This window comes from Pieris rapae, chromosome 17, assembly GCF_905147795.1.
Source record: "Pieris rapae chromosome 17, ilPieRapa1.1, whole genome shotgun sequence".
In the NCBI taxonomy this organism is placed as follows: Eukaryota; Metazoa; Arthropoda; class Insecta; order Lepidoptera; family Pieridae; genus Pieris; species Pieris rapae.
Window position 1 is genome coordinate 5311298 of NC_059525.1, and position 57451 is coordinate 5368748.

The 57451-nt window shown below is 31.2% G+C and overlaps 2 protein-coding genes across 9 annotated transcripts; one reads left to right on the forward strand and one right to left on the reverse strand.

The window, feature by feature from the left end:
- Positions 1 to 493: 493 nt before the first annotated feature.
- LOC110995683 (chaoptin) lies at positions 494 to 54029 on the forward strand. Of its 8 annotated transcripts, XM_022262959.2 has the most exons (30): positions 494 to 743; positions 27609 to 27740; positions 31515 to 31604; positions 34572 to 34776; positions 36454 to 36624; positions 38650 to 38858; positions 39767 to 39921; positions 40290 to 40392; positions 40551 to 40751; positions 41187 to 41323; positions 42151 to 42370; positions 42623 to 42844; positions 43595 to 43836; positions 44175 to 44347; positions 44917 to 44940; positions 45330 to 45395; positions 45472 to 45553; positions 45765 to 45930; positions 46210 to 46260; positions 46392 to 46534; positions 46787 to 46928; positions 47841 to 47972; positions 48296 to 48490; positions 48728 to 48871; positions 49266 to 49406; positions 49749 to 49991; positions 50463 to 50698; positions 50886 to 51009; positions 51187 to 51289; positions 52813 to 54029. In XM_022262959.2, exons 2-29 carry the CDS (start codon positions 27738 to 27740, stop codon positions 51286 to 51288), a joined length of 4122 nt encoding a protein of 1373 aa, XP_022118651.2. In that variant the 5' UTR covers positions 494 to 743; positions 27609 to 27737; the 3' UTR covers position 51289; positions 52813 to 54029. The 8 variants fall into 8 exon arrangements, with proteins under 8 accessions (XP_022118651.2, XP_022118650.2, XP_022118657.2 ...); XM_022262958.2 differs by having other exon boundaries at positions 51187 to 54029; XM_022262965.2 differs by lacking the exon at positions 47841 to 47972 and having other exon boundaries at positions 51187 to 54029.
- A 2128-nt stretch (positions 54030 to 56157) lies between these two features.
- Positions 56158 to 57042, reverse strand: LOC110995689 (sodium/potassium-transporting ATPase subunit beta-1-like). The gene has a single exon (XM_022262973.2). The coding sequence runs from the start codon at positions 57031 to 57033 to the stop codon at positions 56158 to 56160; it is 876 nt and encodes a 291-aa protein (XP_022118665.2). The 5' UTR covers positions 57034 to 57042.
- Positions 57043 to 57451: the final 409 nt, after the last annotated feature.

Here is a 57451-nt window from a genome sequence, read left to right on the forward strand (position 1 = left end):
CAATTTTCCTACTGCCGTCGAAATTGAAAAGCTTCAATTTACCACCTATTTCATTATATATCAAATATTAAACTTTAAGGTGTATATAATATTGCATAAAATCATATTATTAATTTCATATGTGATTTAATTCAAAAAATATTTTTTAATTCAATCATTTTTTTAAATTATCATGTGGCTTGGTGATAGTCAAATATAAGATATAAAATAATTCTTTCAATCATATGCTTTACTCAAATATGGATAAAAATAAAGATATAGTCTTAGAAGTAGTCGTTTTAGTAACTTAAAGTGATAATAATTAACCCATTTAAATATATTACAACTTCATTTGTATATCGCATTAACGAGTGACCTTAAACTTCTTCAAACTAGGAGATATTAGTTAATATAATTAATTAACTAAAGGCTAAGTTATAAAACCCGTAATTAGATTTTCTAATGACGGCTTATCGTTTCCCAGTCGCGGGAAAATTGAGCGACTGTGCACACCGCCTTACTCAGCTTCGCACATGTGCCGAGTTAGCTGACATTTGCGTAGTTTGCCCCGCGCCGCTGACAAGTACGCGCGCGTCGTGTTCCAATTTTAAAAAAAATTGTGTTTTTATTTTCTGTTGTTAATTTGAAAATCGAACGTGGTTCAAGCTGTGATAAAAATATCGTGAATAAAAAAAGTTAATTGGTGACCTCGAGTTTTCCCCGGAGCATTGCTATAGCAACGGATGACGTCAAGTTCAGGGGCGGTTGGTGCATTTTCGTTCAATAATCGCCCTTCAGGCTTTTTCATTCATTGCTTGTTTTGTTTTTATTTTGCTGTATTTTATAAGTTTCTTGCTTTTAAGTTACAAATAACTTTAGATTTATCTATATCCGTCTTGGCATACATACTTAGTATTAAGACATGTCAAGCGAAGTTTTCTTTACCAACAGATTTTCCATACTGTTTTCTTCAATGTTATATACCTATAATTGTATTGACATAATTTTTTATATACATTAAAAACCCACGTACCTAAACTATGTAACATATGAAGAAATATATAAACACCAAGGTTTAAATGGTCTGTACAATAGGTATCATCTTCAGTCTCTAAATTAACTCAATTCTCTCAAAAAAAATTATACCCGGTCATAAATGCTTAGTCAAGAAATTATTACGTACTCAACAACTGAGCCATGCTATCCACTAAATCTAGATAATCCAGATTATTATAGGTATCAACGTCATAATTGTCCATTACGGGACTACGGTTTAGTCCTGTAATCCAGATCATTATGACGAATTAATAGGAAATATATATAATTCCTTTATATTGCTCAAAAAAAATATTCATACAAAGAAGCCAATTTAATCTGTTACTGGTACGTCAATTTGTAGACGGACGTATTTAAAAAAGCACCGTTCGCTGGAAAGCCTTGGGTCTAGAAAGCATTCCATCCAGAATATTCTGAAATATTCTTTATTTAAATGGGTTAAGACTTACGTAGGATAAGTCCAGACCATAGTGTCCACACCGTCGTCTGCATTAATGCGGTCTCTATGGCTTTGTTAATGAACAATAGATAAATAAAATAAAACCAACGAAAGCAGCTCTATAACACAAAACAATTCAACATTGCTCCGAGTCAAATAACACCTTTATGCACTGGCTTTGAATAATAAATCAGACGGAAAATTGTCTTCTACAATAGGAATTTATTTCTCGAGACAGAAGCGGGAGTAGTAATATAGAATACACATTGCTAGTTTTAAATTGATTACCACTTTAGTATCGTTTACATTCAAATTAAATAATGTTTTACAAACGTAACTAAAATGCACCGTCATCTTATTTGTTATTACATATATAACTAGGCAATATTAAACAAAGCTTTTTAATGTTAAGACAATTTGGTTTAAACAAAAATTCTATTGGGTGTACCGTTTTGATTAATAATAATAGAAATCTATTGGCGCTAAAACCACTCTTTTGATCATTTTTATTTTATAGATTTTGATCAGCCTTCTGTACTCCGTCTCATCGTTTTTTTTATTTGAGACATGCTGATTACGTCACAATGTTTTCCTTCACCGTAGGAAGTGCTAGCATATTCTTTTAATGAACAGGAGTGATTCGAATGCACGACCTCAACGATGCGGGTTGATAAACAGTGTCAAATCGAGTCATAAGCGAGACAATTAAATGCAAATTGCGTGAGACACTAGGTAGTACCTAGTAGCCATATTATAGGAAAGAATATTTAATTAATAAATAATCAGGCATGTCATTTAAGAGTATTCTAATAAGGGGTGACATATGTAAAAAATAAATAGTTTAAGTTACTAGCCGATCTATATCTAAATATACTATATATGTGAAAGCTTAAAACTTTCGAGTTTGTCTATACCACATAACCACACAAAAAATGAACTATAGGCATGACAAAGTATAAAGTACACACATTTGTAAGAATATAAGAAATCACGAAATACTCACATTATTCATACAATTATTATAACATAATATTTTCAAATTTATGCCAGAGCTGCTGAGCCTCTGAATAGATTGACACAGCCTTTACAAGATTAACCTTTTGCGACCTTTCAATTTATTAACAGCCATAAAATCGGGATCATGTGTCTCTCAAATATTTACTTGATAAAAAAAAGAAATAGATGTTCGTTCCTTATAATACGAATGCTAGGATATTGCAGACTTTATGATAATACAGAAAAGGATTTCGAATAAGACAATGTTTTCGTGAAGAAATCTTATTCAATGTATTGTACCAATATTATTGTTTGATATACCTACGGTTCAGTTTAGGAAAGAAATACTGTGTAAATGAGAAATTCGTCCGTGTATAAATATAAATGAAAACGGTAATGAATATAAAATACTCTGATTTCTGTATCTGTTTCACGATCACTTGTTAACGTAATAGGTCAGTAGGTGATCAGCCTCCTGTGCCTGACACACGCCATCGGCTTTTGGGTCTAACGTATGCCGGTTTTCTCACGATGTTTTCCATCGCTGTTCGAGCGAATGTTAAATGCGCACTTAGAAATAAAATCCATTGGATATCGAACCTACGACCTCAGGGATGATAATCGCACGCGGAAGCCACTACGCCAATAATGTGCTTGTTGCAGCACAGTGCGGTCTTTTTATATACATAGTTAGTTTCTTAGGTAAATATTAATACAGTCTCGTGACAAACGTAAACAGCAGTGTAATAATACAATAATAGATTTATGAATAGTAGTTTTGAGTGGTAATCATGTGAGTTTTACGTAAAAATATATTTTAGTAGTTAGTAACTTCAGAATTAATATATGTATAACTGTTACTATAACCAAGGATGCTTAGCTTTACCTGAGCATCTTTTAGCTGAAGGAGAGGAACACTATGAAAGAGAAAAAGCGTTGGGCTAAGAATATACTGAAAATTATTGAGTAGCCTTTATGTAGGTTTGTGCACGAAACAACAAAACACGTAAAAATAACGTGTTCAATATTCTGATATTGAATTAATATATTGATGAAGTTTTTAGTAAGGAAATACGTGCAATAATGAAATAACAGATAAATACGCAACAAAGATTCGAAAAGAATTCTCCCATACGTGATGCAACAGCCTTCGTACTTATATTTATTTTGTTCAAATTAAGACTCTATTTCCTAGACGTTAAGCTTCAATAAGCTTCGAACTAATAGAGCCTTTCGAGGTCTTATTGCGTAAGAATGTTGACACGGTATTAGCGGTGGGGACTGCATAACTACGATTTGTCGAAGGACAAAGTTATTTAGACCTTCCATTAATGTTATAACCTAGATATTACTTATAGGTGCCATAAATATTGATAGAGCATTAAATGGAGCGGTAATAATTAATTTTCTCTGGATACTAATGAAAATTTCGAATTGAATACTAAATAGAATTTAGATGCTTTGGTAACTTTATTTTAAAATCGTTATATATATTTGTTAAGACTTAGTTTAAGTATAAAAGTATAGGTAATAGAATATTTAACTCGACCTTTATGTCAAGTTAAATATTCGTATATAAAAATTACGTTAGTTGCATATGCAGTAACACAAATACAATATTTAATTAGAGCTGTTCGCCACAAAATCAATACTCGTGAACCCATAGTAGTGAAAATAAAATGTATGTCAAATGCGTAACCAAAGAAACCTGTTGTGGTCGAACATAATAAGTGAAAACCATGGAGTGACCATATAAAGTCGGATATTAGGTAAGGTTAGGTCTAGGAGACTTAACTTCTTGAAGGCTAATTACGAAAACCTTATTGACTGGATTGATTACAATATTAATCGCCGATACATTGACCCATTTATATAGTTATTACTGTATCTGAGTCCATTGTATGTTGGTTTTGTACATATTATAGCGCGGAGACCTATATTAAATATAATAATAACGATTTTCGGCGACACAAGATTTAAGAGCCATACTTTATACATTTGTGTGGCGTAAGATGGTTGAATGGACTTTACTTTCGCTTTTGAATAAGTGAAACTTAAAAACGCTGTTTGGGTTTTAAATTAAGGTAGCAAAGGTTGGAAATATCGTATACGATAAAAAGGAAAAAAGTAATATCATTTTTTTTCTTTAAATCGATAATTAAAAGCTAATATTGAGTTAATATTATAGTAGCCTATTTATTTGATTTCGCCAGAATATATATATATTAAGTTTTACTAAATAAATTTATTTAAAACATCTAGACAAAATGTTGGTGTAAATTTCTATATATTACAATTTTTTAAATTTGTTTAGTTTAATAGTTTAAAATTAAAATCAATACATCTTTTGATTGATTTTTCTTTTATAGCATTTAAACTAGCTAATACATTTATCTTAAAAACTCGTAGGTTTTCTCCAAATTAATTTATTAAGTATCTTTTCTTATTATCGGCTTAGAATATATATAAAATAAATCCTAAGTCTTAATGTTTAGCTGTTCGACAACGAAAGTAGGTCGTTTTGACGTCATATTTCAAAGTTACAAAGTAGCGTCGAAGATACGCAGAGTGTATTTATCATGTTAGTATACGATATGGAAGTATAATTCGTTAGACGCATTCAAATCTTTTATTTAAACAAGCTTTGACTACGAAGGCATGTACAAAAGGTAAAAATCTTCAAACGCAACAATCAGCTTTTATTTGACAATTGACATATCAAATTGAAAAGAAAGCAGATGCTCGAATCGTCACAAATTAGTCACCTGCTGCACCCACGCACTGATTAATGCAATTAACCGCGGCGCCTGCGCAGACAATTATATTATTATGGATAGGATATTACTCATTATTAAGTCATCGTGTCTTTCCCGAATGTGGTTCTGAATGGTGGTTTACGTGAAAAGGAGCATGAAGTGGAAACTAAGGTAAAGAAACAAAAAAACAAATGCATTTATTATAATATATTAATACGTACATTATTTAATTAATATTTATGCAATAAGAGAAAATTTCCTTAATAACAAAATTTACCTTGATGTGTTTATAATATAAAATAAAACTCATTAGTGGTAAAAATGTTGGAGTCTGTGAGACTGCAGTTAAATATGTATAAAAAAGTATACAATTACAGAACTAAGGACGTTGATTGAACGCAGTCAAGGATATACAGTATACATGTTAAACTTAGTCCCGCGCCTAGTCTCCGCGATATTCCGGTCGTGTCTAAAACATCCGTCCTATGCTATTGCTAATATATATTATGAAATAGATAGTGCACCTGTGCACATATAACATCATCAGCGCAAATGGTGGTCTCAATAGGAATGAACTACCATGAGTAAATCGGTGAGGAAATATAACTTACGGCTGATATTTTTTTTAAAAATAAATTTAAAATATTTAATCCGTATATTATTAAAAATATCCAACCCGACTTATACAGAAAATTAAGGATTTTCCTGGTGCAATTGCACAATAACTACGCCCTACTGACCAAATTCTTAAAAAGCAATTCCTTTTGTCATAATCGCGAAGCATTTTCTTTTCTTTAAAATATTGATAAACAAAAAGAGTCGGAAGAATGGATAGTTTTAATTTTGGCTGTGAATTGTATTTTATTTTAATTTTTAAAGTTATTACATATCATATTGTATACGACAATATTATTACCGACACGTAAACGAATCATGAACCTTAAATGACTTAATCTTCGAAGATAATTACTTAAGTTTTTACTGTAGTGAGCAGTTCTTGAACCCATAGAAACACCTAAGTGCGATAGACTATTAACTATATCATTTCAATCCAGCTTCAAGCGAAGCCACAGAAGGGCTATAAAACTAAAGCAATCTAATATGCAATTCACGCTTTATTTAGTTTTGTAATATAATCAGTTGAGCGCTTAACATATACCATTTCTTGCGCAGAGAATTTTGCGCCTGAAATGGCGAAAATATTAACGGCCTGTCTAGTCTAACGTCAAAGGCGTGTATCAGGTATACAATATACTTAAATGTATTATTTAATCCTAAAGCTAGAAAAAATAATGATGACGAAGCAGATACAGACTTTTAGTACTATTTTGAATAGGTATATTAGCTATTCAAAGTTCGATTGCTTTTCCGCCTTTTCTTATAATTAATTAGGTGTGTACTTGATGAAAGGTATTATGGTAAGGTATGTCGTATTCGTAAAGATGATTGCTGCTATGTTCACTATAATATTTTATACACATACAACAAAATACAGTTTGCTAAACCATCCATGTTTAATGTGTTATTCGATATAGCTCTCATTGCAGCGTTAATATTTGATTTATACGTTAGTAGCGAATTTCCGATATAAAATATAATTTAAATCTTTCATATATTTTATGTGTTTAATTAAAAGTATTATACAATTGTATACATATATGCAGTGTGTGCCATGACGTTGTGTTTAACAAAACAAGGTTTACAACGTATGGTTTGATTCCTATTGCTACAGCCTGTATTTTATAATTATAAGTTATTTACTATAAATTGTATCTACACAAATCTTTTCAACAATTAAACGAAATCCCTTTGCATAACCATTCTGTTTATTTCGTTTCAGTATTAAGCTAAAGAAAATTGTGAGCTGATTTTAGAAATCAAGAAAATATTATTTTCCTAGGAGCCATGCAAAATCTATCAACACATACATATATTCATGTTGCAGCATGATATTGCGCTGTACATTATGTTGACCCACAAAGCAGAGCCTAACTTGTTCCACTGTGAATAACATAGATACACTGCTTTGAACCTTACCTGTATTATTTAAAGTTGTATTTTAAATAACAGGTTTGCGACCTTAGTTTCTTAGGTAAAATCTTGGCAAGTTCAAGTTTTCATTGTGTGAATAAGTATAGTATTTCTACTTGTTTATGCTTTGTTCACTATTCAATTATTATTTATTTACTAACTAAATATTTTACATTTTTGTTTCACTTTCGTGGTTATTCAGTTACTCTGGAGATCTGCATATTCTTAAATGATTCGAGTCGTAGCTTTTTACATAGAAAACAGAATTTTTCTTATACGTACTAGGCTATTTTATATTACGATGTTACGAATATCGATAAAGTTTGTGTCACGTCGTCATCAGAATCCGTTCGCCTAAAGTCTAAACTAACTGGTTAAACTTTGGCTTAATCATTCTATGCTCCTTAATTAGGGTAACAGAACTGGGGTTGTAGTGTTTGAACAACAACTAAATCGTTCAACTACACGGCAATTCTACACTGGTGTTGAAGGAATGTTTTATAATAAGTTATTATCTCAGTGGCTATACGAGAACTCCGAAGGCCGAAGAAGGAAAAGGAAGGCAGTGTGAAGGCAAAGAAAAACAAAATATACGTAATTAATAGTAAGAGTTATAAAAAACCAATGGCAGGAGACGCTTTATCTCAGTGTAATAAAATATCTAAAAGCTAACTATTGATATATGTATTTAATGGTAAGCCATGGCCATGATACAAATAATTTGTTTGGTAAATAGAAATGTGTTTTTGAATGTTTTATCAAAGGGTTAGCCTATGAAAAATTCACATAAAGACCGAAATTTGTTCACTAATACCCAGCGGTCCTCAAAAGTTACATGTAAAACATGTCGCTAACATTTTAAACAGAAATCCCCTGTCCCACTCTTCATAACTTTCCGTCCCTCACATCACAAATTGAACTTTGAATTAAATGAAGAACTTTTTAGGTATATATAAAGAATTAAGTAATATTTTAACGATAAGTGAAATCTTATCATGAAATCTGTTTAAAACTTCGAGACATACTGCAAATCTTTTAAACTCTTAAAGCAGCTGTTTGATTACGCTCCTTTAAGATGTCAAAAAGTCGGTGAACTTGGTTGTTAGTCACCGATTCCTAGATGCATAAATTAGGGTCAATTCGTTGAGTCGTAAAGTTTATAGGGCAAAAGGTAGAGGTTCAAACATTAAATGTATTAATGACCGGAAAGTTAAGTCAACTTCGCTGTGAACGGAATTTCGCAAAAATTCATTTCGTAAATTCTTTATGAACAACGAATTTGCCACTCAGGTGGATTTGAGTTAGTATTTTTAGATTAAAGTTAAAACCGTTTTTATCGATTAACAATTGAATAAGCGATATAATTGATATAATATCTACTGAATTAAATGAAACATTTAAGATATTCTGTACCTCATACACGTCCTTGACGTGAGACTAGACAGGCCGTTAATATATTATATGGTATAGTTGTATAAAATTATTGATCACAAATTGAAAATATTCTAGTCACGCTTGCAACGAATTGTTAACAAAACAATTGAAAATCTTACTAAAAATATAAACGCAATCAACAAAGTTAATAATCAGTCACCGCGATCAAGTTTTCGATCGGTATACATTGAAACAGATCTCACATTAATCACTTTTATCGAATAACTTAACTCATCTGAGAAATTTGCTTCATTGTCTTTTCATTAATAACTAACCCAATTTAAAGCGATATTGCAGGTCAACGTAATAACAGCCCTAATGCGACGTAATACCATTTCCTTATAAATAATGAAGCGTCATTATTTTATGAGGGCGATAAAAATATATTTTATCTCTTTCTAAATTTAGGAAACAAAGAATTGAATTGTCAATGTAGATATTTAGGGCCTGTTTCACAATGTATGGATAAAGTACCAAAGAGCTATGCAACACATAAATTAATTCGAAAGATAAAAGTTCAGAATAAGATACTTCGCGTTTCATGACGAATAGCGCTATCTGACAGTCGTGAAACGAAAAAATACTGTGTATCCTCCAATAAGTAATAAATAGGTTATTTGGAACTTATCCGGACATTGTGAAACAGACCTTAAATATGGTAAATGTATATGTTCTAGGCAGGATATAAATCTATACAGGATATAGTTTAAACTAAAATCCTCACTAGGTACATAGCCTAAGTATGTTAAACAAGGCATAATTGAATAGTTTTCTTTGCGAGATATTTACTATTTTCCTTTTAATTCAAGCTTAACGTCAGCTTGGATAATTGCCTTTCAATTTTCCGGATTCACAATAGTTCGCTGGATAACAAAATTAGATTTCCCCGCTGTCGACAGACTCTCCATCAAAGTTCCTCAATTGGTTGATTGGTTTAAACGAGCAGCAACGTTTACCTTGAATATCGATTTTGTTTTCTTAACGTCTTTATTTTATTTGTTGTTATTATATAAAAAGGAGACGATATAAATGTGGGCAGATGGACTATGAAAGAGATTAAACCGGCTAGCCCAGAATAGGAAAGAATAGGTAAGCCTAATAAAAAGATAACTTTTCAATTTACAGTTAACAGTTTACAATGTTTATTATTAGGAAAAATATATTTTTTCCTAATAATTAACAAGTGAATAATAATTAGAAAATAAACGCTTCATTTTCTATATTAAAATGGGTTTCTATAACTAAGACTTATCTTATATATTCATTTATCAAAATAAGTTAAAAAAAAGGGAAATGATTATTTTCACATTACTAGTGACTTTAATATACGCAAAACACTGCACTAACGTTTCATAATATAAAGATTATATTGATACACTACTATATTAAAAATTAGGGTTGGTGAGAGACGGCTTAAAAGGGTTTAATATGAAATCATAAAAAATGTGAGTGTCACTTAAAATGTTTTACGAACTATTTTCATGCCTACCGTCTAATATACAAACATATTTAATAAAAATTGGTCACGCCATTTTGAATGAATGAAGATTTAATTATATTTATGGATTTTGTATAACAGTCTTCAAATAATTATAAAAGATACAGGTAATTGCAAACTTAATCAAATTAGGCATACAAAATACTTCTCAAGAACTTATATTATTAAATATTTTCGGACGTAGTTAGTGATACAAGAAGAATTTATTTTACTTCAAACACACCACAAATTGTATCATATAGTCTATCAGAGCCATTAATAATATGTAAACAAATATGTATATAAAAATATTTTTATATATCACTATAATTAAAATATCAAGTAAACTGTATTTCAATATTCATCTTGAAGAGTTAACTCAAATTGGTATAAATAAAATACAGGTATAACGACGTACTGTCTATTTGTATGCCACGCTAACTGGAAACAATACAACTTCTGCTTTTAAAGTAACAAAGGAAATCCATTTACAGGAAGCCATACTGTCAACAGACCGAGAATATGAATGCACAAGAGTTATAAGAATCTTTATTCCTTAAAGACTATATCCATTACGTACATTCATACGGTCATATCTGATATCGTATAAATAATACTTTCAGGTGATGCTTCGAATTCTCAATTCTAACTCACGTACAAGAAATGCTTGTAAATAATAAATTAAATTGTAATTTAATTGTTGCTGTTATAATCTGAAACTGGGTATATTCTCTTATGTATCCTACGGCTTAAGTACCGCGCGTTATACAGATAATCAACAAAATGTCTATTGAGGTAGACCTATTTGTATGTACACTGGCTGAGTTCACAAGAGTTGCTTGCTATATGTTATTAGTTATAAGATTAAGTCATATAAGTTTAATTTTTTTATATGTAGGATAATTGGTGTGGTTATTATTATTAGGTCCTATCGAATTGGTAGAAACTGTTAAGGTAGAAAAATGTAGTGGAAATAAATAAATAAATAAAAGTTATATTGAAGTAAAACGCTAATAGCTACATTATTAATACAATCGTTCTTCTGGTGTTAATTGAGTTTGACTAATTAAAGACATCTCATATTTCAATATACTTTTTGTTGTATCTATCGCGTGTTTGTGTTGCAAATTCCTCCATTTCCAAAAATGGCGAAACATAACACCTCACCGCAATAATACAACTATTTGCCAAAAATCTTACAGACAGTCTACATATCTAACATATTTGTTTCTATTGTTAATGTATATATTATTTATAGTTTATATAAACAAAGTATAACGCAATGTTAAAACAAATTCGACTCAAATCAGCTTATCCTAAACCAATTTTCGTCTTAGCAGCAAAAATGTTCTCAACAAGAAGTGTGCTTTATCGTTGAATCTAAACTAGGCGTTCTCTTCGACAGATTAACTTGGATTAGTTTCCCTTTGTGTGATAAACTGATCGATCAGACCCTTAAAAAGTTAAATAAATATAGGCCTTTGACCTCTTCACCTATTGACTTAGATTACAAAGCTAGTCTAAGTAAGGTTTAAAACGTTTTTTTTTCGCAAACCGCAGGAGGCACCCTGATGTTAAGTGGTACTGCCGCCCATGGACACTCTGAATTTGTTTTGGAAATGTTACGAAGACATGATCTATATGTGTTTTTATTATATGTACGTTCATTCAAAAGTATAATGAATCCTACAAATAAGTAAATAAGTATTAAAACAAAATACTGATAGTGTTTCTGGATTTCTCTAGTTGTGGTTTCTAAAATACTTCTTTTGGTATTTTTAATTTGTCAATCTTTATATTTGAGAACGGAAAACAAGAAACATTCCTGAACGTGTCGTGTCCAGTCAAACAAATTGTCAAGAAATTCGTTATCAAACTTATGTCAGATACAAAAAATTAAAATTTAAAATCCTATAAAATTCTAAACCTGTGTTAATGATTTTTTATGTCAAATATTTATTGTATACACAATCATAGTATAATTTCCATTAAAAGCTCAGTAAAAAAATACTTACCTTGAATCCTAGGTCATGGTAGAAAATCGATGTTCTACTTGATTCTCTGTTTGTAATTCAATCAATCAACATGCGATCGTATTCTATTTATTTAGAGCTTTGTGAGCAACAAATTTACTATTTCAATCAAGGTCGGATAGATTTTCTAGTAAAATTTACGATTTTATTGGTATGGTTATATTATGAATAACAGAGTAAGGGTCTGTTTCACAATGTCCGGATAAGTTCCAAATAAGCTATTTGTTACTTATTGGTATGATAAATAGTATTTTTGCGTTTCACGACTGTCAGATAGTGCCATACGTCATGAAATTCGAAGTATCTTATTTGGAACTTTTATCTTTCGGATAATTTATGTGTTGCATAGCTATTTGGCACTTTATCCATACATTGTGAAACAGGCCCTAAGTGTAGTACTTAAACGTGTCATTCTCATCTCTGCGGACGTGCGGTAATCACATTTATTTATCTTTTATCAAAATGGGTGCTTATTTACTTACAATTTGTATATGAAATGAATAATTGCAGAATACTGAATGTATTATTAGAATAGAACTAGAATTTAATCGTTGTTTAAAACAAAAAACAAAAGAGCCTTTGGGTTCCGAGCCCATAGCAAGAACATCGTTATTTAAAATGCTTAATCTTAACAAATGCTGGGTAACGCTACATTAACTTACAAATTGCTTGACCTAATTTATATATTTGGTTAATAGAGATTTTGTTGATCCTCTTCGTACGAGGCTTTTATCAGGTTTAAAATTGTTCCCATTTTTCAACTTGATAGAAGATTTTTTTTTCATCCGGCTGTTCTTTTTTGTTCACTAGATTTCACCTACAATATATAAAAGATACAAAATCTGGTTGACTTGTGACATGACATGAAATAAAATAATTATTCCATTTCATTGTTGTCTATATTCATATAATTGAATACCAGAGTAATTATATATTTATTGCACCCATAAGCATTTGGATGGGATTCTAAATGAATTTTATTATAGCTTATTTAATACATTGCATATAATTAATATAAATTTATCGAGGACTCTATACTTAGGTTAAGTTTTATATTATTTTATATTTTCATTATATTAATGTTTAAGGTTTCCCTTAAACATTAATATAATGTGCGGCTTTTGAAAAATGTATGGAGTGTGTGCTATTGTTCATTACCGACACCTGGTTTTTACAATGCGACGCATAATTCACTTTCTAATACGTGATACCAATAATATCTTACTCAATATTAATGATACGTTAATTGAATATCAAATCAAAAACACATTATCGAATAAAATCGTTGAATGTATTCCCAAAGTACGGAATAGCAGTTGTATACAATAATATACTTTTGCGAAAAATATTTTACGATAATGAGGATTTTCCTGGTGCAATTGCACAATAACTACGCCCTACTGACCAAATTCTTAAAGAGCAATTCCTTTTGTCATAATCGCGAAGCATTTTCTTTTCTTTAAAATATTGATAAACAAAAAGAGTCGGAAGAATGGATAGTTTTAATTTTGGCTGTGAATTGGATTTTATTTTAATTTAAAAGTTATTATTATTATTTATTGAATATGACGATATTATGACCAACTTAAACAAATAATGAGCCTTAAATGACTTAATCTTCGAAGATAATTACTTAAGTTTTCACTGTAGTGAGCAGTTCTTGAACCCATAGAAACACCTAAGTGCGATAGACTATTAGCTATATCATTTCAATCCAGCCTCAAGCGAAGCCACAGAAGGGCTTATAAGTCTAAAGCAATCTAATATGCAATTCACGCTTTATTTAGTTTTGTAATATAATCAGTTGAGCGTTTAACATACACCATTTCTTGCGCAGAGAATTTTGCGCCTGAAATGGCGAAAATATTAACGGCCTGTCTAGTCTAACGTCAAAGGCGTGTATCAGGTAAAGAATACACTTAAATTTATTATTTAATCATAAAATAGTGAAAAAATAATGATGACGAAGTAGATACAGACTTTTAGTACTTTTATTTTGAATAGATATGTTAGCTATCCAAAGTTCGATTGCTTTTCCGCCTTTTCTTATAATTAATTAGGTGTGTACTTGATGAAGGGTATGATGGTAAGGTATGCCGTATTCGTAAAGATGATTGCTGCTATGTTCAGTATAATATGTTATACACATACAAAAAAATACAGTTTGCTAAACCATACATGTTTAATGTGTTATTCGATATAGTTCTCATTGCAGCGTTAATATTTGATTTATACGGTTAGTAGCGAATTTCCTATATAAAATATCATTTAAACCTATCGATTTTATATGTTACATTGATTAAAAGTATTATACAACTGTATACATATATATTCAGTGTGTGACATGAAGTTGTGTTTAAGTTAAATTTTCAACAAGCAAACAAGGTTTACAACTTTTGGTTTGGTTGATGATTTCTATTGCTGCACACTGTACTTTATAATTATAAGCCATTAACTATCTATACAAATCTTTTCAACAATTAAACGAAATCCCTTTGCATAACTATTCTGTTTATTTCGTAAATAACATTTTGTTTCAGTATTAAGCTAAAGAAAATTGTGAGCTGATTTTAGAAATCAAGAAAATTATATTTTCCTAGGAGCCATGCAAAATCTATCAACACATACATATATTCATGTTGCAGCATGATATTGCGCTGTACATTATGTTGACCCACAAAGCAGAGCCTAACTTGTTCCACTGTGAATAACATAGATACACTGCTTTGAACCTTACCTGTATTATTTAAAGTTGTATTTCAAATAACTGGTTTGCGACCTTAGTTTCTTAGGTAAAATCTTGGCAAGTTCAAGTTTTCATTGTGTGAATAAGTATAGTATTTCTACTTGTTTATGCTTTGTTCAGTATTCAATTATTATTTATTTACTAACTAAATATTTTACATTTTTGTTTCACTTTCGTGGTTATTCAGTTACGCTGGAGTACTTCAAATTCTTAAATGATTAGAGTCATAGCTTTTTCTATAGAAAAGAGAATTTCACTTTTATGCACTAGGCTATTTTATATTACGATGTTACGAATATCGATAAAGTTTGTGTCACGTCGTCATCAGAATCCGTTAGCCTAAAGTCTAAACTAACTAGTTAAACTTTGGCTTAACCATTCTATGTTCCTTAATTAGGGTAACAGAACTGGGGTTGTTGTGTTTGAACAACAACTAAATCGTTCAACTACACGGCAATTCTACACTGGTGTTGAAGTAATGTTTTATATTGAGTTATTATCTCAGTGGCTATACGAGAACTCCGAAGGCCGAAGAAGGAAAAGGAAGGCAGTGTGAAGGCAAAAAAAAACAAAATATACGTAATTAATAGTAAGAGTTATAAAAAAACCAATGACAGAAGACGCTTTATCTCAGTGTAATAAAATATCTAAAAGCTAACTATTGATATATGTGTTTAATGGTAAGCCATGGCCATGATACCAATAGTAATTTGTTTGGTAAATAGAAATGTGTTTTTGAATGTTTTATCAAAGGGTTAGCCTATGAAAAATTCACATAAAGACCGTAATTTGTTCACTAATACCCAGCGGTCCTCAAAAGTTACATGTAAAACATGTCGCTAACATTTTAAACAGAAATCCCCTGTCCCACTCTTCATAACTTTCCGTCCCTCACATCACAAATTGAACTTTGAATTAAATGAAGAACTTTTTAGGTATATATAAAGAATTAAGTAATATTTTAACGATAAGTGAAATCTTATCATGAAATCTGTTTAAAACTTCGAGACATATTGCAAATCTTTTAAACTCCTAAAGCAGCTGTTTGATTACGCTCCTTTAAGATGTCAAAAAGTCGGTGAACTTGGTTGTTAGTCACCGATTCCTAGATGCATAAATTAGGGTCAATTCGTTGAGTCGTAAAGTTTATAGGGCAAAAGGTAGAGGTTCAAACATTAAATGTATTAATGACCGGAAAGTAAAGTCAACTTCGCTGTGAACGGAATTTCGCAAAAATTCATTTCGTAAATTCTTTATGTACAACGAATTTGCCACTCAGGTGGATTTGAGTTAGTATTTTTAGATTAAAGTTAAAACCGTTTTTATCGATTAACAATTGAATAAGCGATATAATTGATATAATATCTACTGAATTAAATCAAACATTTAAGATATTCTGTACCTCATACACGTCGTTGACGTGAGACTAGACAGGCCGTTAATATATTATATGGTATAGTTGTATAAAATTTTACATTAGCACTTCCTCAAAGTCTTAATGCTGAATTATCTAACTTCAGTCCATGCACAACACTTGAAATAACAAATATAATAAAAACACTAGACACAAATTGCAGTACTGGAATAGATGGAATCAATACTAAAACCATAAAATGCATTATCAATGATCTCTCTGAATATCTCTCGGTCTGCTTTAATAAGCTGCTGCAAAAAGGTGAATTTCCGGATTCTCTAAAGAAAGCCAAAGTTACTCCTATTTATAAATCAGGCAGTAAAACTGACCCCGGCAATTACAGACCAATATCCATTCTACCTTCAATTTCAAAAATATTAGAAAAAATTATTTATTCAAGACTTGATACTTACTTACAAACTAACAAATTTATTTTTAAACGCCAATATGGTTTTAGATCAAAAAGCAGCACTTTATCAGCCACAGTCGATCTTATCAGTCATATAAAGGAAAACATTGACTCTAAAAAAATGGCGCTGGGTGTCTTTATAGATTTGAAAAAAGCGTTTGATACCGTAAGCCACAATCTATTGCTTAAAAAATTAGATCGTATAGGAATAAAAGGTTGTGCGCTAAAATTATTCAAATCTTATCTATCAAACAGAACCCAGATAGTCAAAATAGGTAATGCTCAAAGCTCAGAAATACCAGTAACATGCGGCGTCCCACAAGGGTCTATACTGGGTCCACTGTTATTTTTAATATATATTAATAACATTCACGAGCTCGGTTTACATGGCCAAATCACTCTCTACGCTGATGACACCTGCTTATTTTATTTCGGTATAAATATCCAGACTATGGTTGCTCGAGCTCAGTCAGACCTAAATTCTCTATATTCTTGGTTTCAACAAAATCTGCTAACCATAAATATCTCAAAAACATCTTATGTAATATTCAGAGCAAAAAATAAAATCATTCCTATGTTTCAACCGTTAAAAGTTCAAGACGTTGAAATCACTAACAAAAAATGGGAAAAATATCTGGGTCTTAGAATAGATACATATTTAAAGTGGAACTTTCATATATCACACATAATTACCAAACTAAAATCACTTATAGGCAGATTTTGGTCAATATCAAAATGTATTCCTCAATCCGTACGTCATTTAATTTATAATTGTTTAGTCAAGCCACATTTCATATATCTAATTGAAATATGGGGTACGGCATGTAAAAACATAATTTCTAACTTACAAACACTACAAAATAAATTAATAAAATCATTATTTAGATACAATTTTTTAACACCGACTAATAAAATCTACCAAGAAACCAAAATTATGACAATTAAACAACTGTATGTATATAGCACCTGTATTTTGATAAAAAAAATTTTAAATAACTCTATCCATAGCTGCTTGTCGTTTAAAAAAATCAAACACACAACGACACGCAATACTCGTCGAGCGAGTTTGCTTATCTTACCGAAGCCGCGTACAAATTATTTGAAGAAATCTATTAGGTATGAGGGTGTGCAATTATTTAACCAATTACCATCTCAAATTCGCAATATTGGAGTGTTTGACAAATTCAAAAAGGCATTAAAGATGCATGTTAGAATGAACATAGCTGACTAAAATTGTTACGGCTAATGGCGACGTGTATCTCGCTCGTATATACTATATACAAATTAATATTAAGTTTCTCATGTAAATAAAATATTTCTGTTTTTGTAATGAGAAATAAAGTTCTTTAAACATTAAAATTATTGATCACAAATTGAAAATATTCTAGTCACGCTTGCAACGAATTGTTAACAAAACAATTGAAAATCTTACTAAAAATATAAACGCAATCAACAAAGTTAATAATCAGTCACCGCGATCAAGTTTTCGATCGGTATTCATTGAAACAGATCTCACATTAATCACTTTTATCGAATAATTTAACTCATCTGAGAAATTTGCTTCATTGTCTTTTCATTAATAACTAACCCCATTTAAAGCGATATTGCAGGTCAACGTAATAACAGCCCTAATGCGACGTAATACCATTTCCTTATAAATAATGAAGCGTCATTATTTTATGAGGGCGATAAAAATATATTTTATCTCTTTCTAAATTTAGGAAACAAGGAATTGAATTGTCAATGTAGATATTTAGGGCCTGTTTCACAATGTATGGATAAAGTACCAAAGAGCTATGCAACACATAAATTAATTCGAAAGATAAAAGTTCAGAATAAGATACTTCGCGTTTCATGACGAATAGCGCTATCTGACAGTCGTGAAACGAAAAAATACTGTGTATCCTCCAATAAGTAATAAATAGGTTATTTGGAACTTATCCGGACATTGTGAAACAGACCCTAAATATGGTAAATGTATATGTTCTAGGCAGGATATATATCTATACAGGATATAGTTTAAACTAAAATCCTCACTAGGTACATAGCCTAAGTATGTTAAACAAGGCATAATTGAATAGTTTTCTTTGCGAGGTATTTACTATTTTCCTTTTAATTCAAGCTTAACGTCAGCTTGGATAATTGCCTTTCAATTTTCCGGATTCACAATAGTTCGCTGGATAACAAAATTAGATTTCCCCGCTGTCGACAGACTCTCCATCAAAGTTCCTCAATTGGTTGATTGGTTTAAACGAGCAGAAACGTTTACCTTGAATATCGATTTTGTTTTCTTAACGTCTTTATTTTATTTGTTGTTATTATATAAAAAGGAGACGATATAAATGTAGGTGGACTATGAAAGAGATTGAACCGGCTAGCCCAGAATAGGAAAGCCTAATAAAAAGATAACTTTTCAATTTACAGTTAACAGTTTACAATGTTTATTATTAGGAAAAATATATTTTTTCCTAATAATTAACAAGTGAATAATAATTAGAAAATAAACGCTTCATTTTCTATATTAAAATGGGTGTATAGATAAATAAGACTTATCATATATATTCATTTATCAACATAAGTTAAAAAAAAGGGAAATGATTATTTTCACATTACTAGTGACTTTAATATACGCAAAACACTGCACTAACGTTTCATAATATAAAGATTATTTCATAATATAAATTAGGGTTGGTGAGAGACGGCTTAAAAGGGTTTGATATGAAATCATTAAAAATGTGAGTGTCACTTAAAATGTTTTACGAACTATTTTCATGCCTACCGTCTAATATACAAACATATTTAATAAAAATTGGTCACGCCATTTTGAATGAATGAAGATTTAATTATATTTATGGATTTTGTATAACAGTCTTCAAATAATTATAAAAGATACAGGTAATTGCAAACTTAATCAAATTAAGCATACAAAATACTTCTCAAGAACTTATATTATTAAATATTTTCGGACGTAGTTGGTGATACAAGAAGAATTTATTTTACTTCAAACACACCACAAATTGTATCATATAGTCTATCAGAGCCATTAATAATATGCAAACAAATATGTATATGATAATATTTTTATATATCTCTATAATTAAAATATCAAGTAAACTGTATTTCAATATTCATCTTGAAGAGTTAACTGAAATTGGTATAAATAAAATACAGGTATAACGACGTACTGTCTATTTGTATGCCACGCTAACTGGAAACAATACAACTTCTGCTTTTAAAGTAACAAAGGAAATCCATTTACAGGAAGCCATACTGTCAACAGACCGAGAATATGAATGCACAAGAGTTATAAGAATCTTTATTCCTTAAAGACTATATCCATTACGTACATTCATACGGTCATATCTGATATCGTATAAATAATACTTTCAGGTGATGCTTCGAATTCTCAATTCTAACTCACGTACAAGAAATGCTTGTAAATAATAAATTAAATTTTAATTTAATTGTTGCTGTTATAATCTGAAACTACTACTAACTATTCTCTTATGTATCCTACGGCTTAAGTACCGCGCGTTATACGTGTGATAGATAATCAACAAAATGTCTATTGAGGTAGACCTATTTGTATGTACACTGGCTGAGTTCACAAGAGTTGCTTGCTATATGTTATTAGTTATAAGATTAAGTCATATAAGTTTAATTTTTTTATATGTAGGATAATTGGTGTGGTTATTATTATTAGGTCCTATCGAATTGGTAGAAACTGTTAAGGTAGAAAAATGTAGTGGAAATAAATAAATAAATAAAAGTTATATTGAAGTAAAACGCTAATAGCTACATTATTAATACAATCGTTCTTCTGGTGTTAATTGAGTTTGACTAATTAAAGACATCTCATATTTCAATATACTTTTTGTTGTATCTATCGCGTGTTTGTGTTGCAAATTCCTCCATTTCCAAAAATGGCGAAACATAACACCTCACCGCAATAATACAACTATTTGCCAAAAATCTTACAGACAGTCTACATATCTAACATATTTGTTTCTATTGTTAATGTATATATTATTTATAGTTTATATAAACAAAGTATAACGCAATGTTAAAACAAATTCGACTCAAATCAGCTTATCCTAAACCAATTTTCGTCTTAGCAGCAAAAATGTTCTCAACAAGAAGTGTGCTTTATCGTTGAATCTAAACTAGGCGTTCTCTTCGACAGATTAACTTGGATTAGTTTCCCTTTGTGTGATAAACTGATCGATCAGACCCTTAAAAAGTTAAATAAATATAGGCCTTTGACCTCTTCACCTATTGACTTAGATTACAAAGCTAGTCTAAGTAAGGTTTAAAACGTTTTTTTTTCGCAAACCGCAGGAGGCACCCTGATGTTAAGTGGTACTGCCGCCCATGGACACTCTGAATTTGTTTTGGAAATGTTACGAAGACATGATCTATATGTGTTTTTATTATATGTACGTTCATTCAAAAGTATAATGAATCCTACAAATAAGTAAATAAGTATTAAAACAAAATACTGATAGTGTTTCTGGATTTCTCTAGTTGTGGTTTCTAAAATACTTCTTTTGGTATTTTTAATTTGTCAATCTTTATATTTGAGAACGGAAAACAAGAAACATTCCTGAACGTGTCGTGTCCAGTCAAACAAATTGTCAAGAAATTCGTTATCAAACTTATGTCAGATACAAAAAATTAAAATTTAAAATCCTATAAAATTCTAAACCTGTGTTAATGATTTTTTATGTCAAATATTTATTGTATACACAATCATAGTATAATTTCCATTAAAAGCTCAGTAAAAAAATACTTACCTTGAATCCTAGGTCATGGTAGAAAATCGATGTTCTACTTGATTCTCTGTTTGTAATTCAATCAATCAACATGCGATCGTATTCTATTTATTTAGAGCTTTGTGAGCAACAAATTTACTATTTCAATCAAGGTCGGATAGATTTTCTAGTAAAATTTACGATTTTATTGGTATGGTTATATTATGAATAACAGAGTAAGGGTCTGTTTCACAATGTCCGGATAAGTTCCAAATAAGCTATTTGTTACTTATTGGTATGATAAATAGTATTTTTGCGTTTCACGACTGTCAGATAGTGCCATACGTCATGAAATTCGAAGTATCTTATTTGGAACTTTTATCTTTCGGATAATTTATGTGTTGCATAGCTATTTGGCACTTTATCCATACATTGTGAAACAGGCCCTAAGTGTAGTACTTAAACGTGTCATTCTCATCTCTGCGGACGTGCGGTAATCACATTTATTTATCTTTTATCAAAATGGGTGCTTATTTACTTACAATTTGTATATGAAATGAATAATTGCAGAATACTGAATGTATTATTAGAATAGAACTAGAATTTAATCGTTGTTTAAAACAAAAAACAAAAGAGCCTTTGGGTTCCGAGCCCATAGCAAGAACATCGTTATTTAAAATGCTTAATCTTAACAAATGCTGGGTAACGCTACATTAACTTACAAATTGCTTGACCTAATTTATATATTTGGTTAATAGAGATTTTGTTGATCCTCTTCGTACGAGGCTTTTATCAGGTTTAAAATTGTTCCCATTTTTCAACTTGATAGAAGATTTTTTTTTCATCCGGCTGTTCTTTTTTGTTCACTAGATTTCACCTACAATATATAAAAGATACAAAATCTGGTTGACTTGTGACATGACATGAAATAAAATAATTATTCCATTTCATTGTTGTCTATATTCATATAATTGAATACCAGAGTAATTATATATTTATTGCACCCATAAGCATTTGGATGGGATTCTAAATGAATTTTATTATAGCTTATTTAATACATTGCATATAATTAATATAAATTTATCGAGGACTCTATACTTAGGTTAAGTTTTATATTATTTTATATTTTCATTATATTAATGTTTAAGGTTTCCCTTAAACATTAATATAATGTGCGGCTTTTGAAAAATGTATGGAGTGTGTGCTATTGTTCATTACCGACACCTGGTTTTTACAATGCGACGCATAATTCACTTTCTAATACGTGATACCAATAATATCTTACTCAATATTAATGATACGTTAATTGAATATCAAATCAAAAACACATTATCGAATAAAATCGTTGAATGTATTCCCAAAGTACGGAATAGCAGTTGTATACAATAATATACTTTTGCGAAAAATATTTTACGATAATGTGCCAATTTTCAATAATAAACGTGACTTGGGTATGGTATAAAAATATAACTGGAAAAAACAGGTCTTGCAACTCAGTTCATCTAACAGAAAAAAATGTAAGATCAATAATACCAAGTCGGTAAATTTTTCCAGTCGCTACTAAAGGGACCTTTTTCCATTCGTTTTAAATTATTACCTAATTAGATAACATAACAAAATCTATAACAAATCTTTTATGTTTAAAATATATAGATTGACTCGGCAATCGCACTAACCAATCTGTTTTATTATAATATAATATGTGTTACTTTCGAGATACATTGTATTTTCATGCGATGGAAAGTTATAAGAAAAATGGCCGATACCGCTTCGAGGATAGTATGGTCGCTTTTGTTGCTCGACTTAACTCAAATTGGCGAGCCATTTTGAAAAAGAAGATAAAGTATTATTTTACTGTCAATATTTGATAGTATATATTTTTAATTCACATAAGGCATCATAAAGATTATTTATGGATTATTTATTTAAGGATATCAGACGATTATTAGACGATTATACGTTTAATCATCGAAATTTGTAAATTGATTATCATTATTTATTTATTATATATATTATTTTTTATTTATTTATTATATTATTTAATCATTACAAGATCGAACATCTAATTTATATTTTACTCAATCATTTCCTACATGTTTTTTTACCTATAAGCCTCATTTTAACCAATTAGCATAAATTAACTAACAAAATATGACGAATCTTTTTATATATGATTCATACATTTTTGCTATATGTAATGTTATTTACCTGTAATCATATGATTCATTAAATTCTTCTACCAAGGTGAACATTCAGGTTGAGTACGATATACCAATATTATGTTTTGGCTCACATTAAGGGCCTTTCCGCTAGTACCGACTAAGATTTTTTTTTATTCACTACCCATTTGTTCGGACTGATGATAATAATGACTGACCATAATGAGTGGAATTATGTTATATATTTTATTTAAAAAAAAATTAATTACAAAATGGTTCGTTAGAAGCTTTAATATATTAATCAACGGTGCTGGAAAACGAAACCGATGATTAAATATTTCTATTGAAAATAATCTTTTTACTATATATACTTACACATAAAAAAAGACCGCCGAAGGTATAATTATAATACAAATATGATGTGTTGATTTTGTTATCAGAAACTTATTTTATGTTAGTTATTGTTGTTTCAATTACATTATTTTCTACACTATGGAACCCCTTTGAGTCCTTTCTGGTTATACGAACGTATAAAATTCTTTTTGCTAGGCGTCACTTTTATATTCATAAAAAAATCACATCAAATACCAAGATTTATTTCGCACTATAATGACATAATTGTGTTGTTTACATAACACACATGTAACAATACTGAGTTTAAAAACAAAACAGATTATTGAACACGGTCCGGATTAAAACGCACAGATTCATTCCCACCTGTGCGTTTCAGTTACAGCTTAACGCTATTGAATATTTAATATTGACAAATCAATTCTTTTTAAATGTATTATAGACATTAAAGGAATGTTGAATTACTGACCACTGTAATTACCATCCTCGGCCTAGAACGTATCGCTACGTCCTAAACCTACAAGGTAAGGTTTAAGCACTCGCTCGGTACCGTATAACCCTACCAAAAGCCAAGGAAAATTTTAAATTAAATTAAAACTTGCCTTCGAACCGGGAATCGAACCCGGTACCCTACACCCACCACGGCCGCATACAAAAACTGTTTGGCTATGAGGCCCTTAATGAATTATAGACTGTGTCAACTATACTAACGGTATCAATGCCCAAAGGTTGAGGACTGAACCGCAACCTAGATGGACAAATAGGGCAAACACATTCATCATGTTGTAATTTTTCTTCTGTGTCACTGGGAAAAGAATAGTTGGGTTGTACACATTGCATAACCGATAAAACGCGACCTACACAGGATAAATAGAAATCTAAACTTTATCAATGAATATTAAAAATGAAACAAATCCTTATATAATAAATTATATTAATATTATTAACATTTATATTACACAATGTACAATGATATATCGCGTACTATTTTTAAAATAAGTCTTCATACGGTATCTCTTTGAAACTTCAACACGCCATAAAGAACACGTCATTAGGCCGCACAGCGTTTTGTTTCAAATTGTTCATAGCTTAATTCTCTCTAGGGATCGAGTGAGGTAACATCAAACTATTTTTAAGCTTAGTATATAAATATAATTTATTTATTCAGTTTAGATGCGACTTAAGGCATGCTTATATACTAAGCAATTATTTTAGAGAAGGTTTTATAAGCCATTATCTCTATGTAGTTTAAAGAAACGCGTTTGAATCAATCGATAGTTCTAGATTTAAAATGACATTTAACCAGTCACGTTATTGCCGACGTGATAAAATTGATTCATGAAAGATAAAATTGTTACTTATTTAAAAATAAAAACATCCTAACAGACATAATATGCCATTTTTATATGTTGAATATAACGCCCATATCAGCCTTCCGAGTTCTGGCTTTACATATATACATTTATAGCAAACTAGCTCTGCTTCGTTTCGCCTTAAAATGATTTTTACTTAGTCTACCTTTTAGTAGTAACATATGCAACTTTTCGCTATGCTACCCTATAGAAACTTCATTTTTCCGTTATATAACACTTTACAATAGATAGTAAAGTTAGCATACCGTCAACAAGTTGTAATTAAATAAATAAACCACTATATTTCCTGCGATAAAGGGTTAACAGAAGCGTACTGAACATTCATTTAAAATAACGTTTCTTTTGCAGCGAAGAAAATTCTCATTTCATTCACATTTTATTATTTTAAACGTAATTTTGTTGTGAGAGAACATTTTTCGCCTTCAATTAAAAATTAAACAAGCTTCAACTTAATTATAATTTATGTAACTTTTACAGTTTTTTAAAGCATTTTGTGTAATGAGGTGGAACCTTAACTACTACTAGTAGACGTAACCGTTTCAGATGTATAAATAGAATATAGAAGATCTGCGTACTAGTATATAAATAGATAATATCTAAATAAATAAAAATTTAAAAGATTTTTCGTGTGTTTTCAAAAGTCTCACGTCGAGGTTTATTTAAATCTTAATTATACAAATGACACAATATTTCTAGACAACAAGTTCTCAAAGATATTTATACTACCTTTAACGCTGATAGCATTTATTTTATTATTTTATTCTAAATTATAAGCCAGCTATAAAGGTACACTGCCATAGAGACCAAACTTTTTAAATTTAGTTAAATTTACTTTATTTATTTTTAATTATTTTTATTATTATACTGTCAAGGAAATTGTTAATACTGTATATTTGATTGTTATGTTTAGGTTTTATTGATTAATTTTTCCGATGCTTGTATATACATTTGTTACATTCAAATAATTTAGTGTACCAGGAAGTAAGGCAAATAAATAAAAAGTAAGGCAATCGGTGGTTCACTCACCTCATGTTAAGTGATACCGACGCCCATGGACACTCTCCTTGCCCGAGGGCTCGCGGTTGCGTTGCTGGCTTTTTAATAATTAGTACGCTCTTTTAGACTCTAAGTCGAATTGGTTCGAAAATACTCCTTTTCCTAATATTTTACATAAATATATTCATTTAAAAATGGAAAAGAGTGAACACAATTTGCGAATATTCTTTATTCGTCCTTTAAACAAAGGATATGTTATGGCAAGAATACAGCCTAGTTCCGAGGTTAGCACTTGCGTCAAGTGTTTCTTTGTGTCCTTAGAAAACAAAGCCTTTACACACCTACGATTAAAAGTTCTTGAAATGAATTGTCCTTTTTGTAGTTTATATAAGTAGTGTTACTAATTTTTATTATTATTATTACTTAAGGAAAGTATTATAACGTTTATTTGAGGTATAAAAAAATCTTATTTTCTTTTTATTGCTAAATCCCACGAAAGTTGTTAGCCTTAACATCTGCCATTTATATGAGCTCTAATTAAAATTGAAAGCGCATGTAGCATACAAATTACTTAGTTTAACTTTTTTGTCTTATTGAGCCAGTTTTCTGTTTTTAGCATTAAAATGCCTAATAGACTTAAATACATAAGCGGATAATATCGGGCAACAATTTTAGGCCTAAACTAATATTAGTTATAATGTACTTCTACGTATAATATATAGTATCATTTTCCCGAACCGACCCATCTAGCTATCTCTAATAAATGGCTTAATCTTGAGTAACGTTGTGTGAATGAAAATAGGATACGAAGTTAATATAGTTTGTAACATTATACTTAATACTAAAAACGAACTTATACATATCAGCTATTAATTTCTGTTCGCTGACAGTTCCATTAACTATTTAGTTCGTCGAAACTTTTCCATGGGAACTTTTAATTAAACAGTTGTTTTCTATCTCTTGTTTTAACACAAAGCTGCTGATATTATTGTTTAGGGTCTGTTATCCACTTATAAGCGGTGTCTCATTTTTGGTGCTATTGAGGGATATTGATGGGTATCTATCTACTGGATTCGAAAAATGTTTACTGTCTTCCTGAGTTCTAGAATGATGGGTGGCAGAAACATGCTTTTTTGTAAGAACCTTGCAAATATTATGTAAGAAATATATTGGACTCTTGATATTAAATTGATATTTCTTTGTTTCAGATACATTTATCGAGACCGGAAAAGGAAACCATTGGCAACGATTTTAAGACTAGTTTAATGTAAAGTGAAGTGAAGTGTAGTGAATAGTGACGCCGATGTAGGTTTATGGGAAAGTGCACTTAATACAAAATGGTAATGGTTCTGTTTTTACTTATATCTGATTCATATTTCATTCGCAGTTGATTTTTTCGGTCAAATAGTTTTCGTAGGGTTTTTAGTATCCAAAATAGAAATTTCTATAGGCGTGTGGCTTTTTTAGAAACATATGAGTGATATTTGCTAAAATAAATAATTTATCGTGTAACGATTACAATACTAATTAAATCCGCCCTATCTATATTAACTAAATCAAATGGTTTAAATTCAGCGTTTGTTCAAGACAGTATTCAAAATATAATATTTTATGATAACGAGAGCTAGACACAGAAGTAACTTTAGTTACTTCTTAGTCTTATTCTTTTGTATTTTTTTGTAAAATTATGTTTACAATATGATAAAAAGAGACTGCCTGCAGAAAAGGGCCTGTTAAGAGTGTAAAAGGTTATTTTACTACAAACGTATAAGGCGTTGCAAAATATTGTTGAGATGTATTATCTTGATTTTCAATTCACAGTACATACGGTTGGAAATTTCGTTGTATTGAAAGCTACAGGGCATTGCTTTGACTGGCGTCCGTTCAATGGTACATAGAGGAATGTTGCCTTATTGCCTGCATCGATTGATCAGCGAAGTAGCCAAAATATATTGTAAACCGGCAACTTCCTCCATCCAATAAAAACTACGGTTTTGAATTTTACTATTCGTTTCGCCGGGTATTGACGCCTCGTTTTAGCCCAACCTAAAACACACTGTTTAACGAATCGTAAAGTAGCTGTGATGATATATATCTCCTTTTATTGTTATAGAATAAATCAATGTTATTGAATTATTTTAATTTTGATTAAGATGTACCGATCTATCACTAAATTCGTAGCACGTACCTTATGGCAGAAAGAGATGTATACGTTAGTTAAAAAATTGCAAATAGACTATTTTTTTAAATACTAGGGCTTTCGCTTAACAACGGTGCTGATGCATCAATGAAGTTAAACGGGATTGATCGTGTTCACGCACGTGATGGGTTCCCAAGTGTGGTCGACATTTATTTAAACTTACTCAACTATCATAGCCTCGCTTAAAGACAGTAAAACATTTCAAGTCAAATTATTTTAAAATTAATAAGCGGGACTTAATAATACAGCGTAAATAATTTCCTTTAAATATGACCAAGACATTTAAATTTGTCAGACACTCATGGATAACATAATGTTTACTTTAAACAGAATTAAAATGAACTTAAATTCACATTTCAATAATTTAGGGACAAGTATGAATGATCGCAGTCTGGATTATTTAAGCGATAACAAACGTTGAACAAAGAAAGGGAATTATTGAGGCTGAAACAAAGCCGAAACGATTTCTTTTATTATGGAAATTTTTGTACAAATTACTTCGTTAACTTTATAGCGTAACTCCAAACAATTTATTAGTCTGGGCAATCTGATTTTGTTTGAAATATCTGAGGGTATTGGTGAATACGCAAAAATTTGAGCATGGCCATTCGAAAATATATTCACTTCAACAATCTAAATATATTTCTAGTAATCTATGTTTTCTGAGTACAATTGACTTCATTTGTTTTAGCTTTGATTTACCATTGACATTTAAAAAATACGATTGATATATTTATGTTTGCCAAAATATCAGGTTCAGTCATTAAGGCTGCTCAAGAGACATGTAGGTATATATATATATTTTTTTTAATTTTCACTCTACTCCCCTGCCATAGTGTCCAGGGTCTTTATGTATCACTGCTACTATTTAACGCGTCGGGAATTACGCCCCGACTACATCGGTAATATTTTTATTAACAATATTCATGTAGGTATATTATGGTCTTATTCATACATCGAGGCTTACGGGAGGCTTACATGAAGCTTATTCCTCAAATAGTTAAAAATGCAATCAATGTTGGTGGTTTTGGAATATGGATTATGTAATGTCTGCAAATATTGTATGGAAATGAAATACATTAACTAGTGACCACATTTACACAAAATTAAATAGTTTTAATAACAAAAATGTAAGCGAAGTAAAGCAATATATGAAAACATAGTATGCTCAACAGTATGTTAACAGATTCGAATTTAATGACGTGGAATAAGTGATACCATGATGATCTTATGTTCCAAAATAAGCATATTTTATTATTTTATAAATAATACCACTGTTATTTGAAATAATCAATTTTTATTATTATATGTATACTGGATATGAAATAGCAAAATTCTTAATATAAAGTACTTTCAGTAAGCACGTACTATATACTAATCTCACCTTCTAAATAAAAATAAATTAAGAAAAGTATATTTTTCTTCTAATGTTTTCGATACATGTCCATTTTAATTTAGCAAACTTTCGATGATTTCGGGCAAAGTTTTATTAAATTTATATAAGCGAATCAGGGAGCTAATTTTGTTAAAGTTTGTAAAGAAGTTCCCCGCTATTGGATTCCCTGCTAATTTAATAACATATACTCACATCACTGTTTGCGAAAAAAATCTAATAAAATAGCTAATTAATAAAATTTAAATTGATTAATACGTATTTTATAAAATACCGACTGCCCCGCGAACTGTGTTATATATAACATGTTTTTTTATTTAGGTTACCTTTTACCAACCCACGTATTGCGCTTCGATTTTTTTATTTATAAAGATAAAACAGATACTCAATCTGTAATTATTAATAGCGATATTGTAAAGTCAAATAAATAATTCCAGATTCAAATTTTTGATTCTAGCAATGATATGTATATGTTCGATATTCATTTTGAAGCAACGTTTATTTAAGAAAATTATTTCAAGTAAATGTTAATTTCAATATTTGGAGTAGGTACTTAATAACAAAAACACTCAAAATAAGAAATTATATTTCAATTTGGTAAACTGTCAAATTATTTATTTACTATACACAGCAGGGACCACAGGGAAATATAGGATTTATTGTGACATTCAACAATACAGTATTCAGCTTAGTAGAAGAATCAATGTGAATAGAGCACTTTATACTTTAGAAACTAGGTTTCAGAGCATTAATTCGTTTGGATCGATCGAAATTCGATGATCGGCTCGGCGCCGGAAATAACGAATTATGTAAATAGCGCAATCGACTGTGCAGGCTGCAGTGAATCGTAACAATAATGTAATGACGAGATTGGTAACAAAATGTAACTCGCACCTTTGTCATATCCCAATGACTCCTCGACACAATTTTTTTTTATAAAAATTTTAGTATACATACATTATCTTTTACCTAGTTTAATTTATATTAAATTTAAAATAAATTTTTAAAGGCAAGGTGCTTTTATAGTATCTAGATTAATAGACACAAATTCTAAATAACTAAATTTACCCATTATTATTTATTATACGTGTGAATGTTTGTATTATATGACATTATAAAATTAATATGAGATTTGCATGCCTATTTATATGTGGTGGATTGTGCGGAATTTTATTATTAATATATCTAATTACTATCTTAGCAAATAAACGATTTCATTTAATTTCAATAGATTACTTCAAAATTATTTATCCAATATTTTATTTGTATCTTTTAAGCATCAAATCATTTTATTATAAACTAAATTTATCTTAAGGTTAAACTTATTAACAAGTGGTATGATATAGCTTTCTACGGCTGTCGATTTGGATTACATTTGGAAAGTACATATAATGTCAAGTATAAAACTGAGTTTGTTTGGATTTATTTGTTACGATCGTCTTTTGCCCTTGGCCATTCATATTAAATTTATAGAATAAGTCATACCTATAATAATGTTTAAAAAACCGTGTTTTGTTTCAGGGTTTAATGGCAATCATCAAATTAGGCTATACTATGGTAATAGTCGCATTCCTGTTAATGATATGGGCGTCACTATCAGGGGCTTTAGAAGTAAGTATTTTTTCATTTTATTAATAATTATATCAATATTGTTTGATTAAAATGATCCATTAGAATAAATGGTCATCTTGTTATGGTATACTGAATCAGTAATGAATGATTTCTAGCGTACAAAAACACTTGAATATCCTCTATATAATATGTGTAACGATTTTAAGGGCTTACTCACCTTTTTTACCAAGTATAATATATACTATTATATTATTATATATAGACATTGAGAGAACTAGAACTAATTGCATACAAAAATATATATTGGAAGATACTGACTCCTCGCGATACTCCGTTCCCCTTAGTACGATAATATTGGAGCTATGAGTGTTATGAAAGACTGAGAGTACTTTAAAAGAAAAACACTTTTTTAACGGATTGAAGTTATGTATTATTGAAAGCTTATAATAACTTTAAATTTAACCGACGTTTCGAAACCACCGTGAGAAATTTATGCAGAAGCCCCTACATCTTGTAGTTGATACCAACTCCGGGGAAATAAATACAGATAATACAACATTTTCTACAGCTGTGATACTTTTTTGACATTCAACACCTTTTGTCTTCAGTCACCGTGACCACGCACGCTGTAAAGCACGCGAAGCGACGGTTAAATTTAAAATTATGTTTAAATAATTATAAATTTACAATAATACATAACTTCAATCCGTCAAAAAAGTGTTTTTCTTTAAATGTGTAAAAGTTTAATAAAAGACAATACTGAGAGTACATTTGTTTACGGCCAGTCCTAACACAAATTTCTTGCTGTGAATTCGGTGGCGGTTGTTGGAGTGATATTTAAATGTTACATAGGAAAAACTAAAGGGCACATTAATTCACCTTGAAGTGTGCGTTGATTGCTATCATTTGCTTTGAACTTTAATTATTACCTAAAACATATGAATATAAAGGCTAAATCAATCTCAGGAACTTGATTTGATATCGTTATGAACGTTTCGTAAAACACTTCAATAATGTTGTAGTCATAATTTCAAAGATAGTTTAATTATATAAACATTCCCAGTTACTACGTTATTTATTTAATTGCTTTGCTCTTAACCCCTTAGCGACAATTTTAACTGTCGCAACTATTAAAGAGTCCTTATAATGAAGTACACTTAGACGTCTGAACTCTTCCTAGTTCAAAATTCAGTTTTTTCCATCACACTTAAATGTCCAATTAATTCGAGAATAATAATTAGAGTTAGTAAATGGTAGTATTTATATTTTATGAAAAGTACATACAGTAGGTATTTATTATAAACATATAATCCCGCAATAGTATCTCTAATAGTAATAGATATTTTGATTTCAGTTTTGATAATTTTGGAGTGACGTATAAGTGTTCGCTGTCTACTATAATTATTGGGAGAAGCCCTGAAAATTACAAGAATTTTTGTCTTTGTAGAATGTAAATAATATTTATTTTTAAGCATTGTCTTTATCAATGGAAAAATCTATGAAAAGAATTAGTTATAATAAATCCTGTGGGAGTCATCATGATCCCTTAATAACTGACTTTATTGACGGAATAAAAATTCGGCGTCGCTGAATTGAAAATTCGTTCTTGCGAAAATTTCTGTCCATTCCTCTATTTTCAATTCAACAATTCAGTTTTCCAAGTATAATTTCACGGACCCTTACTCTGAATAGGCATTTCGTGTAATGAAAATATCTTCATCCTTCAAACATTTATAACCACCAATGATAGTGTAGTTGTGGATACGATGGACAGAAATAATTTTTCACATTCTAATATGAACGCCGTGATTGTCCAGAATTTGTTGCTTTTTTATCAGTTGCCGTTGCGTATAATTTTTAATTCTTTCGACGTCATACGTCGAGGCAGAATTCTTTTACCAGAATCACCTCGAGATCGTTCCCACAGTTCACTCAGCGCTATCAAAGGTAGCTTTTGCCGCGTATCACCGCGTACCATATACTAGAATATTTTCGAACCAATTTGACTTAGGGTTCAATAAGGTACCAATTCTTTAAAAGCCGGCAACCCTGGCATTGAGAGTTTCCACGGGCGGTGGTATTAATTAACAACTGAAGAGTGTGATGTGCGTTTGTCCCTTTATCCCCTGAAAATCTTATCAAAATTTTTATTCTACGTTTGTAGAAATAACGACACTAACAATAGTAAATAGGTGAAGTTTTAATATAAAACGCATTATCTAGTAAAATAATGTTTAATAAAATATCACAAAAAACCTAACATGTTGATTATAGCTACTTTCAGGGTGTCGGTTTTTTGTGACGATGTGCGCTTGTCACTCTCATCACTTTTCCCTCACGCGAAAGATTTTTGTTTGAAAGATAGAATGTACCAGGCGAACACAAGTTCATAAAATATAATAATTAAATCACAAATATATTATGAATTCTTTTCAATATGTAACTCTTTTACAAAATCCTTTTATACACTTTTGTGAACAGTTATTCAAAATCCGTTTCACAGTTTGTTAAACACTGTCAAACGAAACAAACGTTGCAGTTTTGTTTTCGTTTTTTATTGAAAGAGAATACACGCTATTTATTCATACACCTTTTTAATTATTCTATATAATACAATTATATTATAAATACACATACACGTTACAATACAACAATATATATACGTTTCTGTATTTGTGTAAAATTAGAATTATAAACGTTAAACACGGTTTTTTTTTAAGCAAACTCTTCCTCGTTTCTTATTAAAGGTATTCAAAATAATAAGAAGTATATATATGTATATTTTTTAATGTAAAAAAACACTGATGGATTTGCTTAATAAAATCGGGAATAAAATGTGTAATAAATTTATTATCAAGTCCAATTAAACCGTTGACTTTTTTTAAAGACTTGAGAAACGAGATAAAAAAAGAGTTTATGAAGACTATGGAGTCTTGTGTCTATTGATGCCCCTCTTCCAAAAATATATATTATATAACTTAAAATAAAAAAAATGTGTTTTTTCAGTTACACGTAGATACGGGACACCCACCATGCTTATTTCAAGCCCTTTGTACCTGCTCCAAGCCCGCTGGGGACCTGGGAATTGTGACCTGTAATTACGTACCGATCCTGAAAGTCCCGGCCGCAGTGAACAACTCCAAGGTCTTCACACTTCAGCTCACTGGGAATAGGATCAGGGATCTGGAGCCCCAGTTCTTTCAAGCAACAGGTTAGACTTGATATTAATGACATCATTATACATAACACAGTAAGCTTAGACACTCCACTAGACTAATCCAAGTCATCTGGAGCGCAAATAATTCGATTTTGTGTGTATACGACTGGTCCGTTAGTGCCCTTAAAGGCTTGATTTTAAAAGTTTGACTGTCTGTTATCTACTTAATACAATGCAAAAGTCGATGTCTACTTCCTATCTTATTAAAAAAGTTCTGATTGAGGGGTCAACATTTACCAACAAACACCAATCCAACGAAAATGGGAGATTGCAGAGATCTCGCAAACATTGCAAACATCCCTCGAATATTTTGTAGGCGGATCATGTTTTCACACCATAACACAAAGTAAATTCCGTTGCGCTTGCCAAAACACTCAATGCATTTTATGCATAAAACAACTTTGGGCGCTTATTGTTAAAATTAACCGAATTAGTAGATTACCCAAACTATACTCGTAAAAGTTCGTCAATTTTTATTTTACTTAAAAATATTTAATGATTAAAAACGAAGAATTGAAAATTTGATATCACCATTATGATGATGGATGATTACTTTTTAAACTAATAACTAACTTAACTAACTTAGTCCTAACTCTAAATACTTAGGGCCTGTTTCACAATGGATAAAGTACCAAATAGCTATGCAACACAAATTATTCGGAAGATAAAATTTCCGAAGAAACTTCACGTTTGATCGACTAGCACTATCTAACAGTCCTGAAACGCAAAAATACTGTTTATCCTACCAATAATTAGGAATAAATACCTTATTCGGAACCTATCCGGACATTGTGAAACAGACCCTTAGTAAAATAGATTAAGGTGAGATTTGTTACCACCTACGACTAATATAGAAGCTATTTTTACTTTTGCATTTATTAGAATAGTTTTGCAACAATATAAATATATTAACAAGAAAATTAAATAACAGCACCTCAATCCTAGTTCTAGGTATAATTATCTAGGTACACGTTTTACCTAGCAAATCATTAAATTTATGAAACCTTGACATAACATGATAATTACAAACAAGTTTGTATCAACAATGCTAGTAATAATGTTGTTTCTAGTAAATTGGTTAACGGGTATGTTGGGAATATAACTTTGTTTTAATTTTGATTTACATACATAATTAACTATTAACGCATTTTACATTCAATTATGTTTATCGTTAATCATTAATTAATCTCATTTAATGCCATGATTTACGAAGTTCGTATGATCCGGACGTTTATGTATAAAAAAATTTGTTCAGCGTTCACGTAATAAACACTGCATTAATTATTATACTTTAAATAAAATATTGTTTTCTTCAATTTAAAAATACTATATGGGCCTGGTTTTTTAACTGTAGCTAACAATTAGCATCACTAATTCAACTCATGTGTAGCAAATGTATAATAATACAAAAACAATAAAATTTAATGCATATTGAATTGAAAGGAAGTCTAGTAACTGGCTATATTCTCGGCTTTGTAACTGTGACAGTTTAGATAACGCGGCGCTTTTAAAACTAAGAAAGCCTGAGCGAGCAGAAATGTACAGCCTTCATTCGTACAAAGGCTTGTCGTAGTGCTCAATAATTGTGAGAATTTATTTGCTTGAATAAACTCTGACTTTAGCTAAATAGCACAGATAGTATTTTCTAATACCAATCAATTTTATTTCTAGGGCTTTATCGATTGGCGATTAATGAAAATCCACTAGAGTCGATTCACGAGGAAGCTTTCTATGGTCTGGACAACACATTATGGGAACTGGAACTGAAGCAGGATAGATTGGCGGCAGTGCCGAGCCGAGCGCTGAGGTATCTGCAGAAGCTTCGCTTGCTGGACCTCTCGGGTAAGGATATTTTTAACGGCATTTTTTTTTGTAATGCGCCATTGGCTATTTTTTACAAACAAACCAAAATCCACAAAAAAAATTTAAAAGCACACGGTAAGACTTAACAGGGTCTTCTGCTGCAATATTTATTTATTTATGTATATTATATATGAGTATGTATTAGTATCATTAAGCCTTAAAAATATACGCTTTTGCTTATAAAAATATTTCAAGGACTAAAATTTCTTATTTCTAAAAAGTAAGTAGTAGGGACTAAGCTAATAATTCTCGCTCTACCATCCGTGTATTTTTATAGGAAAAATTATCCCGTTCAGTAAATTTCTGTCCAGGAATCCATTGTATTGTATTGTATTGTATGTATTGTCTTGTATTTTCTTTAGGGATTATTGTTTTTGCAAAATGACGCCATCTATTGATACATTAAAACAACTCTATTACAAAAGGCTTTCGAAAGCAAAAAATCCTTACGGTTTGCAAATCGAGACATTGCATATTTATACTTTCTGCCAAAGACGTTTAATAGGTCGAGTGGTACAAAACATGGGAATTGCTTACTCGACCGTTGGCGTCTTTACGCGTCATACCCGAAGCATTATTATGCTAAATAGAGTCTGTACAGCAAGGATAAGTAAGTGTCCTCCTTATTCCGATACTTTTATTATGTAGTGAATCACCGTGTTCCTCTTTTTTAAGTTTCTGCGTAACAAAATGCAGTGTATGCCTTTTACCATGGTATCTAAGTCCATTAGAAAATAAATTAAAAAGAATAATCCCACAAATTTACAAAAAATATATTTTATCAGATTAAAATCAATTCTGTTGTAATGCGTGAAGGTCGATTCTTTGGGACTATATAAATTAATGTAATACGTTATCCTCTATGACTATAAATTTGTTTTAAAATAAGATTGATTTGGTGAAAACTATTGTAAATTTAATTTCGCGAACAATGTACGTGGTAAATTGAAAAGTTCTCACGACTCAGTGCGACTGTGGGAATTGACGTTAACAAACAATTTACCTGAAAATATAAATTTAAAAATGTTTTTAATAAAGACTTTATTATTGATTAATTTTCAAGCGGTGTACGGATGAAGGCAAACAAAGACTAGTACAATCGTTAAGATGCGATGTTAGAGCTGAGTGGCGTAATGTATGATATGACCTACTTTTATTCTGAGCATTACCATTCGAGGTTCCAATTAAGTTATATGGAATATGATATATATTTATTTTGGCCCATTGTATCACATGAGCTATGAAGGCTGTAGCATAATCGCGCAAGCACATTTTGCTTGTTTACTGTCGCTTAATGCTAAGGAATTTGTTTGTATTATATTATTGTATTATCTTTTCGTTATATAGGTTTCATTACTGATCAGTAACCCATTTATAATATTATGTATTTTTATAAACGGCAAAAATAAAATAATATATTAGACAAAAATAAATAAAGGTGATAAAGCTATTTTATGCAAGGGGATTATTGAATTTGTGAGGCTGTATTGTGGGTAGTAGACGCACACGCGAAAACTAAACCGACAAAAAACAATCGACGGCGTTCAGTTCGATAGTCACGCATCGCCATGAGTTGATTGATCTCAGGGATCCAATTGATCCAGGGATTTTTTTTAAATCTCAGATATTTTATTTATTAATAAATATAGCCTATGGCTTTCACTGGCGACCTGGGGTCTTTGTGTGCACGGGGCCCTGGGCAGCCTAAAGAGCTCTAAAGTAGATCCTCCCCAGATTTTATGTTATACAAAATAATTGTATAACAGTTTTTGCATACGGGATGAACGATTTTTATGTTTCGATGATAAAATTTAATATTTTAGTAACCATTTTACTTTTCAAGACTGGACATTGTATGATTGCATGATGTATTCCATCTTTGGCTATATGTTCAGTGTATTTGTTTGATAATATATATTTAATATATTATGTATGCTAGCAGTATGATTACGAAATAAATAAATATAATACATATAATATATAATTTTCTATTTGCTATTTCAGGCAATGAAATAACCGATATCTCTGGAGATAACTGGCGTGGCTTGGAGAACACACTGCATACGTTGATACTGTCTGACAATTCCATCGCGAGTATACCACTTGACGCGTTTTCTGGTCTTCCAATGCTGGACACCCTGGACTTGAGGGGCAACCATCTATCTGTTATTGATAGTGGTGTCTTCCGTGATGGAATGCATCGATTGAATAAGGTTAGCATATATAACCAACATAATAACAAAAAAATATATATTAGGTTATTTTATGAAACAGGAGGCAAATGACCAGATAACTTTGAACTAAGTGCTTTTCGCCGCCCATGGACAATGTCAACACCATATGGCTTTCATGTGCGATGCTGGCCTTAAAGGTCCTGGAACTATGTGTTGCAAATACCTTGAATGGCGTCGAATTGACAAACGTTGTATAATCTAAACTAATTCTGAAACTTTGTAATGCTTTTCATTATTTTACAAACAATTGCCGGGGATGATTACCCAAAACTAAAGAGTTCACAAACATCGAAAACAGTTTCTTGTGATTACTAAGCAACGGATGCAATTGTGAAATTTATAGCTAGCACTAAAACCTTTAAGAATAATTTATATCCCACGCTCAAGTATCTAAAAATTTATAATAAACTAAATACCTATTTCAGTGACCACGATTGCAGAAACGCACATGTAACGTCGACATTTAAATTAAAGACAATATTTTCTAAAAGTAAAGTCGATTTGTACTCGCTCAAGAGGTGATTTGATCAACAGTCATGACCTCATAACCTATTAGCAATATTGATGGAACTATGATAATTTAGGATCAATAGATTGCAATCTTGGATAACCATTATCACTGTTTCATGTTCAAGAAACTGCTAAGTACAATTCGTTGCGCAGCTAATTCATTTGACTAATCCATAAGCAGATAACCTGTCCTCATACGAGAAGTTACATGTATTAAATGTCTCTCTCTATTACATTTTTTGAAGTGAAATGCCCGTATAATTTTACCCTATGTATTTAAAGTTGCCAGGAACAGTTTTTTTAACCTTTGTTAAATTTTAGTCGCTATACGCATTCAGCTTGCATCTCTGATTCACATATCATTATTTATTTTTCAGCTCCTTCTAGGCAACAACCAACTGACTTTGATTCCGTACGAGGAACTGTCACCACTACGTCAGCTTCGTTACTTGGATCTGTCTAAGAACTTGATAAAGCAAGTTCCGCCCGCCCATGAGCTGAACGGCATTACTTTATCTCTCGATACTTTGAGGTAACGTTTTTTCTTTGAGATTTCGTGTCGGAAATTATGATGTAAGGTACATTTGAATAGAATTTATTCAACTGTGTCGGAAATAAAAATCAGGACCACCGGACGCAGTACGTCAGTTTATATACTTAAATATATTATCAGGTACATTATATATTTAAGTACTATATCCTGTTATAAACCCATAACGCGAAATATTTTTTTGATTTTCATTCGTACATAATACTATGTATTTACGCACGGTTATATGAAAGCAAATGCTATTTGCAGTAAGAAAATAAATACCTTTTTACAATTCAGTTAGTTTTGTCATATTCTGTGTGATAAAATGTATCCTATAATTATGAAAGAATAAATCATTTTGTTTTCAGATTGGACAATAACATCATCAGAATACTTCTGCCGGGTTCGTTCAAATACTTCAATGTGTTGAATACGACAAGCCTGGACGGAAACCCAATATATACTATAAGAGTAAGTTAATCTACATATATTACTATACATAGCACCATATATATAAAAAGCTTAATAGCATATTCGTAATTCGTAGCAACAGCTAGTCAATATAAGAAATTTTAAATATGTAATAAAATGTATTGGGAAAATAACGAAATATCTTTATCAATTTCCAGGAAGACGCATTCCGAAATGCTAAAATTCGTTCTCTCTCGTTACGGGACTGCGGGGTCACGGAATTATCACCTGCGTCATTCGCTGGTTTGGAAAATACACTGCAAAACCTGGACTTATCTGAAAACAACCTCACAATGATCTCAAAATTCATGCTGAACAAATTGGATTCACTGAGATTCCTAAATCTGAGGGAGAATAAGGTATATTATTGATAATTGAAATAATTGTCTTTTATTTAATTTCCCTGATACCTCTTCCTTAACACGGAAGACGCTAAATTATATGCTAGGACTATATTCCATGGCCAAACCACCTGGTACGGCAGGTTGCAAGATAGTTTTCTTTTTTGTTATTTGAAGTTGCAGAGTTATTTGTTCGCGTCCATTCAAATATTCTATAAACAGTATGAGTCATTGGGCATTATTTTTGACAGAGCCACGCTCAGAATAACCCATATACTTAGTTTATCCGTGACAATGATAGACTCAATATAGGAATAAACTTAAACAATAACAAAGCTTCTGGAAAAATCTAGAACCTCTGTATTAACATTTTATATTCTATACCATCTCAATATCAAGATTTTGTTGTTGTTCGTTGTTGTGTTGATGTTAGTTTATCACAATGTTGTTCAGGTGGACACCAACCTCCTATCGACTGGCAACCCCTCAGACTTCTCGGTGACATCAGTGAATAATTTCCAATACAAACTCTTCTATTTGGACATCAGTGGATCGTCTCCAATTGAAATGAGTCTGCAGGATATACGAAGGTAACATCCATTATAGCGCATATGTTTATTTAAAACCAAAAGGCCACATTCTTTATAGCTGAACATACCTTTACCCGATTCTCTTTAAATTACATATATCGTTATTATTCGTTAGTTATTTCGACTATGTATTTCCGTGTTTTCCCACGAGAATGTAAATGCGTTCGTGCTCCTATTTCACCATCTACATTTCCACTGATAGAGGATCTTTGACAATCTGAGACAAATCTTTATTTTTAATTCATATTATTATAATTTATTACGTAAGATGTCATGTGGAACATGGTGTAATGGTTGCAGCTCCTTACAAATGTTATGTAAAACAAAAAAAACTTGGCGATTAAAAGGAGTGGCCGAGAGTTTATTGGCAGTTCTTCCTTTCCGTTCTACGCCCTTGATTTAAGAACTAACTGTAAAAGTTTAATTAGAAGCATTCAATGTATTTTTTTGACGTTCATGAGTGTCCATTGTGTTACCTATATGAATAAATAATTTTTGAGTTTGACTAAGGAAAGTAATGATTGTGCAATTCCAATTCCCCGGAATAGATATATGTAATTAACGTTGTTAATCGTCATAGGCTTATGTTTACAGAATTTCGCAGACGAGCACAACAAACCCATATTTCTAGACCTTTCCTTAAAACATTTAACAATGTATTAATTTACCTATTTTATATATATATTATTAAGTTGCTCTAACTATAGTTTCTTCAACTTGGTATTTTGTCGTATTTGTTTATCTTGATAGTATTTTGTTAGCCATTTAAACCCGAATATAATTTTTGTTTTTAATTTGTGAACATACTCTATATAAAATACTTCCAGAATGCGCTCTCTCCGATACTTAGCAGTGAGTAAGCTAATTCGTCGCAGCATCAGCTCAGAAGACTTTATCGAATATGGTTTAGAGCTGGAAGACCTTAAAATATTCGGAAGCACCATCACCAAAATTGAGGCCAGTGCTTTCCAGCACGTGAGGACGATCAAAAGCCTGGACTTATCTGAAAACGAAATCGACTTTATCGACCCGTTTGCGTTTGCAGAGGTAATTTAAATTTTACGAAAACCTTTTCAGTAATTCAATCAAAGGATTTAATTTAAATCTAATATGAAGTATATTGTAGCAATAATTATTATATTTAAAAACAACGGGACAATTAAAATCATTAAAGAATTTCTCGAAGGTTAAAGGTCAATTTTAAAATTAACTTAAATTATTATTTTTTGTTAGCCAATTTGACTGTACATAATTTTTTTAAAACAGCTGTGTGGATTAAAATAGTGTTTTTTTTAACAGCTTCATAGCCTAACGACCTTGAAAATAGCGAACGGATTAGCTGATTCGGTAAAAATTCTACCTTTTGAGCCGCTTAAAGCGCTAAACGAGTTGCAGCATTTGGACTTGAGCAATAACAAACTGAAAAATGTTCCCGATACATCCTTCCATTTCCTTTACAACGTGAGGACACTGAATCTTCAAGACAATCTTATCGAGCACTTTTCTAAGGGAACTTTGCAGGTACGTGTTTATTATTATTTAAAATAATATTTATTAGGTTTCGATAACTTCTGCGTCGTCCGTTCAGTTTATGGGCATTAGATTATTCTCTCACTTTCTCTCAGCTCACGAATAAAAATGTAATTACGTCAAAATCTGTGATAAGGACTGTCGAAGGGCCTTCTCATATTTAGTCGTAAAAACCGATAGTCGTAACAGCGTTGTTATTAAGAACCTAATAGAATATAATTCAGCCGGGACCTTTGATTTTGGTCAATATAACCGGTATGTTGTTCTAATCTACGTCCTTGTCAACGGTTTTCACTGTATTACTTACTATGAGTTAACGCAATTTCTGTGCTGTCGAAATGGCGTATTGTACAGTTTTAATGAAAATTTAAAATTCATGTTTCACAATCTCATTATACATTGGGACTTTATGATTATTTTTTGCTAACACTTTGTTGCATACGACATACAACTAATAAAGCTTTAGATATAATGCAATGAAAAGGACGGAAACTGACGTCCTTAACGCTTTCGAGCGATCTTGGTTACATAATTATATCACTGTCCAAAAATCTGAGACTCATGAGAGAACATCAATGTATTGTGTGTTCTATTTTACAAGAGCGGGCCTCCTTCGGCTGGCCATCTGCCATGTCAAAAAGCACTTATGCTTGTGTCTTTGTCCAGTGCTCAACGACTTCCAAGGTTGGCTGGTGTAATGTTAACTACGACAATCATTATACGTAATACATTTTATTGCAGGGTGACATCCACCGACAATTACAAGGCATATACCTATCGTTTAACAAAATGACGAAAATTGTTCAGCACACTTTCGTAGATCTTAGAGAACTACAGGAGATACAAATCGAAGACAACTTGATAGATACCATTGAAAGACGGGCGTTTATGAGCGTTGATAACTTGAAAGTGATCAGGCTGCAGGGTAACAGGCTTAGAGATATTAGCGAAGAAGCCTTCCAAAATCTACCAGCTTTGAAAGAGTAAGTAAATTGGAATATTTTTCCTTAAGTAAATATTTACGACATAAATTAATTTTTCATCGAACGTTTTTGTTCGGTAACTAAGCATGTGCAGTTTTTATATTTTGATCATACGATGCTTACAAAAAAGGAAAATAAAAAAAACTAGCAATTTCTTATTTTATCATTTATTATTAAGTTATTTATTTATTTATGTATATTATATATGAGTATGTATTAGTATCATTAAGCCTTAAAAACATACGCTTAATATTATAAACTTGATTATATGATAATAGTTAACAGCCATAATGTTACTCAGTTATCTGAAGTTTACGTTAAATTCGAAATGTTTTCAGGTTAGATATATCTTTCAACCGTCTAGAGATGTTTAAGTTCTCGATATTTGATCAAGTCGGTTCTGCAACTGCCCTTAAAGTGAACGCATCCTTCAACCAAATAGTGTCGTTGACTGATTCCAATGCACCAAGTTTCTTTTCATCCAACTTCTACCCACCACCTAAAGCGCAAAGTAAGTTATTTTACGAGAATATGAGTTTGAGTTTCAGAGTGAGAGAGAGAGACTCGAGTTTTTAGAAACTGAAAATACTAGAGGTAAAGAGAAAATCTAAAATTATTTATAAAAAATTAACTATTTGGATAGTTTTAGTTAGGGTTACAAAAAAAGTATGTTGTTATTCTAATAATTAATAAAAAATATAGGTAGTGACGCACTAACTCCAAAAAATTTGAAACTATTAAATTTCATTGGCTTTAAAAATTGGTATGTCGCTTAACGAGTTACAGCGCTTTTGCAAATACTTAGTTTATTAACTGGGGCCTGAGACAAAAAAATCATGACATCTAAAATAATTTATCCTAGCATGGCATTAGTTCACACTTGTCGTGTTATCATTTTGCATACAAATTCCTGGTCTCCGGAACAACATGGATCTTGTCTAAGACCCTTATACTGATTATTATTAACGTTATTGTGTGTGCTTTTTGTGAGTTTATATTCTTCGTATCTTACTTCTTTGTATGTTATTTTTTCTTGGTTTTACTCTTCCTTTTGTTCTTTTCATCTCGCATCCGATTCAGGCTTAATATCAGTGGATGATCAAGGTGACTTTTATTATTCCTTATCTTTGTTTGTACTTTTTTCTAATTAATTCATTTCTTTTCAAGCGACTAGTGGTAAGGACATTATCGAGATAACTGGATTTTCGATGTCATGACCGTCATCTCACTTAATAATGGCATAAAATCATCAATATTCATATACATTTACATCTTCAGCATCACCATAAAGGTATCATTGATGACGTCAATCGAAAAAATCAATTTTCTCGACGACGCTTCAAATTGATATAGCAATGGTGTAGTTTAAGGTCTTATTGTTTTTTTCCGGGAAAATTTTTGAACGGTGGAATTCGTTTTTTCGATCGATTGGTCCCATTTGGCATTAGATCATTTTGAAATTCTTAATCTAATTCCGCTATTAATTTTCCCAGAAAATACAGATAAGGGTAAATTACCGCACGGCCAAGCTGTAACAGCGTCGCCGTATCGTTTGTTTTGTACGTTCTAGCGCTATTTTTTTCGATTGTGTTATAAATGTTTTAAAATATAAACTTAAAGGATTCGTAATTTTAGGTCTCGGAACAGTATCAGTTAATATAAGAGTATTGGATTTCTCTCACAACAATATCTCCTACATTGCTCCATATTACTTTAGGTGAGTTATTTATTTACATTAATACATATATTTTATATTTTGAGCCTTATTTTATAGTAAAAATGGGGTAAAAATATGCAATCTTTTTTATTAATAACTTATAGGTTTAGTAGTTTAGGAGTCCATAGCGCACAAATAACGTGAACCCTAATATTAACAAAACAAAGCTAAGTTTTTCTTCCTTTGTTTATTTCTTGTTTATTTCTTTCAGGCATGCTGACCTAACGTTATCTGAACTGCATCTGTCACATAACCAAATAAGAAATATTACAAGAGAAGTGTTTGGATCTATGCTAATGTTACAGTACCTTGATTTGTCTCATAACCAAATATTCCATATGGAATACGATTGTTTTAAAAAAGTCAAAAATTTGCAGGTAAATTTCGCTAAATATAACGTTCCGTTTTTAGAGACAGTCACGAGAAATTTTCTAAAGACCCTATATCACATTAATATTCCTTTTCTACACTTCTTATTCTTTTAAGATATTATTATTAATTATTATGTATCTTTTGTATTATATACTTTGTAAAATCCTTAAATAAGATTTTTATTTGTATTTTATGATTTTAGTCTTTGATCTTTTATTTTCTTAGTATTAATTTTACCATTTTTTATATTTTCTTGAAACAATGTTTTATTTAATTAATTCCAGATGGACATATGTGGACTCGGGCTTGGTTTAATCATTAATGGTTATTTACGAGTAACTTGATCAAATGAAGTAACATTCATCTTCATTGGCCATTAATTTGCCAAATCACCTTTTAATTGTCTTCATGTCCATGTGCGTTGTGTTGTGTTTTAACTCGTATTTTAATAATGTATTTCTTTCAGATTTTGAATCTATCACATAATCATCTGATTGAACTTCCGGTTGAAGTATTCCACGATATGCAAATGTTGACCTCAGTTGATCTTTCCCATAATCGTATTCGGAATCTGGCTGACAATCTCATTTTGTCGGCAAATTTAGAAAGGTATTGTATTAGGGGCTTTGTGTTTTATACAAAAAACACGAACTGTTATTGTTCTCTTTATATGCTTATCGTATTATTTACTAATTAGAAAGAAAACTTCTCATTGTATACGGTGTATAAACTTTCTATATAAAATGATACATGGTAATTTCTGGGTGTAAATAAATTTTTTAAATTGAGAATCTTCCAGTTTATATTGTTCATGTTTTATCTAAAACATAAATTTTCACACTTGGATTAATATTTATTTAGGTTGGACTTATCAAACAACGACTTATCAAGGATGCCAACGAACGCATTATCACCAGGTGCCGCTGCAAATCTTGTGGAACTAGATCTTAGCAGCAACACGGTACCTGCTGTAGCCATTCCTGACTTGGTCCAGCGATTTAGGGTAAGTATCCCAATAAAAATATGTTTTACCACAGTTTTTTTGTACGGATCCTTTCACAATTTGCTATGCTGGAATGTTCCAGATATGAATAAGGTGATTGGATTAACACAACTGGGGTTTTGCTTTGTAAAGAATTGAATGATGTAGATATCATATCCTTGCTTAATGTACCGACTGTCTGAAATTAAACTCACTCAATAATTTGATTTATCATTCAACGCTCTTTCTGTTTTCAAAAATAATATAACGGTGTCGTATATACACTATAAGCTTTTTACTTAATTAATGTGGTTAGTTCAGAATATTTACTAGCCGCATAAATATTCTAAATTGGAAGAAAGAAAATGCGTTGATTTGTAAGAACATGAATGTTTATTATTTTTATTTGAAGTTTTTGTAATACAGGAGTTATAAAACCAACACGAAACATTCATGTTATAATAGTGCAAGGCACAGATTTTGAGCACAACTCTATATTAAGAAAAAATATATAAATTCATTAACATATACTACATAATTTGCTCAATATCTGTTTCCTTTACAACGATTAGTAATAACTAACCATTGTAATTTGTAGTTGTTGTATCTGTGTGAACAGTGTGATATGAAGTCGATACATATTATTGTTATCTTTAATTAATTTAGTATTCATTCAAAATGCTAATTAAGTATTAATTGTCTGCCGACTGACATTTGCTTGTCATGTCATCTTCATCTCTTTTGTTATCCATTCATAAATTATTCGATTGATATTTTTTGTCAACCACATACAAATTTTGCATCACAAGCGTGTCCATAAGCAATCCAGCATAAAAGTATTTCTAATGGATTGGGTTAGGTTAAAATCATAAAAACAATAATATGCATCGACACGCCAGTGGTAGCTTGCTAACGTATACCGCATGTCGCCAGAACTCCGAGGCCGGCGAGTTTTGGCCCGAGGAAAACGACTACAACGATGATTACATGTACCACACCGCTAGGCGAGACCAATCCAGAGTCTTCCACCATAAAAAGCAATATCCGCAGAACATATTCTACAAGGTAGAGGATTGGCCATTCGCTCCAAATTCTTTTAGCCCTTTGGCCCTAACTTTACTTTCCTTGCCCTTCTTAAAAATTAAATTTAGACTTGGCTTATGACAGTCAAAATATTTGAAGCATCTTTTGTTCTCCGATATTGCGTTTGCTTGTTTCACAGTTTTATTTTGTTTGTCTTGTAGATGTCTAGTTGTAGTATTCGCTTTGAACTAATTTGTACATATTTTCTTTTTCAATCTACACTATAAGGGTTGTAATTGTTAAAATCAAATATTATTGATATAATCTATGATATGCTTTGAGCTAATTGGTCAAACAACTTTCAGTCTTTGGCATGGTTAGATCTATCCAATAATCATTTGGTAAGAATTGAGAGTGGCGCGTTCGGCGCGTTACCAAAACTTCGTTGGTTGGATTTGAGCAACAACTTGCCGTTTAACGGTGACCGAAGTGGAAATATATTCAAAGGACTGGAGCGGAGATTGTCTTATTTGGGACTTAAGAATGTCAGCTTGCAAGTTGTAAGTAGCTATGTAATTTCTTAAATACTTTTCGCTCCAAGCGATGTTTCCATTTCTAGATCTAAATACTGTGTAGATGCTTTAATTGGTAAAATAAAATTCTTAATCTTTATAAACCCTACACTATACGCTAAGCATTTACGCAGTGCTATTAGGTAACCCATGTTGTTAAAAATGTGCACTAATTATTTATAAATAATTGTAAGATTGAGTCTAGCAATATTGTTTTCATTTTAGATACCATCTCTACCACTTCCGAAGTTGAAAACTCTGGACCTATCGTACAACAATCTCCACTCAATTCCAACCGACACAACTGCCAATTTGACGCGTCTAAGAGCACTCGACTTATCATACAACGACCTAACTAAAGTGCCCGTGGTAAGAAAAGAAAGAAATATTGGCATTCTGTATTCATTTCGATTTTCTGTATCGAAAGAAGCGACAAAATATACGAGTATTCTCCGTCGTTTGAACCTGAATATATTCGACGGCAGAAAATCGTTAATAAAAAAGGGATAGATAATATGTACTTAAAAAAACATCCTGTTCTGTTTCATTGATAAAGACTGTTTGAATATTAGTCTATGCCTGAACACATGCTGCCAAATGGTCTGGGTTCTGGTATTCAGGAACACTGTAATGATAGCTAACATCTACAAATTGTGATAAGCTAATCTAATCTAGAAATTAAAAAGTTAAAAATTCTACCAAGTAAAATATTGAAATTACTATTATTTACATGTTTGCGTTAAAAAGCTATACATTTTTTTAGGCTACGCATTCGCTCAGCGATCTTCGCTGGTTATCACTATCGGGCAATCCAATCACAGCCCTCATGAACACCAGCTTGTATGGACTATCACCACGACTGGAATACCTTGATGTCACCAGACTTCGTCTGAGTATTTTAGAGGTATTATAGAATATTTTAGTATGATTTGAATCGTTTAGCATATTTTAATTTATATGGGTAACAAAAAATTGTTTATAATTTTCGTCCTTGAAAAGTTAGGCCTCTTTGGAATCATTAATCATTTATACTTGTGTACATACAAACCACCTCACCTATTTTAATGATTTTGTACATAGAAAATTACATGTTGGAAAATAACCCACCATTAATACATTAATCTTTACGTTTATAAAAAAATAATTCTAATGTTAGTTGTAACAATTTAATTGGTCATTCACGGCTTCAACTATTATAATATTAAAGTGCCAACCTTTATTCATGAAACTTAAAAATACATTTCAGTATGGCGTCTTTAGCAAAATGTATGGATTGAGAACTCTAAAGCTTTCTGTGAACGGAAACGTGAGAGACTTCAGTATCCCTAAAATGACCTCACAGAACGCCGCATTAGAGAATTTGTTCTTGTCCGTTGAAAACTCACAAATCGATTTAGGAAACGAGATGAAAGGCGAACTGCCATGCAAATTGGATAACATTACGCTAACTGGGCGAGAGTTGAAGTTCATCTCACAGAATCTTCTTAATGTAAGTAACTTAAATATAAAATAATTTTAAAGGGCAATATTACATTTTATTTTAGACGCAATATTATTTGAACATATAAAAAAAAATAACGCGTATCTCCCAGATAGCCCCGTAGTCTTGGGCGCGATTAACAGCGACATACTTATTGCTTGAGATTGGTCGGTAGCTGGTACAATTATTTATATTATCTATTATGTCTGGCCAACCACCTATAGGATAAAAGGACTATATATCTATATCTTCCCAATTTAAATTAAGATATATACTCCGTAAACATATGTGATACAAAGATATAACATCTTCAACAGCCTTCACGACCTGTGCATAATCAGAAATTCTGATTTTCGCGTGTAAAGATTTCTAAATTTTGTTTTTTTTACTGATTGATTTATGTCAGAAGTTTAACACATTTTTTATAAGCTACTAAATAGTATTATATTTCTTGTATGACGTTAGTATTATTTTTTAAAGGGCGCATGCTCCAGAGAGATGAGGCTAACAATTTTCAACACCAGCATTGAGGATATATCGTCTGAAGTATTCTGGAGGCATGGTCGTATCAAGAACTTGTCTTTGGACCTACGGAACAATCAGCTGAAGAGATTACCAAACCCAGCTCGGAAGGAGTGGCCTGGAGTTCCAAACGACCTCTTCCTTGATGACATCCTCGTGGCTAGCAATCCCCTTGTCTGTGATTGTGGAATAGGGTAGGTTTATTAAGCTGTATACTCTATCATAGACTTAAATTTTACCAAAAAGTCGATGTATATAGAATAATTAATATTATATTTTCTGAAAGATATTTAAGGTGACAAAAAAAAACACTTTTTGGGAATATAAAATTTCCAGACATGATTATTATGTTCATATTTTATGATTGCTATTAATTTTTAGCTGGATACAAGCTTGGGATCGCAAACGACGCCAGTATATTTGTGACAGTCCATCTAGTTGCGATGCATTGGACGACGTAAGACTCGCTACCTGCCCCTCTTATCAGAACCGAACATTGAGTGATGTGAGTATATAAGACTCTTGTTTCCTCGATTATGTTAACGAAGACTTTAGATGGTCGTAGGTCATATTTTTACTTGCATAGACATTTATAATCATCTCACCTTGGACACTAGGTACAACCTTGTTGTTGTTGAAGTTTTGACAATTGACTAACCTACAAAACTTAATTTTTATTCAGGTAATTTCTAAAGATCTGGACTGCAGCTGGAGTAAGGGATACAGCATTGTGTCAAACATCATGACTGTTCTCGGTCTGGTCGTCGCGTTCTTTGTCATTTGAGGTTTGTTTTGGTGTTACGGACTTTATCGCGAATTAGTTATGGTTCGCGACAATATTCGCTACTTCCGTAACTTCGTGAGGGGTGGTAACTGGGATCACGTTAATCTCATCCGGGAAAATTCGCATGACAACATTCGGGACGATTCCAGTGAAAATTCTGACAGCCTCGCTCATGACATTCCCCGAGGTGCCCTGATCCCCAAAGGCAATCCTGGGAAGCCCAAAACTGAGTAGATGTGCCTCCACGTGGCCTATTAGAATGTAGTGCTAAGGTGACGCTAAGTATTGAAATGTGATGTGATCTCTAAGTAACCGAACGCTATGTTTTCTTTTAGAATTATGTGCACTACTAACTACAATAATTTCTTTATTATATTTGACAACTACATTAGTAGTTTTAATAATGAAATTATTGTATGCAACTAATGTTTAAATACATTTTTCGCCTTTTAACTTCTAAATCAGAAGAAGAATCAGTCGAAACAGTCTTATAAGGGTCTCAATATTATACTTTTTAATTTCAACACATATGACAATTTTGATATTTTTTTTGTATCAAAATATTATTTATTTTTATACAAGCACAACAAATCTTTCAATATTCAATCTACCGCTTGAGTACAACTATCGTTCAGGACTATCAGACAAAGTGTTTGAATATTGTTTCTCTAGATGGCGCTAATACAAATCAAGAAGTAGTTTAGTATCACATGACTAGGTGGTGCCAATAAATTACCTTCCACGACAAATTAACACCCGGTTTAATCTTGTTGATGGCGTTTAATCTCATCTAAACTGAATGATGGAATGCGCATATAACTTAGTTACAATTTCCTCAATTTGTAGAATATTTACTTAATTATAATCGTAGACTGCATTCGCTCGAATGATATGTGTTCGTCCATTAATAGAGTGTATTATTTATAGATGTATTTCCTTATTAGGCTAGAGCTCATTATCATATTTAACTGTCACAAATTTATCTGACCGGATACATACGTAAGAACCTTCATTATATATAAGATGCATAGATGTTCAAAAGAATCTCTGGCAATACTGAGGCCGGAAATGTTGAGGGGGTTTAATCAAGTTGCCTTAAAAGTGTATGCAGACAAGGGAAAACTAAATTTGTGTGTAAATGTACCGACACGAACTGTCAAAACTGTGTAATTTTCATACAAATTTTCCATTTTCTGCATACACTATTGTTAAGATATCTTGACTAAGCCCCAAGGTGCAGATAAATTAGGACACGTCTTTTTATGCCAATATATGTTTAAATTCCTAGAAATAAGTCTCTTTTGAGTGTACAAAATCGTTGGATGTCAGTTTAATATTCTATTGGTATACTACGATTGTTTAGATGTTTTCAAAGTCTAATATAAAGTAGAAATATAACATTCTATGACATGTTCTATACTATTTGTAGGTTAGGTATTCGTTTCATCGACCATTATTTGTTTCTGTTTAATATATAATAACTCTTCTGTTGTTTCTTAATTTCTGTCTTATTCTTCTTTTCAGATTACCTATCAGTTTAGAAGCAACTTATTTTTTTGCAAGCTTGTCTTTGTAGATAGTTCCTTAAGCTAAATTAGGGAAATGAGTGAATTAAAATTACCTCTCTTTCAGTGGTCCATGAATTCAGGCCTATCGAAGCTTTTTTTCAATGCCGTATTTTGAGGATTTCGTTTGCCTTTCTTTATATTTCTGCATTAAGTAGACTTAAGTATACTATTAAAATTTACAGCACTTTTTTGTGTGTTCATTTCAATTGTGTTCTTCTAGATTTAAGTTTATTTCTCAAGGCATTGAAAACAAAGTTTAATCGTAACAATGAATATATTTTGTGATATATATTAACTGTAATCCTTCTATTTTTGATAAGCCTACAATACTATTGCTAACTTGGGAATTGTATGACTAGCAAATTCTCGGTTGAATGCTTTTTATTTATTCCAAATGAAATTTTATTGTTAAACTTCAAAGTTAAATTTTTATGGATTAAAGCATCATACCAAATACTTGTTATGTATTTGTATAGTATTATTATTATATTTAAAGTGTTCATATTGTTTAAATTGAACTTTATTTACATCAAAATCATTCAAAAATACAACTAAAGTATCTGTAATGATTTAAAACTTTATCATTGGTTAAACTAAATAGGATAACAACTTCTGAATGTGATAGAACTTAGCTAGTGCCAATAAAATTATTAATATCAACATAAATCATTACAATTTTCCTTCATAAATTATATGATATTATCAAATTATACTAACGAATATTAAACTTATTTTATCGATTCGATTTAAAAATATTAATATGAGGTTAAATATTAATAAATATGGTTTAAGAATATAATTTAATTTACATTGATTTTAAAATAAAAAACACAATTTGGTATGAATATTTGCAAGTGATGTTCCATTGAACAATTAAACAAATCTTTTTTAAATAAATTAAAAATATACCAGTTTAGATTTATCGAATTTGTTTTTATTGTTCATTTTATATAAAATACAAATATGTGAATTTTCCCATGTAACCCACCGCAGATATTCGTTAGTACAATTTTTAAATTTTAATATAACTTTTAAATATAACGATTGTTGTACATAAAGAATGTAAGCTACGTAAAGAAATTGGAAGTGTTTTTATAATTAGGTATTTCTTAAATGTATTCACTATTTAAAACAAATCTCTAAAATAGTGTGAAATAAAATAATCTATGATCATTAGCGTATTAATAAATTATTCCTTTAAAAATTAAAAATTGTTTTCTTTTATCCTTAATTAATTAATTTATTATTAATTAATAAATGTAGTACAAATTTTCTCACTTGTAGTAAAGAAGTTTCAAGATCTTCGATAGAAGTATACACATTTCTAACAGTCTGTTCATTCTTTCTAAAAGCGAGCGTTGTCTTCTGTGCCCAATCTGCAACTTTGTATGACAGCTAAGTTTAGTTGGTAGCTATACTTTTACAGCGACCAAGCTAATATATGCCTACTTTGGCCCTTGTCAAGACCATCTCAGAGTTATGCGAGGTCTTTGCTAAACTTTGAACCGTAAGTAACTTCCACCAGATGAGAGGGTGATTTGATAATTCAATCATAATTTGTGCTCCAAGTAGGAACCGAACCCAAGGTATAGTTAGAGTTCACGCCACTTTTATGAATTTTGCCACGATTTCTTAAGAATTCAGAATACCTTACTATATTTATATTTACGGGATCAATAATTTTACCATATTCAGAGATTTGTTTTATATAGTAGCCTTTTATTTACAAAGCAACCATGTTCTTTTTACCTTGTACGCGTACATCAACTAGAATCTTAAGTCGTTTTTACTAGATACTGCATCTGTGAACCTAAAAACATGATTGTTTTACCGGTAATCAAACACAAAACTTATAGTTGATGCGTCAAGTCGCCTTTTCTTTTTTCATTGTTTTTATGATTTAGAATTCATTATTTATTTTTTATTCGATGCGATTAAACTAGACACTAGAGCTAAAGGGGCTATATATATTCACGTACATACGTGGGTAACACTGAAAATGTTTAGAATTGGCCACTTAGAAACATTGGTATTGAAAACTTTTTAGAATTTCAATTATAGAACTCTTTGGTAACCTAATGTAGCCTATGTGGAACCAGCTGCCCACTGTAGTTTCTCCGAACCAATTTGACTTTTGAGTGAAACATTTTTTAACTGGCCGGCAACGCATTTGCAAGCCTTATTTCAATGACATGAACTGTATCGCTTAACAGCAGGTGACCTTCCTGCTCGTTCGCCTATAAAAAGAAACTATTTGAACCCTTGAAAAGTAGAAGCACCAATTGGTTTTTTAAGTAGTCCAAACTTGAATTCCCTTGGTCTTACCGCAACGCTATAATTAAGGCCAAAATCTTTCAGCAACACTCTAATCCAAATAAAAAGCGCTATTTAAGACACCCTAAGGCCAGACTATAATCATTGACCAAATGATCACACAAATGAATGGTTATTTCCGAATAGACGAAATATAATTAAGGAGAGTGGAACTAAATGAGTTCGGGCGCCTACAGTTAACACAAATTACATGCCGTGGCCTCCACCTACGGATTCTGTATACAGAAAACGCCCTGTATTTTTCTGTATATAAATGTGAGGTACAACATTAACGTGAATGTTTAGCCTACCAAATAAATTCCGATTTTAAAAATTAAAATCCGAGATTTCGTTCAATCAGTCTTCTAAGCACAAAAGCAAAGTTTTTCATGCCATATATTTTTTTTCCGTCTTATTACGACCTAAACTACCGAAATTTAATGCTTTACAATCAAAGTCAAATTTCATGTTGACCCGTGTAATTCATGAATTTATATACGTCTAAATTCGACTAAGATCTACCTACCTCTTACGTCATTTTGGGGCTTAGAATAAAGCATCGATACAGTCGCATACATATGTGTGCACATATTAAATAAATATTGAATAAAACAAATCCTGATATACATACCAGAAAACAAATATTCTTTATACAAATTTTATCTTTGAATTTTAAGTGCGACTTAAAAATATCTCTTTGGTTATCCTGTATTACAAATTATCCAGAACAATATTCAATGTCCAATTATGAGGGCTGCGGGAAGTCTCATTCAATTATGCGAGGCGAGACAAACGACACAACTGGGTGTAACATGCTTACTGGAAAATACTTTGCTATTACTGCTATAGATAGAAAAATCCATTCATTCATATTGGATTATATTGAATAACATATTTCAGATTATAATAATTAAAATACATGCAAAAAATACAAAGTTCCAATATTTATTATCATTTAAACAATATTCTTTAATCTAAATATTAACTATTACACACTTAAAATTACTTTCCTCTTGGGAGTTACATACAGTAAAAACGCAACAGATGACGATCCACCGTCATAGTACAACGTACACTCAACCGCCAACGATATCCCAAATGTAAAATCTGTTAACTGTACCGCCACTAATGGTGTGTCATCTGTCATATTAATTGGATACAATCCTGGATCAAAACCAGGCGGATCCGGATAATACGTAATCTTTCCAATATGCTCTTTATCATACGAATGAAAGCCATGACAATGTAGCCATAGCTTCTGGTCTGTCTTCATCCAATTCTTAACATCCTGAGGAATATCATTGGTATCGTTTTTCAATGGTTTCGCAGACCAGCCTAATTGCTTGTTTATACGTATAATTATACAAGGCTCGTTCCAATAACCAAATGGAAAAGACCCACAAGGTCCCAAATCACTTGATCTCTTTCTTCGCTTAAAGAATGAATTCAATTCATCAACGTATTGCTTATCATCATCAGTGTCAGCTTTATATGATATAACGGGTAGAGTATTGACAGATGTCGGCGTTGCTGATAGTCCTATTCCTTGTTGCGAATATGTCATGAGTTCGATTTTGTCGCTGCTCTCATATTTGTCCAAATACTTTATCAACGATAGGGAACCATAGAGAAATAACAAGGTGTATGTGCAAAGAAATATTAAATAAAAGATAGAATAAACGATAATGCAAATCCAACTTACACACGATCTTCCGCAATATAAGTTGTTCTCTTTATCGTAAATAAAACGACAGAATTTCTTCCTGCATGGCTCGTTCAGTTCATCTGTTGATGCAATGGCGCGAAAATCCTTTGATGTAGTCGGCGGTGGAAAAGGAACGGATGGATCCCTTTTCTTAAGCATAATTTAATAAAAAATATTTTACGTAATTTAAATAGTAATAAGCTTGCGTTGCCTTCAGGTGTCAATAATCCCGAGTGAAACTGTCATTTTTACTTTTTATCAAGAAGGTCATGATTCGTCGTTAGTTCGCTTGTCTCGTGATATTACTCTAATATAAAAGTTATAAGGATTTGGTGAAATAAATTCTAAGCCTACGTTGAATTAGTCGCTGCTAGTCTTCTATAAAAACAAATTGCTGGCTTGGTCAAACCGAATCTAAATTATAGGTTGAATTTGAGGCCGGCAACGCACTCGCGAGCCCTCTGGCATTGAGAGTGTCCATGGGCGGCGGTATCACTTAACATCAGGTGAGCCTCCTGCCCGTTTTTCCCCTGTTCTATAAAAATAAAAAGTTTTACATCAATTGTATTCTGTTATT

Excerpts from the sequence above, each read along its gene's own strand:
- LOC110995683 (XM_022262958.2), top strand. Across the intron at positions 40,393-40,550 it reads ACCCAATATATACTATAAGA|GAAGACGCATTCCGAAATGC; the intron begins GTAAGTTAATCT and ends ATCAATTTCCAG. Across the intron at positions 46,929-47,840 it reads ACTTGGTCCAGCGATTTAGG|AACTCCGAGGCCGGCGAGTT; the intron begins GTAAGTATCCCA and ends GCATGTCGCCAG.
- LOC110995689 (XM_022262973.2), bottom strand. The coding sequence starts at position 57,033 with ATGCTTAAGAAAAGGGATCCATCCGTTCCTTTTCCACCGCCGACTACA.